This window comes from Bos mutus, chromosome 21 (assembly GCF_027580195.1).
Source record: "Bos mutus isolate GX-2022 chromosome 21, NWIPB_WYAK_1.1, whole genome shotgun sequence".
NCBI lineage: Eukaryota > Metazoa > Chordata > Mammalia > Artiodactyla > Bovidae > Bos > Bos mutus.
The window spans coordinates 32,992,813-33,061,770 of NC_091637.1; the positions used below are offsets into that span (position 1 = coordinate 32,992,813).

The 68,958-nt window shown below is 54.3% G+C and overlaps 3 protein-coding genes across 3 annotated transcripts; all 3 read right to left on the bottom strand.

Annotated features, from left to right (window-relative positions):
• Positions 1-660: 660 nt before the first annotated feature.
• CPLX3 (complexin 3) lies at positions 661-3,967 on the bottom strand. Its single transcript, XM_005905786.2, has 3 exons — positions 3,804-3,967; positions 2,578-2,665; positions 661-885 (listed from the first exon to the last, which is right to left on the bottom strand). Exons 1-3 carry the CDS (start codon positions 3,965-3,967, stop codon positions 661-663), a joined length of 477 nt encoding a protein of 158 aa, XP_005905848.1.
• A 230-nt stretch (positions 3,968-4,197) lies between these two features.
• On the bottom strand, positions 4,198-16,623 carry LMAN1L (lectin, mannose binding 1 like). The gene is made up of 16 exons (XM_014481457.2): positions 16,446-16,623; positions 13,758-13,912; positions 13,537-13,644; positions 13,387-13,445; positions 11,855-11,954; positions 11,364-11,484; positions 10,514-10,569; positions 9,772-9,904; positions 9,346-9,497; positions 8,002-8,069; positions 7,014-7,137; positions 6,225-6,356; positions 5,043-5,164; positions 4,707-4,841; positions 4,422-4,467; positions 4,198-4,248 (listed from the first exon to the last, which is right to left on the bottom strand). The coding sequence occupies exons 1-16, from the start codon at positions 16,621-16,623 to the stop codon at positions 4,198-4,200; spliced, it is 1,740 nt and encodes a 579-aa protein (XP_014336943.2).
• A 4,831-nt stretch (positions 16,624-21,454) lies between these two features.
• On the bottom strand, positions 21,455-40,501 carry CSK (C-terminal Src kinase). The gene is made up of 13 exons (XM_070358615.1): positions 39,885-40,501; positions 26,272-26,351; positions 25,835-25,948; positions 25,618-25,730; positions 25,084-25,303; positions 24,232-24,325; positions 23,957-24,022; positions 23,776-23,875; positions 23,591-23,681; positions 23,064-23,137; positions 22,779-22,974; positions 22,586-22,672; positions 21,455-22,335 (listed from the first exon to the last, which is right to left on the bottom strand). The coding sequence occupies exons 2-13, from the start codon at positions 26,284-26,286 to the stop codon at positions 22,153-22,155; spliced, it is 1,353 nt and encodes a 450-aa protein (XP_070214716.1). The 5' UTR covers positions 26,287-26,351; positions 39,885-40,501; the 3' UTR covers positions 21,455-22,152.
• Positions 40,502-68,958: the final 28,457 nt, after the last annotated feature.

The following is a 68,958-nucleotide window of genomic DNA, read 5'->3' on the forward strand; positions in this document are numbered from 1 at the left end:
CCCAAGGAGGGGTGTGGGGCTGACTCTCAAGGGTCAGGGAGGCCAAGCTAGGAAGTCTTAGAAATCACCCAGTCCATTCCAGTTGTATAGACGATGACTTGAGACCCAGAAAGGGTGGTGGGTTTTAAGGAGAGTAAATGTGGAGACTTGAACTCAGGCCTCCTGTCTGTTGTGAGTGTCTGCTTAAAGCTCCCCTGAGCATATCTGAGTGTTGGTGTCTAGAGGAGCTAGGCACCCAGGGGAGCTGGCCCGTGTTTGTGTCTCTGTGTGCCAGGATGCATCTGTGACATACCCCTCTGAGCACACCAGGATCTCTGTGTCCCTCTGTGTGTCCCTCTATGGGTTCTCCTGTGTGCAGGAACTTGGGGCCATGGTCAGAGAGGGTCAGGTCTATTCCTACAATCCTGGGAGACCTTCCCAGGCTGAGTAGGGATGGTGGGTCCTGAGGGGTAGGGTGAGGAATGGGAACTTTGCTCCCAGTGGAGAGGGTGAGAGCAGAAGGCAGACTGGAGCCCTGGATGAGAAGGGTCCTGGGGCTGGCCTGGGGCAGGGAGACAAAGCCAAGATGGGATATGGGTCCCTGGAAGCTGAGACATGCTCTCAGCGCTTGTGTGGGCCCAGCCCTCTGGTCACCCCCGTGGGTAACCCCAGGGGAAGTAGTCACATGATGTGGCACTTCTCAGCTGATTGCTTGAGGTCCCCCAATGTGCTCTGGGCCTTGTCCTTGAGTGAGCCGAGGTCCAAGCCAGGGAGGCTGGCCAGCTGCCCAAGGACCGAGGCCCTCTCCTCCTCCTCCTCTGTGTCCTCCTCAATCATCTTGGCCAGCTCCCGGGGCAGCTCCACATCTCCACCTGCCATCTGGATCTGGCTCTCGTCTGTCTCGTTCTGAAGGGAAGAGGGAAAGGGGTGCGATGGGGTTGCAGGTCTGTGGGGACTCAGAGTTGAGGGGCAAGGAGGAGCCTGGACTGTGTTCCAGGCCCCAGGATTCTGGAACTCCAGGTTCCAGTGAACTCAGCCCCCCTTCTCCATACCAGGATCAAGCTTTTGACGCTTGGATATGGAGACCTTGCCCTTTCACACGGCCTGACTTCACCCTGAGATACTGAAGGTGAGACACTAGCGCAGTGAGTAATGACAACATAAAAATACTTCGGAGTCAGACTGAGTCAGCTAAGTTGTGTGTTGACTGTCATTAACTACACTGAAGAATGTTACCCATCACAGTGATGGATTCCATTCATCCAACACCTATCACATGGCTGACACTGAGCTGAGTGCTTTTAATGCTCACAACACCACTGTGAGGTAGGTGTTATTTTCTCCATTTTACAAATAAGGAAATTGAGGCTCAGATAACTTTAGTAATTTGCCCAAAGTCACAGCACTAGGAAGTGGGGGAGCTAAATGTAAACCTGTATCCCTCATTCCAACGTCTGTGTCCTCTTTGCACAGCACCTACCTACTGATGTTCATTGCACTTCCCTGTCCCTTTGGGGGCTCTTGGGCTTTCCACTTTATGTCCTACTCAGTTACAGCCAAGTCTTCTCTCTCCTAGGGCACTCAGAGTTCTCTGATGGCAGAGTTGTTTCTCTTATACCCTTAGTGCAAGCATTTGAGGAATGATCCATTCCTAGCTGAGTTTGAGTCTTCCTTTGAGAGATTTTCAAAAGACTAGTGCCCTGTGGGAAATCAGAGGCAGCCAGGGGCTCAGTAAACATGTACTGAATGAGTGAATATGACGTTCACATATCTAATCCTCCAATTCAAGTGGAAGATCAAGTTCAGGTGTAGCCTGTGCTTCCTTTTCTCCTCAGACTCTAGCTTCTGGGCAGGGGGAGTGGCCTGTGCCTCAGTTCCCTCCTTAGGCAACAGGAGCAGAACTCTTACATGATCATCTGATGCTGCAGAGCCTAGAGGAGACATCCTCCTAGCTACTTGGGCAATCAAGGGGGTATTTTACTATCTGCAGACAGACTTCATACTTTGGAAGGAACCAGGGGTCTGGGAGCAAGTGCAGGCTCAGCACGTACGGGCTTGATCTCTTTTCCCACTCCCATCACTCTCTGGCTGTGTATGACCATAGCCAAGTCCCTTAATCTCTCTGAGCCTCAGTTTCCTTATCTGTAGATGTGGGTAGTAGCTACCTGGCAGAGTTACTGAAGGATTAGGTAAGGGCATGAAGATCAAGCACACAGAAGGTGCTGCCTTCTCTCTGTCCACCTCCCTCCCTGGGTGTTTAGAAGTGCCAAGAGATTTTACCCCTGAGGTAGAATCTACTGCCTTCCAACTCTTCATCTGCCTAGGCCTGACTCTGGGTTGGGTGAGTGGGGGTTGGAGGAGAGAAGGGGCCTGGATTGACTCCAGAAACACAAACCCATCTGGACTGGGCTACCTGTCAGCGTCAAGCCCTGGCCCTTGGCAGGCACTAATTAACCGTGAATGAGTGAAGGAGTGAGAGAATCGTTAATTTAATCAAACACTCCTTGAGCGTTGCAGTGCCAGGAGTACGGCAAAGGGGTCCGGAGCCCACAGCTCAGGGTCCCGGATGTGTCTTGCAGCCCAGGGTCCTAAGCTTACCTTGGGCAGCCGATATTTGTCTCGGAAGTGGCTCCGCAGCGTGGCCCGCTCTGCCTTCCTCTGCGTGAACTGCGCGTCCCGCTCCATCCTGTGGGGGCACCGGGGGCGGAATCACCGCCGGGGCTGAGAAAATGGGCGGGGCCTGCGAGGAAGGCGGCGGGAAGGGTCTCTATGTCCTAGCCGAAGTTTACTTGGCTCCCACCCCCGCCGGCCGGTATGTTGGGTGCTCTGACCAGCCAAGATCAATCTTCACTGTCTCTCCCTGGTATCACAGTGCCCTTTATTGCCTCCACACACGTCGCCCTATGCAGCTATCAGGGCACGTCTGTCTGGCTTTCTGGACCCTAACATAGGTGGCATCTGACTCGGTCTGTCTTTTCTTTTTCTGACAGGTTGTGTCAGTGTGGGGAAAAGTATTTGGGACAGACACGGGTTCGCATCCTGGCTCAGCTACCACTTTTTGTCTTTGAGTAAATCATTTATTTTCCCGTTTTGTAAAATGAGGATAAGATTTTGCAGCTCACAAAACTGTTATCATGATTAAGTGAAATAATAGCTAACATTTAATGGTTTGCCATGTGCCAGGTGTCTTGCTAAGGGGTTTATGTGCATTAAGTATTAACCCTCATAAACATATACGGCATGTTTTATCACCACCCACATTTTACAGAAGAAGAAACTGAGGCACAGAAAGGTTAAGGAACTTGCCTAGGGTCACCCAGCAAAAAAGAAGCGAAGCCAGGATCTGACCCAAGCAGCCTAGTGTGGAACTGAGCCCCTAACTCCACTCCAGGTACATCTCTGTCCCAGCATTGTCCGCACACAAGAGTGCCCTCATCTCAGGATCTGTCTCCATGACTGATTCTCCCTCAGCTGCAGCGCTTTTCTCTGAGCCTCAGGCTGAGAGGAGCTCCAGTTGGAAGACACAGACGGCTGAGACCAGATCGGATTAAGGGATTACTTGTTTCGTCAGAAATGCACGTGCCCCCACATCGTCTCAGGCCCCTGTCGCCCCTGCCCCCACTCCCTCTGGGCCCGAATGTAAAAGTGGAGCGGGGTTCTAGGTTAGACATGGGGTGGCTCTGGGGGCAGCCTAGAGGGCCCGGCCCTTACCTAGTCTGGAAAAGTAGGGGAGGGGCTCGGGGTCTGAGACTGCCCTAAGGGTGGGCCGGGGGCCTCTTGGGGGATGGGGAGGGCCATTGGAGCCAGGAAGGGATGCCACTCACTTCTCTTCCACCAGTTGCTTCTGATACTCCTCATACTCCTCTCGGCTCATGCCCTGCGCTTCGGCGGCCGACTTGTCCCCGTCCCCCTTGTCCTCGCCGCCCCCCAGGCTCCCAGTGAGGTTCTTCAGCTGGCCGCCCACCATGGTCTTCACCATGAACGCCATGGTCTTCGCTGACCCGGGCACCGGGCGCCGGTTACCACGCGGCGGGCACCCAGGCACGTCCGCTCCTACTTCAGCACTAGGTCTCAGGGACAGCTCCCGCCGCAGGCAGGCGCCCCACGCTCTGCACCGCCCACCGCCCGCCCCTGCCCGCCTCCATAGCCCCAAACCCCTCCTCACAGGGGGCGGGGGGCATGCACGGGGCTGAGCAGACTGGACCACGTGTCCGCGCCTCACTCCCGCCTCCCCAACGTGCCTCCTTCCATGCCAAGCTCCGCTGGGCACTGCTGACAACGGATTGGGGCTGCCGTTAAAGGGGGGGGGGTCGCTCCCCAGGGGAATGACTTGTGCTTTTATGCGCCCCAGAACCCTACTATCCCTACTTCCTTCTCCCCCGGATGGCTGATAACCAGGATTTCAGCTGGGAGGTGCGAGTAGCCCTGGGCTCTGCCCCAACCTTCTTTCCAACCCGCCGCCCTAGCAGCTGCCCAAAGAGCTTGACGCTGAGAAAGGGAGGGAGACCAGAGAGTGGGGAATCCCAATTATGGCTCCATTGGTTGCCTCTCAGAGTTCTCGGTCACGCGCCTGCCCTGCTGACCCCTGGAGCTCCAGGGAGCAGGGAGAGAGTTGTTCATTGGTGATGCTGGCTGGGCTGGACCAGGAAGGGCACTTGGAGGCACCCTTCCTTGTTTTGGGTGAATTTGGGGACAGAATTATACACATTAGTGATGCCATCTCCCACCATAGTCCTGAGTTCAGGCCTATGGGGTATCTGGTTTTTTGGCAGTCAAGCCAGCCCTGGGCCTCCTTGCCTGCTTGGAGCCCACTCCCAGTGACCATCTGGAAGAAGTTGAAGTCTTCAGAGATTAAGGTGATACTGGAAGGTAAATGAGCATATCAAAGCATGGGAAGAGAGAAATTGCCTTTAATAAGGGTGGATGTCCCCAAAAGCTAAGGTGTGGGTAGGAGCTAGGTACCCAGAGGCAGAAGACACCAGCCAAACCCTCTACCCCCAGGTACATGTTGACTTCCTAGTGATGAGAAGTGGACATTTCATCAGGGCTTCGAAGGAGGTCACGCCTGTATGCTGGGGGAGAAGGGCTGCCTCCGAAGAGCCCCCAAGACCCTAGGGATTTGTGGTGTAGAACTCAGAGGAAGGCTGCATGTGGACAAATAGTCCTGAAGGCCCTTGTCCAGCTTCTGCTTGCTGCCAGGGAGAGAAGACAGTCACTTGGGCTTCTCCCTTCTGGGTTCTTGAGACCAGGATCTTTATATTTACTGCACTCACCACCCTACACTCCCTGGACCACAGCACCCCCTGCTCTGAGAACTTCTATGACACCTTGGTCTGCTCCATCAGTACCACACTTTCTTCCTGGTATTCAAATTCTGTCCAGGTGGCTCCAGCCTTATGACTACCATCACACTCCTGTGTAACATAAGCCTGTCATCATTTCCACCCTCATACCTTTGCTGTTCTGCGCAGCTGCAGGCCATCTCCTCTCCCATTCTGCTTTTGAAATTCAGCATACTCCACTCCTCCTCCAGGACCATCACAGCCTGCACTGATTCCTTGTCTTGAAAAACCACCGACAAGGACTGCCCCATTTCTGAGCTCCTTAGCACATCTTACATCTCTAAATGTCTTACTCGTTTACAAACATTCATCAAGCATAAACTGTGACATGCCCCCAAACTTTTAAATTCTCTTTGCCCAGTTTCACAAACATTTAGCTCTAGCAGTACCGAACTTGCCACTTTTTCTCCAAAATATATATATATTTTTTCATGCTTCCACGTCTTTTCTCATGATGTTTCCTCTACATCAATGCTTTTACTTATCTTGTTGGGCTTGAAACATTCCTAGTTGCCTTGATGATCCATATGAAATATCCCTTCCATGTGATTACCTGATCTCCCCAAGCTGGCTCTAGTGCTTTTTCAAGCACTTTTTAAGCCCCTGAGCTTCCTGCTATCATGGCCCTGATCACAAAGGATGTGACTGTTAGCTACTTGTCAGTTTCTCACATTAGAGAGTGAATTCTGTGAAGAGAGGACTCAGATGGGACCAGCAGCTGAGCAGGTAGTCCACATCTCTATGGAAAAAATGGGCCCTAACTTGGGCAGTGCTCCTTGCCAGCTGGTAAGTCATGTGGATCTCCCCACGGGAATCTTAGTATCCCCTCTCTCAAACTGAATCTCTGTGGTCCAGACCCAAGAGATGCCAGGTAGGTGTGGGAAGTCCTGCGCATGGGAATGCCCACCTGAAGTGTACATAGCAGAAGAAGCCTACAGTCTGGATGAAGAGGAAGAACAGGAAGATGCCAGGCTGCAGGCACGAGGAAACCCTTGGGGACCTGCCAGGTGAGCGAGGGTCCTTGGCTGCTGCTCTCTGAAAAGAGATGTTCTAAGATCTTAGATCAGCTTCTTACTCAGAAGGAGGGAGGGGACCTAGAATCTGGACCACTGTGGGGTTTTGTTTCCCTCTCTCAGTGTTGGGGTACCCTGGCTCTCATCCAGGGAACTCGCAGAGGGGGCAGGGTACAAAGCTGCTTCCCCACCCCAGGTCCTATGTCCCTATTTGTGGGAACAGCCAGGAGGGCCTGGGACCTGGGATCTTCAGGGGACCGAAGGCTCTAGAGATAAGTGAGAGAGAGAAATACAGAGCAAAAGACAAGGTGATGGAGAGGGCAAGGAAAAGAGCAAGATGGAGTAGGGCACAGGAAAGAGCGGATTTCACCACTAAGCTTTGAATGATCTTGGGCACAGCCTATTCCCATTTATCTTCTGGTCATTGTGGGAGTTGGACCAAGTGATCTCCAGGGCCCTGCTGGTACTGACAGTCTGTGGGACTCTCCAGAGAGCAGAGAAGGCAGAGAGAAGATGCAGTCCTTGTGCCTGCATGCCCGTGTGCATGCACACACAGACACGGACACAGGTGTGCCTGACAGGAGTCCCAGGGGGGAAGGGCAAAGGCAGGAGGGGCCTGGGGCTGTGGAAGTGCTAGAAGGAGGCTGAGCCCCGTGGTCCTCGCTCCTGTCCCTCTCACCGCTGGGCCCCGCAGGTCCTTCTGCAGGAGGCTCAGGATCTGGGCCAGCTCTGAGAAATGATGCTTGGTGCCCACAGGCAGGTAGAAGACCTGGGCTCTTGAGGCCATGTGAGCAGCTGCATCCCTGATACAGAGTGGAAACCGAGGGAGAGAACCCATTATCCCTTCTGATTGCACCCAAAGTACCTAATTATGGATTTCCCATAATCCTCAAAGGCAGCATCTGGGTGAGGAACAGGCACCACCCATAAGGCCCCTTTTGGGGACTGGTGGTCCTCCCCCCAACCCAGAGCTTCTCCTTGAGACACTTTAGCTCAGAGAAGCATCTCCCTTAAGCTGTCCATCCCAACCCCAGGCTCCCTGGGCTATGCCTTCCGTCCCTGGCCCCCAGGGATTTAGATTCTCTTCCTCCTCATGTTCCCAGCCCCAGGGAATCTAGATGTAGAGAGGAGGGCTGGGGTTGGGGTGCAGCCACAGCATATGGCCTGAAGCCCCTCTCCTCCCATGGCATCAAGGTGACCCCCTGCCCCTATGGCTCCATGGGTAACTCCAGAGGCCTGGGCCTAGAGTGAGATGCTAAGGGGCCAGAGGGGGGTAAAATGAAGTCAGGGACTGCCCATCCCCCAACTGGGCTGGCTTTTGGTTGTGTTCCCTCCAAGAACCTCCTCAAAATGTCCCCTCCTTCCAGAAGCTATCACTGAAGGAAGGCTCGATTTTACTAACCCTCCCTGGGGTGGGAATGTCTCAGGGAGTTGTGTTTAAACCAGGAGTTTCAAAACTTTAAACTTGATTCAGTTAAATTCAGCTCAGTTCAACAAACCTAACTCTGCCCCACGCCCCTCCCTGTTTTCCAGGCTTTGTGCTTGCTGCTCAGGAGATGATGAAAGCATTAAAGGACTGATGGGGGGTCTTCCGGCAGAGAAGCAAGTTGGTGGGTGGGGACTCCTCTTCCCTCTCCCCCAGGACCCTCCTCTCTGGGTGCCCTTACCTCATCTCTTGCAGGTCTTGCAGCAGAGTCCGCTGTCCACGGAGTAGGGCACTGACCTTGGCTGAGTCCTGCAGGGGTACCAGCCTCTTCTCTAGGGCCCAGGGCACAGCCCCTCTGAGAAGAGTTCACCTTCCCTGGGGATTTGCAGCCCTCTTCCTTCTAGAGGCCTCACTCCATTACCTGGGCCCTCATTTGGGATACACTAGGTTTATCTGACCTTTTGCATCTGGGCTTCTGATTTTCCCCTCCTCCCAAACCCTTCTCCCTGAGAAGTCCCCTTTCCCCCTCCCTCCCCATCCCCACCCCCTACCCGGGTCCCAGCCAGTCAACTCCCAGTGCTTGGGCTGGCATCTTGCCCAGTGACCTGGAGAGGGAGCCACCTCTCTCAGGGGTGGGTGGAGCCGGGCAGGGGGAGTCCTGGGCCTGGCAGTAGGATCAGGGAGACGTGGCCTTGGAGGACCTGGTGCCTCCCTTCTGCCCTATTCCAGCAGCCCAGGCTTGGCTGCTCTGTCCTCAGCTGCTCTGTCCTGAGGACACGATTCAAACCTCGAGCTGCCAGAGCCCAGCTCACAGGAGCCGCTGGCCTCTTCTGCCGGGCGTCTAACATCTTGACTGAGCTGAGCTCTCAGGCCCCAGGCTGGGTCTGCCATGGGACGTGATTCCCGGGGGGAGAAGCCAGGATGGCAGTGGAGGGGAAACGAGAATTCTGGTGCATCTGAGCATTAAGCAAGCGTATGTGAATCAGATCACATGTGGAGCTACATGCAAATAAGCACCCAGTCTATTTTTGTCACTTGTCTAGAGATCCGCGTCTAAATACCTGGCAACTCCTTTCCCCAGCCCCAGCCATGGGCTCTGTGGGCCTTTGCTTGTGCCAAGCCCCCCAGCCCGCACCTCACCCCCCTGCCTCGAAGATCCACGCCACCCTGCCAGTTGCAGCATTTCACCCCTGCCCTCCTTTCCCTCCAGGGCTTCCCAGGTGGCACTAGTGGTAAAGAACACACCTGCCAATGCAAAAGACACAAGAGACGCGAATTCAATCCCTGGGTTGGGAAGATCTAGAGAAGGGCATGGCATCCCACTCCAGTATTCTTGCCCCATGGACAGAGGAGCCTGGTGGGATACAGTCCATGGGGCCACAAAGAGTCAGACACGACTGCAGTGACTAGGCACGCATGCACGCACTCCTATCTCTCCAGACCTTGGGGGAGATGAGTTCCCGGGTAGTGCTTGCCCCTCTTTCTGGACAGAGAGAGCTCACTGGTGCCATCAGATCTGGTGCCTATGGAGCTCGGCTTCTCAGGGCCTGTAGGCAGACCCTTGGGTGCTCGAAGGACCACTCACCCAGCCTCCTTCAGGCCTGATGTGGCCTGGGGACCCCAGCTGCTGCTTCCATTGCCGCTCAGCCTGCATCAAGTGCTTGGAGAGGCCCTGGAGGGCCTGAAGGATCTGGCTGTGTCTGTGCAGTGTCTCCTCCAGGCCGAAGCTTTGTTCCCCTGGGGATCAAGGCAGAGTGGGGGCAGGCAGGCCGCTGGGGTGGGCAACAGAGCCTGTCTTTTGAAGCCACCTTGGAGGGGCAGAAACGTGTGGCTTCTGCCTCCAGGACTCCCCTGGAAAGATGTGTCTGGGTGGTGGGGCAGAGCCTGCTTAGATACGGCCTCCTCAGGCGCCCCCTTCCCGCTGGTTAAAGGGCTCTTGGTTTGAACGGAAGAGGATACTGTGACCCTCAGTCGAGTCCCTGGCCCACCTGCCTGTTCTCTGGGTCCCTACCCTCTTCCCAGACTCCATAGTTCAGCTCTGGAGTCATGTCTTCCTTGGTGCCCAGGCCCAGCCTTGCCTGCAGCCCTTCCAGCTGCTTTGCCAGGCGGAGCTGCTCCGTCTCCAGGAAGGGCTGTGAGGGAGGCTGGAGAAAGAAGACACAAACTCAGGCCCCAAACCCAGAGGAGTCTTCCCACAGGGCCTCCCTCAAGCCCTGTCCCCCTCCCTGACCAAACAGCCACCCTGGCATAGACCCAGTCCTCCCAGCCCTGCCGTACCTCCGCCACACGTGCACACACACACACACACACACACATGCACACACACACACACACACACCTAGTTCTCCCTCAGCTCAGCCACCTGGCCCAGTCCTCCCAGCCCTGCTGCACTGCCAATCTTTACACCCGTCTCTCCCACTGTGGCCCAGACCCCAGCAGCTCCCTCAGGCCTGTGTCTATGCCACTCCCTCTGTTCCTTCAAGCTCATCTTTGCCATGCTCCCCTGGCTGGTTAGGACCCCTCAGTGCTCCCACAGCTCTTTGAGGACAGGGCCTGGCTCTGGGTCTCCTCTGGCCCCCAGCACTTCCCTGCACAAGGCTTGGCCTGAGTAGAGCTCTGCAAGCAGGTAGAGATAAGCGTTGGAATGACAGGTCTGACAGCTGGACGTGAGCAGAGCATCCGGGAAGGGGAGGGATCACTGGGCTGCTTCTCCCCCAGCCCTCCCCCGAGAGAAGGCCCAGCTTCGGCGTTACCTCTGGACCCGGTTCCCACAGACTGAAGGTCAGGAAGGACAGGACATCATGGTCATCTAGAAAGCAGGGTAGCGAAGGGAAGGGAACTCACTCCCTCAGCCCTCACCCCCGGCCTCCATTATGTTCCAGGCAGGCAAGAGATCTGGGTGACTTTGAGCAGCTCTGACCCTCATCTTGCCTCTCTTCATAGGAAAGGTGTGAGGATCAGATGAGCAGACGGGTGGGCTGTGAGGGTTGACTCCAACAGAGAGGTAGAGGGGGACCCCCAGTGAATGGGAAAACTGGATGTTCCTGACCTAGAGCCATGGCCACAGGCAAAGCAATACCCTCAGGCCCAGAGCCTGGCTGCTACTGGCAGAAGAACCACACAGGGGCCTCCTCCTCCTCCTCATGACTCTGACCACGTCACTCTCCTCCTTAGAAACCTGCCATGGCTCCCCAGCGCCTAGAGTCTAAACACCGAAGTCCTGGCGTTCCAGGATGCCACCTCTGATTGCACCCTGCTCTCTCTCTGATTGCAGCCTCCTCCACAGGCTGTCTGTTACATCACATCCTTTTGCTCCATTTCCTAGATGTCCCCCATGGCCGTCCCTCTTCCTCTTGCCCCACAGATCCCAGCTAGGGACCCTTGTGGAGCCAACAGTGAAATGGAAGTGACTCGTGTTTTACTCCATTTGAGACTTTCATCAACTCTGCAAGGCAGACACGACCTTCCCCAGATGGTAACAGAGGTCCAGAGAGAGTTTGTGGCTTTCCTGTGTCCCACAGTGAGGAACTGGCTGGCCCCACCCTAGTGCTTCTTAGAAGGGGTGTTCAGTGGGCACCACTCCTCTGCCCAGAAGGCCCTCACCTGCCAGGATACTCGTGGCCGCCGAGACCCCAAAGAAACCTCCGGGGGCCAAAAGCAAGGGCCCCACATCAACACAGACCTCATCTGGGTCACTGGGAGTGAGGCCGCTGTTCAAGGACACCTGAGGGACACAAAGGGCATGAGTCCCTCACAGGGGGAGCCCACGTCTCTCCCCCAGCCCCAGCAGAGGCAGTGTCCCCACCTGACTCACTGGCTCCCTGACCCGGAAGGTGGGCGGGAAGCTTGGAATCAGAGTGATGTGGAGGGGCTCGCACACCTGGGCTTGTGCCAGCTCTCCCAGGAATGTGCTGGGGGCAAGTTAGGAGTCTGTGTAGAGAGCAGGGATCCCTATGGGTGTTGCCTGCGTGTGCCAGGGACCACGTGTGCTGTTACAGGTGTGTCTGTGGGATCGTGGGAATCCACAGAACTCTGAGCCCTGTAACCCGCACTTCCTGCCCAGTAGACCCACAAAGGCAGGAGGGACGACTCACACGCAGCCTCTGCCCCCAGTAGGTGATCCGTGCTCTGAAGGGGTACGGCCGGTTCCGGAAGTCCTGGCGGCAGGAGCCCAGCAGCAGGCTGCCTCCATCCCTGTGGGCACTTGGAATCCAGCCAGGCCACACAGGACCCAAGGCCTAACCAGTAGGGGTGGTCCCAGAGGCCGTGCTGCCCAGGCCTGCAGTGCCACCCGCCCCCAATGGTACTGGTCTAGCTCCAGCCTCCATTGCTGTATTCTGCTCTCGCAGCAGAAGAGAGAGGAGCGGGAAAGCGAGCCTTGCCTGGCAGAACGCTGGGACTTGGAATCCACAGAAGAGGCCGAGGCCCGCCCTGAGACGCTTCCCTAGGGCTCAGCCTGGGCCAACAGTGGGATTTCTACCCACAATTCCCCAGGCCCACCACCGCCTCCTGGTCTCCCACTGGCTTCCCTCTGGGTACGGCTTCTCTTTCTTCTCCTTTCTGCCACTCTTGGCCCATAGCAGGACAGACAGCACGAGACCCACCCTAGCAGCCAAGGACAATATAACCAGCCAGCCTCCCCGCGGGGGTGAAGCAGCTGGTCCAGAAAGTTAGGAGTGCTGAGACATCCTGAGTGTGTCTGGGCTCATGGACACACAGAGGCTCTGATGGCAGCGAGCCCGTCACTACCGCCTTCGGCCGAGAGGGGGCAGCACCGAGCAGGGGACGGGGCCCCGGGGGCGTGTGTTTGCCCTCTGAGCCCCTGTACCTTGGGCAAGTTGCCTCACCTTTCCAAATCCGAGTTCCTCCATCTTTAAAATGAGAATAGTAATTGAAACTACCTCATAACCTTGTTATGAGGGTTAACCAAGCCATGAGCGTGAAGTGCTTGGCGCAGTGCCTGGCGTACAGTAAGCTCAGGTCGTAAATGTTAGCAATTATTCTAATTGTTATGAGCTAAGAGGGATGTTTGCTAAGAGACACTGATGAACTGGCCCAGCTACTGAGGAGGCATGCTGGCTACAGAGGGATGGGGAGCCACGTCATCGGAGAGAAAGGGACAGTGCTGGCAGGCAGGCAGGCAGCTGGTGCGGGAAAGGGTGTGGACCCTCCACCGGCAAGTCTGTCCTCAAATCTCAGCTCCGGGCACAGCTGTGTGACCTGGGGCAAATCACTTCTCCTCTCTGGGCTCAACGTCTTCACCTGTAATTGGGGCCTAACAATCCCCACTTCTCAAGAGTGTCAAGAGGAGATGATGGGAGTGAAAACACTGACCACGGGCCTCACTCTGCGTCATTTCACTACCCCCGCTGCCCTGGGGCTGTTGGGTTCAGTGAATTGAGGACTCCGTGGAGTAATTCCCAAGAAGAGCAAGCCAACCCTGGTCCCAGGCCCTGGAGGAGGCTTGGCTGGGACCTAGTGAGAGGGGGGCCCTGGGCAGTGTCATCAGCTCAGATGTGAGGGCAGCAAGGAGGCACTGCCCTAGGAGGGGGGCTCTCTGTGTGTGGACCACCGAGCTCCTCGCAGCCCAGGAATGAGGTAGGGGTCAACCCAGGCGGGCCCTTACCCAAGCGGCTCGTAGAGAGTGTGCCTGTCTCTGGCCAGCACATAGATGGCAGGGCTGTTCTGTGTGGGAGGTGACAAGCAGCCTGAGACCCGGGCACAGGGCGGAGGGTGAGGGTGTGGGCGGGACAACGGGCAGGAGACCACCACTCACCTGGGGATCTTGGGCTGAGGAGTCGAAGAGGATCCCAATGCCGTCCCCCAAGTCCGGCTCCCCCAGTACAGGGCCTACCTGGCCCCTGCCCCGGGTGTACCACACGCCCTGTGGGTCCGCAGCTGCTCAGCTCAGGGGTCGCTACAGGACCCTGGAACCCCGGGCTCACCACCAGGTCCTCTGACCCACCCTTCTGCCGGACCTTCGTGGGGACCACTTACCATGCCCTGGGCTCCCCAGCGCCCCGGCCCGGTCACCCTCATCTGTATCTCCACCTCCCAGGCAGGGAAGAGGACGGGGTTTGTACTCCACACGGCGCCACTCCGGTTCCGCATGGATGGGGCCAGCCGTACTTCCTCCAGGCCCGGGATGGCATCTGCGGGCCAGGGCAGCTCAGGGCCTGGGCCCCACCAGCCCCTGCTCCCCCATCACTCTCTCTCACTGGTCTAGACTGGGCTCCAGAAGGAGGAAGGAGGGAACATCACAGCCAATAGGTCATAAGCTGGCTGGTCAGACAGTGGAATCCACCGAAGAAGTGGGGATTGGGTCTTTGCCAGGGGGAGGGAAGGTGAACGAAGTCTCCAGACACACATGGAGCTCTTTACCTGCATTCTCACATAAGCCTCATTGCAAGTCTGTGCAGCTTGCTTTTATAGGGCCCCATTTTATCTTTTAATTATTTATTATACTATTTTTGGCCATACGGCACGGGGGATCTTAGTTCCCCAACCAGGGATCGAACCCATGACCCCAGCAGTGGAAGCTTAGAGTCTTAACCATGGGACCACCAGGGAAGTCCCAAGGCCCCATTTTATAGATGAGGAAGCTGAGGCTCAGAAAAATGAATGGGAACCCAGCTCCCTCTGACTCCAAAGTACAAGTCATTTCCACCATGAGAGAGATTTGTGTCCAAAGGGAATGGCAACCCACTCCAGTATTCCTGCCTGGAGAGTCCCCTGGAGAGAAGAGCCTGGCGGGCTACAGTCCACGGGGTTGCAAAGAGTCAGACATGACTGAGCAAGTGAGCATGGGAGCGTTGTGTTTCTCAGAGGAGGAAAGAGAGGCCTATGAGGGGAAGGACAGGCCGGAGACCATGAACACAGGGGAGCAGCACCCTGAGAGAATAACCAGGCGGAGGGCCAGGACTCCAGGCTGTGGATACACGGGTATGTCCAGACAGAGGTGGGCCTTCCTGGTGGGGGCACCTAGGGGGCATCCCAAGGTGGGGAAAGCACGAAAGCAGAGGTGGGAACTGGCCGTGAGGGATGGAGTGAGTGTGAGAATTACCACTGATGTGAGTGGGATGGGGGGAGAGGGAAGGAAGGAGTGAGAAACTGAGGCAGGTTTGGCAGGAAATGGAGAAGGGAGACCAGAGGCCCTGCCCCAGCTGCCTCCACTCCCCTGCGGCCTGCCAGCCTGGAACCTGGCCCAGGGCCCAGACCCTGCCAGCATGTCCTGGAGACTGCTAATCCAGCCTGTTTGCTCAGCAGCGGCCAGAGCTGGGGGTAGGGAGGCTCAGAGGCTGCAAGGCCAGGAGGGCTGGAGCCCTTGGGAGCCACCACCGCCTCTGAAGTGGCATGCAGGAGGCAGAGGTTGCCCATGTCTGCCCCACTTCTGCGCTGGGCCTCCGGTGGATTGTTCAGGGGACCTCACTGCAGACTGCAGGATCCTCGAAATTGACTCAGCCCTGTGTCTCTGGGCGGGGCACAGAGGACATGGGGGTGAGTCAGATAAAAGGATGAATGAGTGAATGGACAGTGAGCATATCTCTGAGTGACCTTGAAGAATGTGCCTCTGCTCCCCCATATGTCCTGGAACACCCCAGACTTGGCATGGCCCAGAACAATGAGTGTGGTCCTGCCATCCTGGGCCCGAGGCAGGGCCTGCTCCGAGCTATGGGGAACAGCCTCCTCCTTTGTTTACTTCCTGGGGCTTTGTGAGGGAGAACCGGGCCTAAACCTGCTAAGAAGGCCTGTCTTCTTAAAGGGATATTTGCTCTAGTCTCAGGAATGATGCTGTTTTTCAGACATTACATCTCATAGACACAAAAATACACAATGGATCTGCTTTCTCTCTTTGGTTTGGCTGCTAGGAGGCTCTAAACCAGGTTCATCAACTCTGAAGAGTGGGCAGGCTTAACAGCATATCTTTTGGCAGCAAGCCATGTTCCTGGACTCATTTCATGCCTCAGTCCTAACACTATGTCTCATTCTTCTGGCTCACTCCTAATTTAAATTCCTCTCAGTTGCATAGGTCCATATAAGTCCTCAAAAATCTTCTTAGAACAAGACGGAGTAAAAGACAGATTCTTTGTAGGTCTGGGTTTCGAAGGCCTTGAATACAACGTATGGGCTAAGATGCTCTCATGCTTGCTTCCGCCCAACACACACACAGGGCAGGGCTGGGGCCCTCTCTGGTGAAACAGCTGGCCACGTGGCTGCCTCCCTCCAGGCTGCCCCAGGTCTCCTGGATAGCCCCAACCTGACAGTGTAGCGCCAGAGGATCGGCTGTGCAGATCCAAGCTGCATTGCGTCTGTGAGTCCGAGACTCAGCCTATTAGCATGTGTGTGTATGTGCACAGGTCCATGAGGCAGGGTGGTGAAGGCTTCTCCAAGGAGAGGTAAGAAGAGAAGGAGAGAGAGAAGTCCCAGGGCAGAGAAGGGGAGAGGCAGAGAGGAGAAGCTGAGGCGGACAGGTAGGGGTGGGGCTGTGGAGGTGGAGCAGGAGACAGGTCGGGGTTGGGGGGTCCTGGGGCCCCTGGCACTGTCTGCCCCAGGCCTGGCCCCGTCTTGGGCAGTGGCTGTACTGGCAGGCCCACTTCCCACCCAGTCACGGCCACCCAGAGCCTGTCAGCCTCTCCAGTGTTCTGAGGAACACTGGGAATGGCTGGTCCTCACCCGACATTTTACCTCCGTGATGGCTCCAGAAGGGTATTCCAACCCCAGGCAATGCCAGCCTCGGTCCTTTGAAGCTGAGCTTGTACTCAAATCTTCGCTGAGGCAGATGGCCCATCTCGGGGCTGTGGGGGTCCAGGAGTACAAGGAGGAGAAGGCAGAGCAAGGGATCCAGGCCACGGACCACCCTCATTGCGAAGGGATCTAGTATCCGAGCCCCAGGGTAGATTTGCAGCTGGGAGGATAGGGAGGGGCTCCTGGGCTAGGGCCAGGTGGGGAGGAGCCAGGATGACCCAGAACCTGGGGTTTTGGCACTGTCCTCTCCCTCCCTCCCCAGCACAGACATCCTGTTCCTTCCAGGCCTGATCTCAGGCCCCGCCCCACCCTTTACCTCCAGCCCGTTGAGGCAGCCTGACCTCCTGCCAACCTGAGCTCTGGCCATCCTTCCTCCTTCCTTCTGTCCCTGTGGCTGCAGGGCCTCAGGGGGATCACTGGGACTAGCCACCCCCAGCAGCTCTGACTTTCCTCCCTGCCTGGGATGGGCCCTGGCGTCCTGGCTCCTTCCCATAGATGGCTGTCCCTGCTGTCTGGCCATCACCGCCCCCCATCCTTCCCTGTCCTGCTCTCACTGTCGTGATTCTCAGCTCTCTCCCATATTCCAAACGCTCATGCCTCCGAGCAACCAGGTTTCCTCAACAAAGAAATTATGTGAAAATAAATAAAAAAAAAAGAAAGGAATTATGTGAAAATAGAAAGGGAGTCTTAAGAGACAGAGCAAATAAATGCAATGCATGGACCTTGTAACGGGAAAAATGAGATGGGGAAATTTGATCAATGGATATTTGATTAAGGGATTCTTATTAGAATTTTTAGGAATAATAATGGGGTTGTGGTAGAATGTCTTTTTAAAGTCTTATGTCTTCTGGAGAAATATACTAAAGCTTTATGGATGAATTGATATAACATTAGGATTTGCTCCCAAATCTCCTAGAACTTGGGTGGGAGGAGGGGAACAGGGTGTGCATGGCCGAGAATTGGCCTTGAGTTGATAACTCTTAAAGTTGGGTAGTAGGGACGTGAGGGTTCCTTGTATTCTAATCTCTACTTTTATATGTTTGATAATTTCCATAATGAAAGAAGTTTGTAAAAAATTAGAAATCCTGGGACTCCCCTTGGTGGTCCAGTGGTTAAGAATCTGCCTAGCAATGCAGGGGACGTGGGTTCGATCTCTGGTCGGAGAACTAAGATCCCACAGGCTGCAGAGCAGCTAAGCCCACGTGCCACAACTAGAGAAGCCTGCATCTTGCAACAAGAGATTCCACGTGGTGCAACTAAGCCCTGAGGCAGCCAAATGATTTTTTTTTTTAAAAGCTAAAAAAAATCCTGTATCTCAAATATTTTCATCCAAATAAATTTTGGTTTTCCAGAGTGGCTCCAAGAATTCTGGATAGCTTAAGTTTTACTGTACTTTGTAAACCCCCAGTAGAATTAAGACACTGAAGCTCTACAAGTTAATTAAAACCATGGCTGCAAATGGAAAATTTTAGGACATGCTAAAAGAAGAACTTCATTTCTCTACACTGAGCCCTCAACCACCTCCACTCGCTTCTCCCCCTTCCTTTTCGCAGCCGAGCTGTGGAAATGTGGGCTCCCCTCCAGCCCTGCTTCCTTGCCGCCCCCTAAGTGCTCCCAGCTCCTGCACGCCCCACCCCAGTGCCCCATGAAAACTGTTCCAGCAAGGCCTGACGATGCCCGCTCTCTGCGTCCAGTGGACACTTCTCAAACAGCCTCTGCAACGTGAAACGCTGTGGACACCCCTCCCTTCCCCCTGCTCTGAGAACCCCCACCCCAGCGCTCACCTGCCTCTCTGCTGCCCCCAGCCAGCCCAGGAATTGCTTCTTGGTCACTCTTGTCCCTTCCTGGTCCCTCCCATCTCTCCAAAGGCTCCACATGCTACCTGGCCAAGCTCGTCCACACCATGACACCTTCTCTGTGCCCACGATCCCCAAATCTCTGCTTTCAGCCCAGCTTCTCCTGGAGTCACAGGCCCAAATAAACATTTAACTCTGGAGGGGACCTTTCTGCTTGGATGTCACAAAGGCTCCCAGGCCACAAATCCAAACCAAACTCTTCTGCAACCCCCAGCACATCCTCCTCCAGGGCTGGGGTGTCATGGGTGGCACCACCCACCTTACCAAGCCAGAGACTGGAGTGTCCCCAGAACTCTTCCACGGCCCCTTCTGCTCCTCAGCAGTTGGTAAGCTCTTCAATTGCTCCCACCAGCCTCAAACTGTTACCTGACGTTTTAATCTCTCCAAGCCTCACATACCTTATCTGTAAACTGGAGATAATAATAGTGTCTCTCTCCAAGGGTTGTTTGGAGGGTTACATGAGATAATGCATCCATTAGAACAAAGAGGGGCAGAACTCAGCTCAGTAAACACCACCTGCGTTCATCTTCCTCTCCACCTCCTACCAGGTCCCCCAGCCCAGGCCTCCATCAGTCACCTCCCGCCTGGCCTGTCAGCCTTTCCACCATCTCCCTGTCCCCATTCACTCTAGCCAGACTGCAGCCAGAATCATCTCTCTAAAATGCAGAGCTGGCCAAACTCTGCCTCCAATCCTGTTGTTATTGGTCATCTTTGCATAGAGTTAAACTTCTCACGGGGCCTGCAAAGCCAGCTGGGGTCTAGGCCCTGCTTTCTTTAGCCTCACTTGCTCCCAAACTGCATCCCTTGGCCCCTTAGCCCCGGCCACACTTAAGCCTCTCAACTGCCTCTCAGCTCACTCCCTTTGTCCAGGCAGTGCCCTTCCTTTGGCAGGATCACCCTCCCTCTCTGTCCCCGACGGTCCCCCACTGTCTGAGAAGCTCCCTCTGTCCTCTGCCTCCCTGGCCTGGGTGGCAGTGGTGACGCCCACCAGATTTCTGGGTACTGAACTGAGTTCTGAGCAGGTTCCCCTAGGTCCTTGAGCGCCTTGGGTGAGAAACCCTCTCACTCGTCTATGATGTGCCAGCAGCCAGGAGAGCACAGCGAAGGGTGAGAGAGAAGAAAGGGGGGGAATTGAACTGTGAAGGGGTGGAGAAGTAATGAAGGACTGGGGGCAGGAGGGGGCTCACCCACCAGGTGGAATCTCTGGCCCCTGCGCCCGCACTCCCACAGGGCCCCATCAGCCGGACCTCGTCCCTTCACTCTTGCTTGTCACACTTGGCACAATTCGTTATGTCATCTGCTTGGCCCCTCTTGTGACCCCATGGCCACGGGCATCTTTGGAGCTTTCTGAACCTGAGCTGGTTTCTGGACCAGTCAGTGAGAGCTGATCATCAAAAGGCACCCAGATCCCCGCTTTCAGCAAAGTCAGGTTGGGAGCGTGAAGTCCACTCTGGTATTGGGCACAGTGGATGCCAGCACACTTTAGATCAGAGCCCCCACCCCCGACCCCGGCCCTAGGCCTGAGTGAGTCGTCTACCAGTGTGCCACTGTGTGGTAGCCTCTCCTCGGCAACTCACCAGGACAGTCCCTCTCCCATTGCAGACCCACTGCCCCTCATGCTCTGGATTCCAACTGCCAACCTCGCCCTTGGCAAGCTCCCACTTGAAATCACTACTGTGCCCTCCCCTCTCTACTGTCCACCTCCCTCTCAGTATGTGGACACGATCCCGAGGTAAACGTCCTTCCCTTTGGCAGTCATATTTGCTTAAGCCTCTACTGCCTTAAAAATCCTTTTTTCATTACAGCTGGATTCCTTCACAGACTGTCTACCTTCCTGCAGTCCTTGCACCTCCTCTAGCCACTGTGATCGTGATCCGGACTCCACCCCCACCAAACTTCAGTCTTGCCAAAGTCCCCAGTGACCTCCTTGCAGCTAACCCCAACAGCAGACTGTTTTCCTCTCCTGTGTCCTCTGAGAAGCAGGGAACCTGCTGGCTCCTCCCTCTTGAAATGCTGCTACCCACCCTCTCACTCATCCTTCCCCATCTCAGCTTACATGCTGCCTCTTCCGGGAAGCCCTCCCTGACCTACACATAAGGTCTGATTCCCACGCTACTCGTTTCTTCCACAGCACCTCTCAGTTTGTCTATGTGATCGTCTTCCCAACTGTCAACTCCACAGGGTCCGTTTTGCTCACTGCTGAACCCTAGTCCCACCACACTGCAGGGATCCAAGTGTGTGTTGTTGAGTGAATGGTCTGGCTTTTTAAAAAATGCATCTGGCTGTGTGCAGAGAAAACAAACTGGGGGAGGCGAGGCAGCAGCACTGAGCTGCGGGAGGTGATGGGGCCCGACCAGTGGGCTGAGGAGCAGCCCCGAGGCGTCCTGTACAGTCAGAACGGCCTGGATTTCAGGTCCTGCAGGCTGGGAGAGGACAGGTCAGAGCCCCAAGGACAAGGGGACACTCCACGAGCTGCCTGTCTCAGTGAATGACGTGAACCCTCAGAGGCTCTGCACTGACCCTGCAGAACCCAGGGCCAGTCTGCCTTCTCCATCTGTGCCCCGCAGGGCTGGGAGCACATGGGGCGGGGTCAGCGATGCCCCGTCTCAGGGGAGCTGTGAGAACGGCCAGCAGCTCAGAGCCTCCCCGTCGCGGTCACGTCTCATCGGCACGAGACGTTTATCCTGCCTCCTACCAAGGGGAGCCCATGTCCAGCACGTCAGGCCTGGCTTTCTCCCGCATCCATGCTCCAGCCCTCCCTGTGCTGTGGGCCTGAACAACACAGCAGGAGAGGCAGTTGGGATGCCGGCGGGCGGGACCCAAGCCCAGGACGGCCCCAGGGCCAGGCCTGCCCGGCAGCGGGACGTTGAGGGAGGCAGGTGGTGAGAACTCCTTCACGGCAGACACAGGACACTCGCTCGTGCAGCTGACACAAGGCGGTGGCTACATCTCCCCGCAGTGCTCCCCACCCTGCCCCCCTCACAGGGCAAGCACAGCCTCACTCACAAGAGACAGGGGGATGGACAAGATGGCACAGGGATGGGGGGCCGGGTGGGATAGGCAGGCTCGGTGGATGAAGCGCCGAGACCGGGCAGCGGGGTCCTCATGGAGTGGTTTATTACGATTCCATCTCACAAGGCAGGTGGGTGGGCGGCAGCGGCACACGGACTCCAAGCCCCTGACAGACGTCTGCCTCGGGCGCATGCAAACACTGCAACATGGTCAAGCGCAGACACGGGGCGACCGAGGCGACACGGACACGGGACACGGGGGGGGGAAACAGGGCCGGGGCGATGGGGCCCTAGAGAGGGGCCTGGTCTCCCCAACCCTCGTGGGCAGGACAGGAAAATAAGATTCGTACTTCTTGTAAAATGCCCATTTGCTGGGTACTTTCTTTCTCCTTATCTTGAAAAATAATAAAAAATAAACACACGGAAAAAAAAAATCTCAAAAAAAGAAAAGGAATAAAACTCTAAGAAGGCGAGAGATGGGAGGCCAGGGGGAGCCTGACCACGGTAGGGCGTCTATCCCCCGGCTCTTCAGCCTCCTCCCATCCGGGCCCGAGGGCAGGGCTCCCAAAGCCCCACAGGTGGGTCCATGAAAGAAGGTGCCAGGCCTAGGCGGGGTCTCCGGGTGCCAGAGGGGGCACGGGCTGGGACAGGAAAGAGGCCCAGCGGCCTCCTGCTGGGCTCAGTTCAGGTTTGGGCCCAGCGAGCGGGGGTGCGAGGTCCGCAGTCTCTCCGGCTCAGTCCCTGCAGGCCCTCAGGCCCTCGGCCCGGGCGAGGCCGCAGTCACAGGTGCAGCTCGTGGGTCTTGATGCGCTCGAGCTGCTCGCGGAGCTGCAGGAAGGAGGGCCGCGTGGCGGCATCCAGGTGCCAGCAGTTCTTCATGACCTCGTAGACTGCAGGTGGGCAGCCGTCGGGGGCATCCATCTTGTAGCCCTTCTCCACCCGTGGGACGACGTCCTTCAGGGGCTGCGCAGAGGTGGGGGTGGTGTGAGTCGGTGCGAGGCCTGACCCCGAGGGGACCCCTACTTAGCACTCCTCTCCACGACACCCCTAGTTCTGTCTCAGATCCAGGTCCCGGGGGCGCCCTGAGAGGACCCCAGGGCAGGTCTGCAGCTTCCAGGCCTCAGATGGGGGAGGCAGGGCCCAGTGAGGGCCCCCACCCTGCCACCCTCCCCTTTCTCCAAGCCCCAGTCTCAGCCCCAGTGCCCACACTCACAATTCTTGGATAAGGCACTCGCCCGAAAGAGTAGATTTCCCAGAGAAGGATCCCGAAACTCCACACATCAGACTTGGTGGAGAATTTCTGCCATGTGGATGGGAGAGGCGGTGTCAGATCCTGGGAACTGGGGGTGGGGGTGACCAGGAACCCCATCCACCACTGCTCAGGCCCAGAGGAGAAGCCCACCCACCTTCTCTCTTAGGGCCTCGGGGGCTGTCCACTTGACCGGCAGCTTGCCCGTGTCCTGGGTGCTGGAGGCCTCCTTGGTGAGGCCGAAGTCGCTGACTTTGGCCACATTGTCCTCAGACACCAGCACGTTGCGGGCAGCCAGATCCCGATGCACGAAGTTGTTGCCCTCCAGGTATTCCATGGCCTCACAGACGTCTCTGGGGGTGAGCCACCCACACGTCCCCTCAGGCAGGGGTCCCGTAGCAGGGCAGCTCCCCCCCACCCCCAATCAGGTTGCTTCACTCACAGTGAGAACTTGAGGAGACAGTCTCCGCCAAGCACCGACCGACCCCGAGACCGCAGGTAGTCCACTAGACTCCCCTGGGGCAGGACAGACAGACCAACAGGCCGCATAGGTTAGACTTGCCCTCCAGACCTCAGGGTACTTGGGGCTGGGTAAACGGTGACACTCACGGGAGGTGTGAGGAGAGCGAAGGGGCAGGGGAAAGGTCAGGGCATCACTTCTGAAAGATTATCAGATCCTACACACTGGACACTGCACTCAGCAATTTTCATGCACTGTCTCTTAATTCTCATAAATCTCTGAGGAAAGCTTTGTTACTACCTCCCTTCACAGACGAGGACCTGAAGTTTGGTGAGGTGACACAGCTTTTCCATGGTCCTGGAATGGTCATGCCATTGGTCACCTCCAGTGAATAAATGATGAGCCAGGACAAAAGCCAAGCCCCAGTGACTTCAAAGCTCAGTTGGAGAGCAGGGACTGAGGGAGCATGGGCCCAAGGGTATGGTGGGGGGCTTGGGGCAGGCACACACCTTGGCCATGTACTCGGTAACGATGTACAGCCCGCTCTTCTCCTCCACGATCACGCCCAGAAGCTGTACCAGGTTGCTATGCCGGAGTTGCCTATGGCGGGACAGGGTGGTCAGAGCCTGCCAAGCCTCCCCATCACCTCCCGGCTCCGGGGCGACCTCCCCACCCACCCCCTGTCCCAACTCACGTCATGACGGAGGCTTCAGCCAGGAAGGCCTGTGCAGTGGCATCGTTCTTAATGCACTTGACAGCGACTTTGTTCCCTCGGTAGTCACCCAGCATCACGTCTGCGAAGACAGCTGGGGCTTGTTCCCTGGACTCCCCACAGTCACCAGCCCCTCCCAGGGCTCCCACCCTCTCCGGCTCACCTCCAAACTCCCCCTTCCCTATGGTCTGCAGCAGCTTCAGGTCCTTCATGTTCAGCGCCCAGCCACCTGGGTGGGAGGTGACAGGGGGGCGGGAGGCGGTGGTCAGGGAGCGGGGGTTAAGTCAGAGCAGGGGTCGCAGCAGAGGAAGACTGGACTATGACATGTGGGTTCCCTGGAGGTCTCCAGAGCCTCTGGGATGGGGGTCGTGCCAGGAAGCCTGGGTGGGGGAGGAGGCGGGTGGGCAAGAGAGGGGTGGGGGTGGGGGTGGCACTCACTGCGGAAGAACTCATCCTGGGCGGCCACAGTGCCCTCCATGACCTTTGGCTTGATGAGGCGAGTACAGAGGCCATCTGCATCTGAGGTGTAGTGCTGCAGGGCGCAGGGCAGCCCCTCAGGACCGGGCCCTGTGCACCACCGGTGCACCACTCTGATCTGACCACCAGAGGGCAGCAGAGGCTGGTCCCACCCAGTCGAGTTGCTTTGGGGAGGGCGGGCTCCCCATTTTCTAGCAGGGTTAGGGAGGCCCAGACACACAGCCTGTCTCCCACGCCACCCCACACCCCAGGTGCTGGACGGACACCAGCTGTTGCTATCACTTGGCCTCACCAACAGCCCTGACTCAGCCTCTAGCTAGGTGTGCAGAGGACCCCTGCCCCAAGTCAGGCCAGCGGCGGGGACAGTGCTGAGGGTGGGTGCAGGAGGCATCTGAAGGCTGCCTGGGGCAGAGTCGGCCTTGGGAACTGCCGGACAAGGGGGCCACCAAGGTGGAGCTCGAGGAGACATGCTTATACACACATGGTTGGGCAGACAGTTCTGAGTGGCTGGAGGGAAGCTAGCTCTGGGATCAGAAGACTTAGATCTAGTCCTGGCACCTCCAAATCACAGCAGTGTGACCAGCAGCAGGTCCCTTAACTGCTCTGAACCTTTGTTTCCTGGCCTACATACTGGGGTGCCATCTCCACGTGGAGGCACTGTGGGGTCAGAGATAAACCCCGGCACACGACAGGGGCTCTACAGAGGCGCAGGGAAAGGCAGGCTCGCCGAGGCCGCAGGACCTGCCCAAGGTCACCCTGCCAGTGGCGGTGGGGCTGCAGCCGGAACCCAGCTGGCCCTGGGGCCCCGCTCACCTCCACCAGCTGCATGAGGTTCTCAAAGTACACCTCTTCATCGATGCTGAGCTTGCTGGCGTGGTACATGATGCGGTAATGCTCCACCTTGCCGTCACAGCTCACGCACAGCGTGTAGTCCCCGGGGTAGTTGGTGCTCTCCCGCACCAGGAACAGGCCTGTCTCTGGTGGGCACAGGAGCCGCTCTGCCTGTTCCCGCGTGATCTTGCCATGGAACCAGCTGCAGGGAGGCCAAGCCTGGGGTCGTGGCAGCCCAAGGGCAGTGCTGGGTTCCACTTCCTGAAGGCCCTCCCTCTGGCTGGTGCCTCCTCAGGGTTTGTGGCTCAGACAGGCACTGAGGCCCTCGTCCTCTGCTTCCCACCCTTCATCCCCTCTGAGGTCTGCACCCACGCTCTTCCTCTTGAGAGGCCCTCATGGACATCCCAGCTCTTACTCTTGCCTTCATGCTTTCCTGACTCTCTTCCTGGGGACTCAGGGCTCCCATCCTCCTCCCTCCCAGACTGGAGCTTCTGATCGCTCCTTGGAGGTACTCACGGCATGAGGCTGAGCTTGGTGCCTGCCTTCACACCCTCCCGCTTCTGGACATAGTTGGCTGGGATGATGCCCTCACGGCCCACCTTGTTCTTGGCTTTGTACCAATTGGGGTCCTAGGGAGAGGGGAGCCCAGACACTTTCTCAGGCTCACCCACCCCTGCAGGGGAGCAAAAACCCAGAGGTGGGTGGTGGGTGGGGGTGTGAGGTCCCTGGTTACCTTGGTGACAGCCACAATGGTGAGCACGTCTCCTTTGCAGAAGGGAAGGTCTTGCTCAGCAGTGCCGTGAAAGTTGTACTTGGCAATACATTCTGTACCGGATGGCCAGGCAGCCTGCAGGGCAGGCAGCAGGTGGGCGGGTGCAGCCCGGGGCAACCCCCACCCACCTGCCTGCACGCCTGCAAGGCCACAGCCTCTCTCCTAGCCTCCACAAGCCTGGGTGAGGCGCCCTTCCTCCACAGAGCGCTGGGCGCCTGCCAGCTGAGTCTCACCCCCTGGGCTTCCATCTTGAGTGCCTGCATCTGAATTCTACTTTGCTAAGAGCCAGGGCTGGGGAGAAGGGGAAAGCATCGACCTGCATTCTCACTCTTTCCCCTCTCGGCACCCCATGGTGGCATGGGGACCCCCGCCACACCAGACCCCCATCGCCGCAGTACCTGAATTGCCGACATCTTCCTAGAAGATCTGGCGTCCCCGTGTCACAGGAAGGCCGACCTGTCACTTGGTACCATGAGAGCTGTGGGGAGAAGTGGGGGCTGAGGGGAAGCTGTGAGAAGAGACGGCGCCTCTGTCACTGAGATCCTGCTCCCTCCCCACAGCAATGTGAACAGATGCCAGTGGCTTCTGGAGCTGGGGTCTGGGGCAAGGGCTGCCCTTTCCAGTCTTGGCAGGCTGCGGACACTGGGCAGGAGAGAAGGGCCGAGGACCCCCAACCCTGAGCCCACTGTGGCCTTATAGCCTACAGAATGACCGACAGAGGCCACAAATCACAGCGGGTGAGTAGCACCTGCCCTGCCAGCCCATGGCGGGATATCAGCTAAGTGGTCTGCGAGGGGCCACTGAGGGTAGTCACTGAGGGCGGCTGAGGTCACTGAGGTCCTTGGGATTTGGGGAAAGTCACTCGTCCTCTATGGGCCTCTCAGTTCTGTCACCTACAGAAACTTGCCCAGGCAGAATCTCTGAAATCAAATGTAAGCCAGCTCCATGGCCTGGCCACCCCACTTCCGGGCACACACCCGAGAGATGGCAGGGCAGGTGTTGCCAAGACAGGCCCGGGAGAGCGCACGGGAGCCTGGTCTGAACAAAGTGCACACTGGGGACTGCCCAGATGCTCGCCGGGAGTGAGATAAGCTGTGTGTGTTCACACAACAACGGACAGCAGCAACCGTGAACCAACCGCCACCATGGACCAACACTGACGCGTGCCCAAGCATCGTGCTGACCAAGGCGCCAGGCAGGAAGCACACACGCTGTGTGATCCCATCTGAATCAGGTTCAGAATCAGGGGATTCCCAGGGCAGGATGGAGACCTCGGAGGAGACGGCTAGCTGACTGCAAGGGGGCAAGCTGAGCTCTGGCAACTCACCGAGCTGTGCCCTGAGACTGGTGTAGTTTCTGGTGTACATGTTGACTTCAATACAGTGGACTCCCCCAAGAAAGCGACCCCAGCCAACCTGATGCCCCCAGAGCAGCAAGTCAGCCCCGTCCTGCACACACACTCTCTGCGGCCCCAGCTCAGCACTCCCTCTGCAACCATCATCTTCCCACACACAGCCCAGAGCTGCCGTGTACCTGTCTCAGGAAGCAGAGGGATGGGACTACTGTTCTTTGCTGACAGATGAGCAATCTGAGGCTTAGGCAGGGCCAGTGGCTCTCCCATGCCTATGGTGTGTCAGAAGAGCAGCGCCTCCATGTGCCTTGTTCCCAGGCTCATTCATGTGACGGACAAGGTCTGGGGCCTGGCTGACATTCACGAGCAGTGAAAGAAGACATTTAAATGCAAGTGCCTAGGGGTGAAGGGAGTGAGGACTGCAGAGCTCAGGTGGGCTTCCTGGAGGAGGGAGCGCTGGAGCTGAGGCTGGAAGGTCGCAGGGCTTGGAAAGGCAGGGGCACCCAGGCTGGAAGCCCATCGTGAGGGAGGGTGGGAAACAGATCCTATGGTCTGAGCACCCCGTTGTCCGCTGCAGGGGATGGTGAGTACTGGGCCCGCAGGGCACAGACCCTGCAGGGATGTGGGGCTTCAAATTCCAGGTGAGGAGACAAGCTTGGCTTCTGAGGGCCATGGGATCTGGGGCCTAAGCAGGGGGGGTGTGGTCTGGGCGACCAGAAGGAGCCAGGGGAACCACCACCACTGCTTCCAGGCCCCACTCCTGGGGCAAGGGTCAGGCAGACCAGGCTCTGACGAGTATACAACAGGCGAGAAACTCAACCCTTCTGATCTTCGGATCTCGCACTCCGAAGTCGGGATGGGACACCCCCAAGCAGGCTGTGGAGGGAGTGGATTGAGCTCCCAGACTTGGAAGTGTCTGGCATCAACCTCCTGCGCCTGGGGATGAAGGGCTTCCCTTCCTCCCGGAACACACAGTGCTTCCTGTCCCGAGGCCAGAGCGGCAGCCTCTGCCGTCTGGGCAGGGAGACCGGATCCCCCTAGACACACACACACTGACACGACGGGGCCACCATGAGTACAGGAAGCAACTTCGGGCTCCCGACAACCACCTGTGGGAGCCACGAGCTCCTCTTGCCCCCATTTCATAGAAATGGAAACCGAGGCTCAGGAGCTTGCAACAACTTGCCCTAAGGCACACCACTAGTTAGGGGTGATGGTCTGGAACTTGAATTGGGGTCGCTCTGTGGTTGGCTGGGTCCTCAACCTGCAAGCCCTTCTGCATAGGGGTTCTGCCAGCTCTCCTCATCCCCATGTCTCCCCCTCCCTCCACAGAGGGCGCGGAGGCTGAGGCGCCGTTAGTCACCCTCTCAGCTGTCAGTTTGCAAACACTCTCTCCCCGGCCTGCAGCTGCCACTGCCACCGCCGCCGCCGCCTCCCCACTGACTTGAGGATAATAATAAAAATAATAATAGGCCATGTTGGCTGAGCACTTACTCTGTGCCAGGCTGTCCTTGACACATTATGGCTCATCAAATCCTCTTAACAACTGAGAGAAAGGCTATTATTATTCCCATTTTACAGGTGAGGATGCCAAGCTAGGCCAAGAGGCAAGTGGCCTTACCTGAGGCTACACCTCCAGTGAGCATCCTGCCTCACACAGGTGTCAGAGGCCTGAGCCAGCAGGCCATCCCACCCCCATGCCTGGTGCCCTCTGCCTAACGTGCCCACACATGTCTATGGAGTTGCTGGCAGGCTGGGACCACCCTGGCCTAGAAAAGAGAGTGCAAGGGAACAGGGAGAAGTGAGCAGTGCTCAGGGGGATGGACGAGCCCAGAGAGGTCAGGGGGGCTTCCTCGAGGGTCTGGCTTTGGAGAGGACAATCAGGAAAGGAGAGGTGTGAGCTAGCCTTCCCCTTGCTCAACTGGCTATGGCTTCAGGACTCAGTTTTCCCACCTGTACAATGGATTGGTGACAACCTTGCAGCTTCCAGGGCTGCTCTGAAGCCTGCTTTCTTCACACAGATATCCTGCTGGAGGCAGCTGCAGATACTCTCTGATGGCTCCTCCCTGGCGAAGTCATGAGGCCAGGACGACCCTGTCCTTAGGGCCCTGAGGGTCCAGATGGGCTATCCCCCTCCAGGTCAGAGGCCAAGAGTCAGCGGCTGGGAGGGGCCGCTAAAAACCGTGGCCTCTGATCCAGCCTTGGTCAGGCACAGAGGAGCCCTGCCAGGGTTATCTGAACCTTGTTTCAGGCAGCTTTGCAGAAGAAGTGCAGGAACAGTGTCCTGGGAGGCATGGGCTCTCAGTCCAGTTCCTGCTCTGTCACTAACTTGCTCTGTGACCTTGGGGAAGTCCCTTGAGCTTTCTGGGACTCACTGGCTCTCCAGCACGTGAGCCAGATCCCTTTATCACCTGCAGCTCCTAGGACTCTGCCTCCCTGCCTTGGCATTCCCTCTCCACCCCTCCCCATTCTCTACCCAAGGAACTTCCACTCAACCTTTGGGGTTATACAGGTGCCTAAAAACACGTAGCAGGACAGTCCCTGCGGCACTGATGGGTGTAGCAAGAGGCTGGGAGACAGATTTTATGTCCATTAATAAGGAACCAAGTAAATAAATGACCAGATATCCCCCAAAGGGAAAAAGGCCAGCTGAGACAGGGCCAAGACGGATCTCAAGGTGTTGAAACAGAAGCCTCCCCGTGAAAGAGTAAGTAGAAATGGCAAATAACCAGCTCAGATCATGAAGGACATGTTGCTAGGGGTGCAGGACAGTGACATGGCATCTAGGGACCACGCTCCAGACTAACCAGAGAGAGGAAACAGCACTTCCAGCACAGCGAGATGTGGCCCATGCCTCGTTCACCAAGTGATCAAACGGAGCAGCACCAATGAGGAGAGGAGCATACAGAGTGCCTCCCGCCCTGAGCAGGGCATGGCATCTTCTGTGCCATGGCCGCAGAGCCGCTTAACCTGACTCCAATTAGGGAGCCCAGATATCCGGCCTGCCTTGAGTCAAGGTCATTAAAGACAAAACAAACAAGCACAGGCTGGGGGATGTTCTGGATTAAGCAGGACACCAAAGAAACAGGACACAACAAAATGGTAACTACGGGAGGTGAGGGGTGTGTTAGGGGGTAACCTTACTGTGGTAATCGTATCACAACATACATCTGTATCAAATCTTCACACTGTACACTACTCAAATTCACATAACACTAAATAGCAATTATATCTCAATAAAGCTGAAAAAGAAAAAAAAGACACACGACAGCAAGACTCAATGAGTGATTCTGAATCAGATTCTGGATCAGAGGGAAAAAATAGCTATAAAGGTCACTTGGGGACAACCTTGAAAAATGAAAACGTTAGATAATATGATAGGATTAACGTTAATTTTCTTAACTGTGATCATGGTACTGTGATTATATAATAGATCTGTGCTAAAATACTTAGAAGAGGAAGGTATGATGCCTGCAAACTCACACTCAAATTGGCAAAAAAACAAAGTATATACATATGTCTAGTACACAAAAGAAGAGGTAACGCAAATGTGGCGAACTGTTAAAATCCGGTGCATCTGGGTGAAGTATATATGGGTATTTGTGTGTGTGTGCTAAGTCGCTTCAGTTGTGTCCGATTCTCTGTGACCCCATGGACTGCAGCCTGCCAGGCTCCTTTGTCCATGGGATTCTTCCGGCAAAAAAACTGGAGTGTGTTGCCACACCCTCCGGAGGATCTTCCCTACCCAAGGACTGAACCCACGTCTCCTGCACTGCAGGCAGATTCTTTTTCCATCTGAGCCACCAGGGAAGCCCACATATGGGTATTTATTATACTATTATTTTAGCTTTTTGGTAGGTCTGAAAAACTCAAAGACTGGAGGAAAAAAAAAAAAAGCAAGGTGCAGGACATCATCCATGGTATATTACAATCCTTATTTTTCCAAAGGACATACCATTCATCCCTGACCTCAGAAATGCACAGATTATCGCTAAAAGACAAAAGAAGCTGATAACAGAGGTTATCTATCTCTGGGAGGGGGAAGGAGGAGTGAGGATCAAGTTCAGGGCAACTTCCTTTTCATTGTATATCTGCTGTCTGTTCTTTAATTTGTTTTTTTAACAACATGTATCTATTGAGTGAGTGAAAGTCACTTGTCTGTCCTGTCTGACTCTTTGAGACCCCATGGACTATACAGCCCACGGAATTCTCCAGCCCAGAACACTGGAGTGGGTAGCCTTTCCCTTCTCCAAGGGATCTTCCCAACCCAGGAATCGAACCCAGGTCTCCCGCATTGCAGGTGAATTCTTTCAGCTGAGCCACAAGGGAAGCCCATGTATCTATTCAGTTCAGTTCAGTCGCTCAGTCGTGTCCGACTCTGCGACCCCATGAATCTTAGCACACCAGGCCTCCCTGTCCATCACCAACTCCTGGAGTTCATTCAAACTCATGTCCAACGAGTCGGTGATGCCATCCAGCCATCTCATCCTCTGTCGTCCCCTTCTCCTCCTGCCCCCAATCCCTCCCAGCATCAGAGTCTTTTCCAATGAGTCAACTCTTCACATGAGGTGGCCAAAGTACTGGAGTTTCAGCTTTGGCATCAGTCCTTCCAATGAACACCCAGGACTGATATCCTTTAGAATGGACTGGTTAGATCTCCTTGCAGTCCAAGGGACTCTCAGGAGTCTTCTCCAACACCACAGTTCAAAAGCATCAATTCTTTGGCACTCAGCTTTCTTCACAGTCCAACTCTCACATCCATACGTGTATCTATTACCTCCCCCCTAAAAATTACGACTGAGTTTCCCAGGTGGCTTAGTGGTACAGAATCCACCTGCCAGTACAGGAAACACAAGAGATATGGTCCAACCCCTGGATTGGGAAGACCCCCTGGTGGAGGAAATGGCAACCCACTCCAGTATTCTTGCCTGGAGAATCTAAATCCCACGAACAAACGAGCCTGGCAGACTACAGTCCATGGGGTCAAAAAAGAGTCAGACATGACTTAGTGAATTAAAAAACAAGAAAAAAAGCAAAAATTGCGATTAGTAAGAAAATAAACAACTTCTGGAAACTGACTTATGCCAGGAGTCTTCCATGGTCACCTGGCTGTGGTGGCTGGCTGCTCCAGGCCTCCAGAGCCTCTCACGTCTCATGGTCCAGTGAGAACCTCCCCGACCCTGGCCTGGGAGCCCTGCAGGAGTAAAGCCAGGCTGACTCACGTCCTAGCAGGGGCCAGGCCCAGAGCGGCTGGGCCGTGATTGAGTACTGAATGAATGAAGGAACCAACAAACAACAGGGGGAAGCTAGGCTGGCTGCACCACACTGTGGTCCCACAACCGACAGGACTATATTTAACCCCAAAAGGACAGCAGCTGCCACCCCACCCCCACAGAGCTGGGGGACAGGGGGCTTTCACTCCTACTTCCTGCCCCAAACCCTGCTCCCAGCAGTCCTTGTGCTGGGGTCCCGGGAACAGGCTGGGCATTGTGCCCAAGCACTGAGGTCAGTGGCCGCAGCCTCAGGCAGGCTTTCTTGGGAGCCCAGGCTGCCAGGGAGGGGCGAAGCCCAGAAACTGCCCTCTTCCTGCTTTGGGGCAGCTGTAGACCCCAGAGCCAAGCACGTGCTGAGGGCCAGAGTAGGTCAAGGGGCTCCTGCCCTGCCCCCCTCACCAAAACTCCACTGCCTAGTGGGGCGTGGGAGCCTTCAGTAACTGTTTACACCCAGCTAAAAATACCCACTGAAAAGGGAAGTGCACAGGAGACCTGGGGGGGACTCGGGGGCCACGGTCCCCAGAGACTCTGGTCCAGCCATAGGACCCGGCTGGAGCCGCTGGAGGGCGGGGGCAGCCCGCTGGAGGCAACAAGCCGGTCCACCTTGCCCTCTCGTTCTTTGAGCCATCGTTTCAAGAGCCTCCCTGTATGCCCAGCCCCACGTGTGGTGGGTCAGTATGGCCAGGAAGGGGAAGGGCCCAGGAGGGTCCTGCCCTTGGGACCCCAAGAATGCTACTCGGCTTCTCTCCCTGGTGCCCAGCCCTGCTGCTGATCTCCGAGCTGCCAGGTGGTCAGTCAATGACGGCCAGGTGTGCAAGGGATGCCTCAGCAGGGGCGGGGCCACTGGGGAAGCGGAGCGTTGCGGGGGTGGTGTTAGCAGGGGACTGGGAGGATCTCAGGTGATCTCAGGTAGAAGCGACTGTGCTAGATCAGGCCAGGATTCGAATTTCAAACCGTGGTACGCAGAGGGTTAGCTGAGAATGAAGAAGCGCGGGGTGGGGTCTACAGGGGCTCTGAACCCAGGCAGTTTGGAAGCCGCTGACAGGTATGGGGCAGACACAAGCAGCGCTGTTTCTGACTGGGCGCGACCCTCCACCCCCCCACCCCCCACCCCAGCAAAGGACAGCACCTGAGGAGGGCGGGGCACGCCAGCAGCTGAGCTGGTTTGGCAGCTGCACAATCAGCCCCGCCTCTGGTTTTGCAAGGGGCACCCAGGCTGACGGCACTGTGATGCCCCTGGCCACACACCAGGGCGGAGGTAGGGGCTGGTTCCCACTAAGCTGGACGGGTGGTCCCAGAGCCCTCAGCATACCCACTACACAAAATGTCTCAGGGCCGGGTAGCAGCAAAACTGGGCACAAGACCCTGGAAAGGCCTGAACCTCCCTGGGGGTCAGGAGAGGACTGGAAGGAGGGTCCCACTCACTTTGCCTCTGGTGTGTGCGGCCCACCCCCCACCCCAGGGCTCCCTCAGCCTTCAGCACCCCAGTCCTAAAGGGAGGGGTGAGACGAATGGCTAAAAAATGTTAAAAACCAAACTACAGCAACTCACAGGCTTTTTTCCTGCCCCCCAGTGGCTCAGTGGGACCGGAAATCCCGTCTAGCGGTTTGGGAGAGGCGGGGGCTGGAGGAGAGAAGCCTAATGGGGTGCCTCCTCCCCCAGGCACTGCTGTGGCTGGAGGCTGTCACTCCTGGCCCAGAAAGGTTTCTAATTACCGCTCAGGAGCCTAATTACCTACATGCGCTGGGCAGGGGGGGACTCCAGGGCTCCCCAGGGCCCTAACCCAGACCTCAGTTCCGCCACACCCCTCGGCACAGCCTGTGGTCTTTGCATCTTCATTTGACTACATTTACATATGGCCTCTCAGCACTGGTCTCCAACGAACCCTTGAAAACCAGACTGTCCTTGTCCCTCACCCTAGTCACCTTACAGGTGGGGAGACTGTGGCCCAGTGGCCGGTGAGTGGCCTAGAACTTTGACCCCCAGATTCCCGTCTCTGGTCTCCACCCCCCGTCTCAGAGAACATACAGCCATGCTGCCCAGGGGAAGGAGAAGAAGGGCTACCAACACCCTCCCCCACGGGATGGACTGTAAAAGTGAAAGCACGGAGCGAGAGCCTACTGACCCAAGCCTGCCCTCGTTACTTCACCCTCAGAAAACCCCTTATCTGCTTGACAGAGGAGGCACCCAGCTGAGGACGATCACCCAGCTTCCAAGGGGGAGAGTGAGGGTTTGAGTTCAGGCCTGTCTGAACTTGGTCAGCAAACCCTCCACCCTCTCCTTGGGCAGGACCGATGACGTCCTGGACAGACAGGTGCGGGAGGGCAGCTGAGGGGGGACCGGCCGGCCCTCCTGTTCTGGGAAGCACGGGTTACATCTGTGCCATATCCTGCCTTGCAGAGACAGGCCAAGAGTTTGTCCAGGGCCACACAGCAGCTAGAGAAGTCAGCAGCCCTAGAGAGTAAGGGCTCCGGCCAAGGACCTCTGCCCCCACCCACCTCTTTCTCTAATGCTTCTTGATTTTCATGGCCCTGCCCCTCCAGGAAGTCCTCCTGGCTGCTCCAGCCTACGCAGATCCCCAGCTTCTGAGCTCCCCCCAGCCCTGCCAGGAAGTTAGAACCACAGGCCTCCCCCAGCTGACTCCTCTCTGAGCCTGGGCTCCTATACTGGTTGGCAGGGGGCTCTGAGGGTTCCCTGTCCCCTCCACTCTCCCTGTGGCATGGCCAGCACAGGCCAGGCCCACAGATGTCCGGGCCTGGGTGAGGAGCAGAGGTTGGGCTGAGAAGCAGCAGCCAGGGGGTGCAGGTGTCAGGTGACACCCAGGTCTTCACCCACCGGCAGGGCTTCCAATCCTGTGGAGAGCAGACCGGCAGGGGGTGGGGGGTGCGCCAGGCAGCCTCTCTTTTGTGTCTGGAGGCCCAGGGCACGGAAGGGGAGGGGGAGGCGGAGGGAAGCTGCGGTTGGAGGCCCAGCCCCACCGAGGCGTTCAGAGCTGGTGTGTGATGAGAAGCCACGTTCATCACAGGACCTCAAAACCAGGAAGAGAAACTGAGCAGGCAGAAGGGTGAGCTGGGCTGCACAGGGGGGCCCCCAGCTTCCCGGGGCCTGCCAAGGGGAGCTCCTGGACAGTCACTGGACAAACCACTTGGCCCTCCTGGGCCTCAGTTTGCCCATGGGAAAAATGGGATTTCTCTCCCTGGTTCTGCCACCATGGCCCTGACTGGTATGGGCTGCGGTATGCCTGAAGCCAGGGACCCTCCCCCAATTAGTGGAGTACTCCTGGTCCCGCAGCGGGCTCTGGCCTCTCCTGGGAAGAAGGGCTTGGCCCTCTGCAGCCAGCCTTGCCCTGCTTGCTTCTCCCCTAAGCCACACAGGGAGCACACTAGCTCTTCCTCACCAGCTCTTTATTTTTAGGTCTGAATTTGACTTTAATCATTACTTAGCGGATTCTATTTCCAGCCCTTGGATGAAGGGACCCAGAGGAGAGGAGGAGGGGAGGCGGTGCTCCCTGCCTGGGATGGAGGGGTGGCCTGCTCCTCCACCCATCCTGTCCCCAACCAAGAAACAGGGGCACTGAGAAACACCCAAAGTGCTCACCCCAGCCAGGCCAGCATCGTGGAGAGGACCGCACCCTGTGACCTCATCCCAGCCCGGGCTGTGGGACAGGAGGGCAACTGTAATGCCCACTTCCCCTGCGCCAAGACCAGGCAGGAGGCAGACACTCCAAAGGCAAAAGTCTGGCAGCCGGAGCCTGAGGTCAGGCACCGGGGAGCCCTCTGCATTGAAGGAGCCACCTCGGGAAGGACCCTCTGCCTACGTTGTTCCTGAGCCATGCTGGTCATCTGGGCTATGGTCTCATAGGCCCCGGGGGTGCCGATCTGAGACTGGTTTCCTCCTAGTGTTCCTGGGGTGGCGCTAGGAAGGCACACCCCCACCCCCATTCTACAGAAGCAGAACAAGAGGAAGCAAGTAATGTCACAGCAGTACACACTCAGGTTAGACCTGGGCAGCATCTGCCAGAGAGAGGGCTGCCAACACCCGAGATTTCCCAGTGATCTGTGGACCATCTATGTTCCCTTCAGCTCCCAGCTGGGAGGCTCTGGAGTCTGTGGCCCCTGGCCCCGGCTTTCTTCCCTCCTTCAGCTGCTTGGTGGGAGGATGCAGCTGGCATGGCTGTCCCTGGCTTGAGGCTCAGGATGCCTGGAGTTCCTTGCCCAGTACTCAAGTTTTCCTAGGGAGTAGGTCCCTGTCTCTACAGGGGAAACGTGGGGCTAGCCTAGGAAGTAGCTGAAGCTGAGGGACAGGAGGCAGCCAGGCTTTCAGAGAAGAGGCCTCATTCATTCAGCTCTGATGCTGGAAGAACAGAAGGAGAAGGGGTAGGGCCAGGCCCCAGAAACCAACCCATAGCCCATCTTCCACATGGTGATGGGGCGGGTGGAAGGCAGAGAGGGGCGACAGGACACTGGCCAGAGCAGTTTCTGAACACAGGGTTTCAGAAGGGCTCCCTGGGCAGAGACCACCCTCGGTTAGGTGAGCCATCAGCCAACCCTGGCCCTGGCGTCTTCTGCACATGCCGAGGCAGCCGGCTGTGGGCACTCTCTCAACAACGCCTACCCTTCTTACAGAGCATCTAGTGGACGCCAGGGGCTGTGCCAGGCACCTTCCAGTCCCTGGGTTAGTTAGTTCAGTGTCCGCACACTACCCTCTGAAGTAGGGATTGCTGTTGTGTATATAAAGGAAATCTGGCTCCAAGGATGACCTGCCCAAGATCCCTCTACCCTGGCCTCAATGGCACAGCTGGGCCTGGAGTCACTTGTTGGCTGGGTGCCAAGTTGCCTACTCTCTCCAATACCCTCGGCGGCTATGGGGGCCTGTAGTAACAACAGTTACAGCAGCGACAGACGGGCAACAACAGTGCACAAACCTGGGAACAGGGTTGGAGTATCGCCGCTATGGCAGAGCTGTCCGGAATATTCCGTAGCTTTTTAGAGGCAAAGTTACAGACTGCGTAGCAACATGAGAAAATGCCCAGATAACAGTATTAAATGAAAAAAGGTGTGAAGGCACACACACCCAAATGACAACAGCGACGAAGGAAAAAAAGATCAGCGAAAGATGGGCTGGGAACTCCAAGATACTAACAGCCACGGCACTGGGGAAGAAACAGTGGGTGAGTTTTTCGTTCTCTAAATGGTCTGTAGTGCTGTTTTGTTACTTTCTAAATTAAGCACCCTAACACTACATACCTACACACTTAGTTTTCTCATAAGCAACTCAGGCTTTGCGTTCTGGGGACCTGCCTGTCCCCTAGCTCTGGTCCTGGTGTCTGGGATTTCAAGGAATGGCCTTTCTGATTTGGGACAGCCCCTGAGACACACGAGGGTCCTTCCCTACCTTCTCTTTCGCAGATCAAGCACCTTTGGGTTATTTCTTTGAAGCCAAGGCCCAAAGATGGAGCCAAGAAGTGGACCTCAGCCGTCTTGGACGATCAGGGGGCAGCCACGTCACACTGTGGGCCCTGGGGCTGTCTCTGCCCAAACTCTGGTCTGTTCTGGGATGGTTCAACCCCTAGGAGCCTGGTACCCTCTGCAGTGATGCTGGAGACCCTCTCTCGGTCCTTCTCAGTCCCAGGTCCAACGCAGACAGAAGAGCAGGGAGGAAGACACCAAGCTCGCCAGAGAAAAAGTGAATCCCTGCACACACGCTTCCTGAAGCCAGACCCTTTCTACAAGGGCCTCGGGACCCTGGGCTGCACCTGACAGCTCACAGGCATCCAACCAGGTCAGGTTTCAGCCCTAGGCCTTCGGGTTGGAAAGGAAGTTAGGGCTGGGTGAGGGGAACCTCACAGACCCACCACATTTGTGAACCCTCCACTGTGCCTGTCAGGGCAACCGGAAACAGCAGCAATCAAGAGCAGAGACCTGAGCAGGATAAACCTGCCGGTGGCCCCCGGGGCCCCAAACACCGCCCTGTATCCTCCAGGGGACCCCCACACCTCTAGGAGCAAGAGGATCCTGCCACACTCCCAATCTCCCTCCTTCCACCTTCGCCCTGTTCCTGCTGGGGCCCCTACCAAGAAAGATACTGGGACCATTAGGGTGTGGGGAGCTTGGAAGAGACCATCTGGATGTCCCCACTCTGACAATGCTCTGATGCCAAGGCGGTAGCGTGATCCCTACAGGGTTTTTGTCTTTCCCTCCAGATCCTAGTCACTAGCTGAGCCAAAGGTGTACAGGAGGGCTGAGTCAGGACAGCCCACTGGACTGCTTGAGCTCAGAAGCAGGGGTACACCCCACGGGTGCCCCCACGCACTCGCCACATCCCATGAGTGGGACCCAGCCTCAGACAGCAGGGGGAAACCCCATAGGCAGAGCCGATGCTGCCTGAGCCCAGACAAGGCAGTGCTGAGGCCGGAAGCCCTCTCACTTCTCTCCAGCCCTCTGTAAGGGAGCACGTGCTCATCCCACAAGGTCCCATGGCCAGGCTGGGGGGCTTATGTCCCTCATGGATAAAGGTACCTGTATCGTTTCCCTCTGCCCATAGCAGTCCAGCCCTGCAGAGTGGGGGGAATGAGAGGACCGACAACCTAACTCTGCCAGAGGCCGGGGACAGGAACTTCCCCCTTTAAGCCTCAGTTCCCTGGTCTACAGAAAGGGAGGGGAAAGAAACCCCTAGTTAAGCTTCAAGAATCCGATGGCTGGGCACGCCCCTTCCTGACACCTGGCCTGGGCCCTGAGGAGCCTGGGAGAATGGGCTGACAAGGCTGCCAGCAGGTGGGGGCATGGTCCTAATAATGCCCAGTGTCACCTCCACCCAAGACACAGGCCCTGCCCAGTTTCCCCACCCTAGGGTCAGAGGTCCCTTGGCTTAGGCCTAGTCTTCTGGGAGGCTCAGGGTGACAGGCTCAACCTCTGGCAGAGGCTCAAGGAAGGTGGCTGGGCCCTGGGCTTCCTGGAGACAGCAGGGCCTCCGCGGGGGGGAATGAGGGAGGGGTCAGAACCAGGCAGGCCGAGGAACCTGCAGGGAGGCCCGGGGCAGGGAAAGGCAAACCGCCCATTCTCCGAGGGCCCTGGTCCATGCTGACCCCCTCCCTCCAGGCTCCAGCCAGCACCCACGAAGCGGGTGGGGGGAAGACACACTCGGGGTGGCCTGAGACAAGTCTGTGGGGCTGGAAAGGCAGTACCTCCCTCGTGCGCTCCCCTCCCAGTCCGGCTGACAGGGACTCCCGGGAGATTTCGAACCCGGGAAGGAGGGGGGGTAAGGGAGGTGGGGGATGGGTGTGGACGCCACGGCAGCTGCAAGAGAAGCGGGACGAGCGACCTCCGCCCGCCTCCCTCCGGGAAGCACCCGGACGCCCACCTCCCCTCCCGGCCCGCCAGGCACTCACCTCTCTCGGGGCACTGCGGTCCGGGCCACCTCGCTGCGGGCAGCATCAGCGGCCTGCCGGACGGTCCATGCGGCCAGCGGGGAGGGGAGGGGCGCAGGGGTCCCCGGGTGGTGAGGTACAAAGAGGTCTGGGTGCGAGAGGAGGGGGAGGAGGGACGGCCAGACAGAGGCAGGGGGATGGCCGCGCGGCCCGGGTCGGGGAGGAAGAAAGGCGGGGGAGAGGGGGCGGGAGGGAGTCGGGGGGGAGGAAACAATGTAGCCGGCGCAGCCCCGGCAGAGTTCCGCTTCCGAACGCCGCCACCGAGGCTCGATGCGGGGACGTCGCGCCGGCTGCCCGGGGCGGCCCCGGACGCTGGTTCGGGGCGCCGCAGAAGGTCCCCGCGTTCCACGCCCCGGAGGCTCCGGCGGCCACAGGCTGGCTGGGGCGGGAGGGACCGCTGGCCGGGGGGGTGGCCCCGACGGCGGCGCGGCCGGGAGACCGCCCCGCTCGGACCCCACCCCAGCAAGACCTCCGCGCGGGGTGCGGGGTGGGGCGAGACCGGGAGGGCGGCGGCGGTCGCGGCGGCGGCGACGGCGGCAGCGGCCAAGCTCGGCTGGCCCTGGGCTCCGCTGGGAGGAAGCTCGCAGGCCTGGCGAGAGGAAGCGCGGCCCGGATCCTCCACCCGCGGCACCGCGCCTGCGCGAGGGAGCCGGCCCGGCGCGCGGCGGGGCGTGGGCCGACGGAGCAGCGCCCCCTGCCGGGCGCCGGGGACACTGCGGGGGGTGTGTCCGCGCGCACGCCCTGCCCCCGCCTGCCCGCCCGCGTTGAGGCTCCCGAAGGTCCCTCAGGGAGGTCCGGCCAGCCCGCCTTAGAGCAACCTCCAAGCCTTCCCCAGTGTAGGAGCGACGGAGGCCAGGCCTCGGCCCCTCTGCTCGGATCTGTTTGTGCACAGGGGCCCTCACCCGCAGGAGCATTCATCCGTTCACAAGGATTTCCTGGCGCTGCCAATGTGACAGGCCCTGTTCTGGAGTCTACCCGCAGGGCCGCTTGGTGGCTGTCAAGGAGTTCCCAGCGCCGACAGGCCAACAGACAAGCGCTAGGAAATAATTGATAAAAGTGAAGGAGTGGTGTACAAGGCTCACAGGAAGCAGAAAAGAGGGGAGGGCTAACGGGGAGACTTGATAGAGCTGGGACTTTAGGCAGAAGGAATAAGCATGGGCAAAGGTCGGGAGAGGTGAAAGCACTTGACATCTCTGTGCTGCGCTGTGCTGTCTTGTCGACTCTTCGCGACCTGTGGAGTGTAGCCCACCAGACTCCTCTGTCCATGGGGATTCTCCAGGCAAGAATGCTGGAGAGGGGTTGCCGTGCCCTCCTCCAGGGCATCTTCCCAACCCAGGGATGGAACCCAGGTCTCCTGCATTGCAGGCAGATTCTTTACTGTCTGAGCCACCAGGGAAGCCCCCTGACGGCTCTGGGAACTGTAAATGGCTTAGCATGGCTGCAAGTTTGCAGGGTAGGTCCTGTAAAGTCGTGGGAGATGGGGTCCCCTCAAGCCACAGAGCACAGAGATCCAAAAGGCCTTATGGGACTTTCTTGGACTTTGTTTTCAGCCTGGAGGCAATGAGGAAGTTGTCAGTGACTATGTGACCTTGGGAAAGTTACTTAACCTCTCTGTGCTCTAGTTTACCAAATGGGGAAAGTAATAGCACCAACTTCTTAAGGTTCCATGGGGAGGAAATGAGTTAATATGCCTAAAGTGCTTAGTGTGCAGTGGCAGGCACTTACTCAGCCCTTAGCTAGGTTTCATTTCTTCCTATATATTATTGTTAATGAAGGACAGGGTGTGATGGGTTCTGAGCTCAGGAGCAGACAGTGAGTGTGTGTGTGTGTGTGTGTGTGTGTGTGAGGGGGAGTGTAGAGTTGGGGGTGAGGGGGGGCGGTCAGGATGGAGGAGAGACCAGAGACTCCAGTGTAGGTGGGAGGCGGGGCACTTCCTAGGGACTGGCTCCTGAAGGTAGGTTGAGGGTTGGATGGGTGCAGGAGAAGGTCATTCTGTGATGGGGAAAGGAGGTGTACAGGAGGTGAAATTCAAGAGAAGTGAGGGATTCGGGAGTGAGAGGGACAGTCAAGGGCCTTGTGGGAGAGCCAGCTGAGAAGACAGTGTGGTTGTACATTGCAGAGCTGAGTTGGGTGTGCCTCCCCGGACAAACCACAGGATGGCCCTCTGACCCAATGCACCCCTGGGCCAGTTTCCAGTAAGAAGCCAGCCCTGCAAGGAGGGAAGTAAGTGTAGTCACACCACTGCCCTTTGAGATGTCCAGTAAGTCTTAGAGACAGCTGTGGTGTAATAGAAAAAAAGCATGGATTTGGGGTTCTCACAGTAAAGTTAAATCTCAGCTGAACCACTTCCTAGTTGTGTGACCTTGGTCTAGTTACTTAATGTCTCTGAGCTCAGTTTCCTCCTCCATAAGATCAAGTTCAAAATGCACCTCTCTTGCAAGAGATGGTGCAAAAAAAAAAAAAAAAAAAAAAGAGAGAGAGAGAGAGATGGTGCAGATTCAGCAAGATAAAGGCCTTGGGGTGGGGGGTGGGGAGGGCACTCAATTTGGTTGGTTTCCCTTTCTTTCCTCTGAGGTCAAGATGGAATGATAAAGTGGGACCGGATGGGGCCACCCCTCAGCCTAAAGGAAAGCACTTCGACAGCTCTGCAAAAGCTTTGGGAAGGGTCAACCTGACTGACATCTCCCCTCCCCCGATTGAATCAGCTGGCAAAATGGGAAAGGGCTGTGAGGATCCCTCATTCCAGTTTCATCACCAGTCCCTCTTCCTTTCCGCCAAACATGTTTGACTTCTTCCCGTGGATTTGCTGTGGCCTGAGTGTGAACTTTGGAGTCAAATAAACTTGTATTTGCATCCTGGCTCCGCCTCTTCAGAGCAGAAATGAAATAGATTTGTTAACTTCCCTGAATCCTGGCCCAGGAGGCAAATCCATACACGAGCACAGGCCCCACAGAGCTATCCTATGGCGGAAGAGCCAGTTCACTTTCAAGTTCAACAGCATTCGTTCATTCATTCCCTCACTCAAATAGTTACTGAGCACCTATTAAGTGCTTGGCACCCTTCTGGATGCAGGAGTTGAAGGGGTGAGGAGACCACCTTGGTTCTTGCCTGGTGGGATCAATAAATAAGCAGGATAATTTGACACTGGCTTAAGGGCAATGAATGTTTGATGGAGGAGACAGCGTGGGTTGGGGATGATGGAGAGACACAGAGGGCCCAACAGCTTAAGGGACAGCCAGAAGGTCAAGGTGACAAGACCAGTGAGGAGGGTTGTATGAGAGGAAGGGGCCCGATTTGGTAGGGTGTTGTAGGGAAGAGGTTTTATTACATGAGTTTGGATTTTATTATATGAGCAATGTGGACCCAATGATAGATTTTAAAGTAGGGGAGTAACACGACTGAGCAAAAGTCAAGAGACCAGTGCAGAGGCTTTGTACAGTGGGGCCACTGATGATGGGCCTGGGCCCCAGCGGACAAGGGACAGCCACGTGGCAGTTTTGGTGATGGGGCTGTTTGGGGAGAGCAGAGGCCCCAGGGGAAAATGGACCTGATCATCAAGTACAGCTGAAACACGGGGAAATGCTGGTGCTCTGCTGAGGTAGGGAGGGCCAGGGAGAGGGGCAGACTGGGGGTGGCGCTCAGGAGCTGTATTTTGGACAAGCTGAGGTTAGGACATCCATGAGATGGGGAGATGTCAAATTGGCGTTTGGAGCCATGTTTTAAAGACAAAGCCACTGAGGCTCAACCCTGAAGAACTTTCCCAGAGTCTGACCCCCAGTACTGGGGTTCCAGTCTGAGGACCTCCAAAGCCTTGGGCACCAGACAGCCGCCCCTTTCAGCAGACTCTAGGGAAGGAACTCATGAGAGAAGAATCTGCAGGTTTTAGGATGGGGGGAAATTTAGGAGGAGCCCCCTCCCTGCCAGGTAGGCTCAAGTGCCAGCTTTGCCAGGCTGGGCTACTTGTCCCTACCTTGGGAAAATGGAGAAAAGAAGGCAGGCTGGAGACCCCTGGATGTGGGGAACAGGGCTCAGGATTTCTGGCTGCGTTCGATGACACAAGACCACCACACTAGCTCAATGCAAAGTTGGGTTGGTCACCAGAAGTCCCAAGCTTAAGCAAATTTATGGGTAGAATGAGCTCTGCTCCCAGGATCCGGGATCCGCTGGGAGAGGAAGGGCCTCTCCTCCCTCCACCCTGCTTCCTCCCCTCCCCCAGCCTCTCTACTGTGAGCTGACAGTTTAGAGAAGCTGGTGTGAAATAGTTTGAAACTCAGAGGTCTGGGCGGTCCCCCAGGGCAGAAAACAGGAAGCCAAGATTAAAGGCAGATTTCCAGCAAAGTCCCCTTCGACTTCCTGCAGAGCAGGTGCTCAGGCTGAGCTCACTGACAGCAGCTTCCCTTGCTGGCAGCACCTCTGGGTGGCTCTGCAGAGGCTGGCCCTCCTGCTTTAGGAGCCCATCTTCAGTCTTATCATCACCATCCCCACTGGGAGCTAGGAATTCCCGCCAGGCCCTTGGGGGAGTGAGCATCCTCTGAAAGAGGCTGTGGACGAGTGGTCACTGGTGAGGACGCCTGGTGGTGGCACCAACAGGAACCGGCACCTAAGGACATGGGGGAGGCAGGGAGACCAGGTGGAGAGGACATGGGCTTTGGTATCACTCAGGCCTGGTGTGAATACCACTTCCTTGTTGTAGGGTGGATCAAGAGGTAGATGCAATGGAAAAAGGGCCTCCCTGGAAGGTGGCTGGGGAGACTGAATCAGCACTAGGGGCTGAGAGGCCTAGGGAAGGGCAGGACCGGGAGAAAGCAAGTGACCACAGTGGCTGTCTCAACATCAGGGACCACTTGGTAGGGTGGCCCGGCTGATAGCCATAGCTGCTAAAGGCTCAGGGGACCAGGGGCCAGGATGGGCCTCCCCTGAGACCTCTTTCCCTTCCTGACCCACAGCGGCTTTTGTGGGCTCTATCAAGCAAGAAGCTATACCTACCTTATGCAGAGGCAAAGCCTTGACCTTCCAGATAAGCCCTATGCTCTCCTCAAGGGGCCTGAGTCCCCACCCTCACAAAGCTGTCCTTGAGCGAAAGCATTACCCACCTGAACCTAGAGTCATCACATATTGCAAATCTCCCTCTTTCGGCTTGTTTATCCAGAATAGGTGGCACTGGCCCGGGAGATCCAGTTTCCAGGGACAGACTGGCTCCTGACTTTGGGCAAGTTCTCCCCTTGTCCTCGGTTCCCCCTCTTATCTGTACTAAAGGGTTGCACCTGATGATCTCCTGTAGCTCTGATTCCTTGTGAACAGGTGGAGGCCCTGGGCATGAGCGGGGTGGGCAGCTGGCAATGGCCTCCAACTTCCGTCCCCCTGGGACCAGGGAACTACCATTTCTGAGCATCCACAATGTTGCTGTTGTTCAGTTGCTAAGTAGTGTCTGACTCCTTACAATCCCATGGACTGCAGCCCACCAGGCTTCCCTGTCCTTCACTGTCTCCTGGAATTTGCTCAGATTCATGTCCATTGGGTTGGTGATGCCATCCAACCATCTCATCCTCTGTTGCCTCCTTTTCTTCCTGCCTTCAATCTTTCCCAGCATCAGGGTCTTTTCCAATGAGTTGACTCTTCGCATCAGGAGGCCCAAGTATTGGAACTTCCACTTCAGCATCAGTCCTTCTAATGACTATTCAGGGTTGATTTCCTTTAGGATTGACTGGTTTGATCTCCTTGCTGTCCAAGGGACTCTCAATAGTCTTCTCCAGCACCACAGTTTGAAAGCATCAACTCTTTGGCACTCAGCCTTCTTTATGGTCAAACTCTCACATCCATACATGACTACTGGAAAACCATAGATTTGACTATATGGACCATTGTCTGCAAAGTGATGCCTTTGCTTTTTAATACACTGTCTAGGTTTGTCATAGCTTTTCTTCCAAGGAGCAAGCATCTTTTAATTTCATGACTGCTGTCACATGTGCCTGATACTTTGTTATTATTATTGATGATGATGCTAACATTTACTGGACACTTACTATGCACAAGCATTTAAAATGTCAGATTAATGTCTCTTCTCTACTGTAATAGTTTGCTTTAGGGGAATTTTTAAGGAAGCTTCTTTATTTCTACTATGATAGTAGCAGAAATCTTGGTAGTGATGATTTGGTGGCTTTTTGGCTTTAGTGGTATTAGCGGTGGTGGTGACCCAACCAAAGGCCACTGGAAGCTGGAGGACCTCTCTCTTGTGGCCTGAGGCAGCCTGTATATAGGGCCTCTCCAACCACAACACAGGAGTTAATTGGCTGGTCTCCTGACCTCGAAGGTCATGGGTCTGGGCTCCCCAGTTCATAGTCCCTCTGGAGTAGGGAGATGCAGAGCTAAGTTCATGGCATGAATTGGTCAAGGAACCTGGGATTTCTGCAAATTGTCTGGTGTCCTCCCCATGGCACGTGTTTCTTTTCTCTGGGGTCCCTGGCTTTGGAATGTTCTGTCCACAGATGCTAAACAGGGTGATGAGAGTTATTGCTGCTAGGAGGGATGTGCAGGTGTATGCAGGTATATAGCAGAGAAGCCCTCCTCACCTGAGCTCTCAGGTGAGCTCTGCAGGAAGAGAGGTGCTTGGAAGGCAGGCCGAGGGAATAATAGAAGCAGAGGCTCTGCAGCTGGAAGGGGCTGAGCTTTGGGAGAAGCAGAAAGAGGCCAGGATGGGCTGAGGGGCAGGGTGTGGGGGGCTGCATCAGGAGGAAAGGCCAGTGACCAGAGTCTGCAGGGCCTCCTGTGTCCACCTTGGGGCAGAGGGACCCTGCTCTTTGAGGGTTTCCTCATAGCCTCAGCTGTGTGTTTGCATTTTTAAAAGGTCACTTCTGCTCGTGGATGGAGAACTGACTGACTTATTGTCCTCCAGGAAGCGGCACTAGCCTTCCCCAAATCCCAAGCCTGGACTGCTCCCCTCTGCAGGGCCCCTCAGTGGGCCCTCTTCTCAGCTTTGTAGCCTTGACTGCTCGCTTTGTGTGGGTTTTCTGGTCTGCCGCTGGAGGCTGCAACATGGTGCTCAGATGTTGGCTGCATGAATGAGTGACACGAATTTTTTTGGGGGGGACAGCCACACCCCATGTCATGTGGGACCTTAGTTCTCCCACCAGGATGGAACCCATGCTCCCTGCAGTGGAAGGCAGAGTCTTAACCACTGGACTGCTGAGGAAGCCCATGACATGAATTTTAATAAGTAGCAATAATAGTTAACACTAATGTAAGGGTTACAATAAGCCAGACACTGTCCAAAGAATTTTACATATCTTGAAAGTGTGAAATTGTTAGTCATTCAGCTGTGTCCGACTCTTTGCAATCCCATGGACTGTTGTAGCCTGCCAGGCGCTCTCTGTCCATGGAATTCTCCAGGCTAGGATATTGGAGTCGGTTGCCACTTCCTATATTTCAGGGGGTCTTCCTGACCTAGGGATCCAACCTGGGTCTCCTGCATTGCAGGTGGGTTCTTTACCATCTGAGCCACCAGGGAAGCCCCTTTTAAAGATTATCCTGGATTACCCAAGTGGGAGCAATGCAAGAACACTGGAGTGAGTTGCCATTTCCTACTCTAGGGGATCTTTCCAACCCAGCGATTGAACCAGCATCTCTTATGTCTTCTGCATCGGCAGGTGGGTTCTTCATCACTAGCACCAGCTGGGAAGCCTCTTTACGTGTCTTAAGTGTCAATTAATCCTTGTGATGTATTCGAGAAGTAGGTACCATTACTCTCTCCATTTTGCAGAAAAGAAAACTGAAGGGAATTCCATGAGTGAACTTAGTCACCAGACCCTGGGTAGGGGACAGAGAATTCGGGATGCCATTGTGCCTTTCTAACCCAATTGACTTAAACAGCTTCTCCGTTAGAGTCCTGGTCACACTCCCGCCCAGCGGTGTGACCTAAAGGAAAGGTCACAGAAACTTTCTGAGCCTCACTTCCCTCATCGCTAAGATGAGAGGCTCACCTCCCTTGTGATGCTAAATAGGGATGAAGGAGAGTTCACCACTTAGCGCAGTGCTGTGGCCCCAGGCACTCTTGCACTCACTGGTGGTGAGATGAATATTTTCCTCTGATTCAGGAAACAAGCTGTGTAGTCCCGGCTGTCTCCTGCTGCCCTCTGAGTGTTCAATCCAGCTTCCCGAGGCTTTTGTCTATTCCTGAGCCTACAGTTTCAAAATGGCTCATGAACCATAACCCTCCTGCATCCATTCATCAAATACTGGAGATGTATGTACTTACTACTTCTCAGGTACCAGGGCTTCCCAGGTGGCACTAGTGGTAAAAACCCGCCTGCCAATGCGGGAGATATAAGAGATGAGGGTTTGATCTCTGGATCGGAAAGATCCCCTGAAGAAGGAAATGGCAGACCAGTCCAGTATTCTTGCCTGGAAAATCTCATGGACAGAGGATGGTCCATAGGGTGGCAAAGAGTCCATAGGGTGGCAAAGAGTCCATAGGGTGGCAAAGAGTCGGAACGAGAGTCTCTTGGTAACCGGAGTCCTAAGAAAGCCTCTTAAAGTTTGGTGTTTCCCCTTCAAGGCTACCTTTGAAGCCCTTCACCTGACAAGTGTCGTCTTTGAGCTGGACCAACCTCCACCCAGAGGTTCCCAGGCTCAGCCTCATGGATTGGAAGCCCAGTTGGTGTTGTTTTGGCTTCCTCCTGGGAACTGTTTGGGGAAAGCTGAAAAGGGGTTTTGGGTCTTCACAGTATAAAAGTTGGAAACTTGGCCTAGATTGAGGGTGGGCAAGGAGTTGGAGCAGGAGGCTGGCCTGGCTGGGGCTGCAAACAGCTGGGTGCTGGTGAGCCTCAGGTCAAGCTTTTGCAAATCACATGCAAATCTTGCCAGGTGCTGTACCTGTAAATAAACCACTGTGTGTGTGTCTGAGATCAGGGAGCTGACTAAAGGGTGTGGTGAAACTGGGCAGCGAGGAGATCCTCCTCGAGCTGAGGAGGTTTTAGAAGCTGAGACCGAGATGGGGCCCCAGGGGACCTGGAGGGACATGTCCCTATCCTTTGGCTTTTCTGCAGAGTGGGTGGCTAGGTGGGGAGTCCCTGTCCTGCCTCTCCATGGGGCACACAGAGCTTGTAGCAGTAAATGCATGTTGAATGAGTAAATGGGCAACTGAATTCTCCGTGGGGTCTCTGGCTACCATTCCTGCTGGAGGTCTCAGGGTTCCAGTCCCAAGAAGAAGGCTCTTGCTTGCCTCCCTGTTGTCCTTCCCCTAAACCCATCTTCTTAGACCCCAGCTCTTAACCACTGGGTCTCCAGGGGTACTCTTCTGACATAGAGGTAGCCCCCTGGAGCTCCAGGTCACATCTCTTTCCAGCTGAAGCCAGTTCAGCTGGTAGAGATAGTCCTCTTGTCTTCAGAGACTCCTCTCCCCCTGTCTGAGGCCATGGAACTCCAATCTCAGCTACAGGCAGGGTGGCTGGCCCTGCCCGCCTCCCCCAGTCCTCCACCCATGTGGCCAGTCAGCGGTGAGTGTGGCAATCTCAGAGGAAAGGCAGCCTGTCTGAGTCTTGAGTGCCTGATGGAGGTTGGAGCGATAGGACCAAAACTTGAGAGGAGCTGGCTACATCCTTCATGGTGCAGAAAGAATGTGAGGCTTCAGGTCAGCTAGGGCGAGGGTGTGGCAGAAAGGGGAGCAGTACCACAAATACCAGGGACCCTTGGAGGTTATTTTCAGTTGCAGCTGGGAGCCAAGAGGCTGGGGACAGCATCCTGTTCAAACCGCACTGGAGGCCTGATGCTGGCTGTCTCCTTGTGGTTATCTTCTTTGAGATTCTGTTATTTTGGTGAACACGTTTATTTTTTGCTTGTTAGCCGGAGGACGGTTTTTGTTGTTTGTGACTCAGAACCCTGCCCTGTGCCCCCTGACCCCGCCCTCATCGTGGCGGCTGGAGGATGAGGTAAGGTCCTGCGTGGGAAGTGCCAGATTCATAGCAGCGATTAGACAAAGGCCATTGTCCTCCCCACGCATTCCCCGCCATGACTACTTGCCTTCTGCCCTCTTGTAGAATTTGGTCTCTAATGATGCTGGCCTGTGGTCTTATCCGGTCTGAGGGGGAATAGCGCCTCCTGGTGGCCAGAGTGCAGATCCCAAGGGGAAGGGAAAGGGGACAGGGCTTCAGGCAGAGCAAAGTCTCAAGGTTCTGGCCGACAGCCCCAGGGCAGCCCGTAGAGCAGGAGTCTGCTATGGAAAAGCTGGCTGCTCGAAGCCTGGGCTGGACACTGTCCCGGGTTCAACTGGCGCCATAGCCACAGCTGACCCCTAACAACTTAGAGTGTCACAGGGCGGGCTCTGAGTAGGGCAGGCCAGAGTAGATGAGGACAGATGACCCATAGCGACTAGAAATTGAGGAGAAAAAGCCATGTCTGGAAAGCATGGACGGGTTGGTTATCTCTTCACAGAGGGGCAGAATCCAGCTGTTCCAGAAACCTCCTCCGGTGGTTGTTGTCTGGCTTTTTCACATGGGGTGCTGGTGGGGGACAGCTAGTTCTGGCTGCCAGAATTCTCCAGGGCCACCCCCATCTGGAGTGTTCTGTGATTCTGAGGCCATGACCACGCTGGCCCCAGGGGCCTGGACTGGCTTGAGCATTGCTGATGCCCCTGGGATTCTCCCAAATACCAGGAGGAAGGGATGCCTTGTTGAACATGTACTGTATTCTGGGTGTTTGTACACTGGATTTCATTTGATCCTTATCCTTAAGGAAAATAGTGTCTAGATCTTATCCGAATGGCAAGGGAGGCCTGCAGAAGGTGATTTGCAGAACCACCCCAAAGCCTGGGCTTTCTATCCTGCCCCATGAGGGAGCTCTCTGACAGCAGTTCCAGAGTCCCCAGGCGTCTGTTTAGCAGTGAAGGGGTAGAGAGCTGTGGGCGGGGGGATGGTTGCATCCTGCCTGCCAGTCCACCCTCGAGGTACGGAGGAGCTGGTAGTGCAGAGCAGGATGGTCTGGATGGGATGGCCTTGGGCTCCAAGATGGGGGCACTGTTGGAGGTAGGGCTGGAAGGGAGGAGCATGAGGGGGCAGGCTGGGATCGAACTTTTGGCTTCGGCATACAGTATACCATAGATATTCAACAAAGCATGCCTTCCTTCCTGACCTTGCGTTGCTCCTGTTATTTGGGAGAATTTCAGGGGCATCAGCAATGACCAGGTCAGTCCAGGCAGCTGGGGCCAACATGGTCATGGCCTTGGAATCACAGAACACTCTAGGTGGGGGGCTCTGGAGAATTCTGGCAGCCAGAAGTGGCTGTCACCCAGAAGCACCAGATCTGACTGTCCCCCACCTGCACCAGATTTTGCTGTCCCTTACCAGCACCCCATGTGAAAAAGCCAGACAGCAGCCACTGGCCCAAACCTTCTCAGCAGGCCTGGCTTGGGTCCAGGTGTCATGTGTTGGGAGCTGGGTCTTCTGCAGGAGCCACCAGCAAGGCCGAGGTCAAGTCTGGACTCTGCAAATCACTAGCCGTGTTGTCCTGGGTAGGTAACCTCTGGCTCTGCTCCCCACCGCCATCTGCCCGGTGAACACACGTGCTCTGACCTCACAGTGTCATAAGCACTAAGCAGGGCAGAGCCCTAGGAGGGACCTGGCAGAGAGCGAGTGCTCAGGGGGCTTCGGCTGATTCTCAAGCAGAATTAGGGGAGCAGTTAGCCTCCAGATCCAGATGTCTCCAAGGTTCCGGGCCTAGATTCCTTAGACCACCAGACCCCTGAGAAGAGGTAGGGGGTGTGCAGGTCCTTGTAGCACTGGGCATGCCCATCTCTGTGCACCTGAGGTCCTTGTTTGCTCACCTGTGGCTCCAGGGGGGTGGGCAGTGTGAGTCCTGGGAGGTCAGGGGTGGGTCTACACCATCAGTGTTCCTGGGGCTCCAGATCAGAAAAGATGAGTCAGCCTTGGAGAAGTGAGTTCCCTGTCTCTGGAAGTAAGAGAACAGAAGTGCACTCCCATCAGGAAGCTGGACAAGGAATTTCTACTTTAGGTGTCTCTGAAGACCGGGCCAGGGAGTGATGGGGAAGTGGTGGGGAGGAGAGTCCTCTGGCCATTCTCGGTGGATCCTCCACAAGTTCTGGGAAGGAAGGACTTGAGGGTTGTCTTGAAGCTGTGTTTGTGAAATAAACTCACTTTTCCCTAGTTGGTTAGTTAGTGTTAATTGCTCAGTTGTGTCTGGCTCTTTGTGACTCTGTGGACTGTAGCCTTCCAGGATCCTCTGTCCATGGGATTCTCCAGGCAAGAATCCTGGAGTGGGTAGCCATACCCTTCTCCAGGGGATCTTCCCAACCCAGGGATTGGGTCTGGGTCTCCTGCATTGCAGGCAGATTCTTTCCCCGTCTAAACTACCAGAGAGATTCTATTTGTTTGGCATGGGGTTTCCCAGGACTGCAGGTGAGGGTCAGTGGCTTCGGGAAGCATGTACTTCTCAGAGTGGCCACGAGGGGTCAGGCCAGAATGCATTATTGCTGCTCCAGCTCCAAGCAGGAACATGGGGCCAGAACCCGATCTAACATCTGGGGGGCAGGAAGAGGGGTGCAGAACTGGACAGCTGTGAGATGGGTGGAGAACTTTCTTCCCAATGGATCACAAGCCTGACTTTGTTTGGTGGGGATGGGGAGATGGGGAAGCGTAAGAAGCTTTCCTTTGAACAGTAAGTCCAGCTACTGGGGAGAAAAGTGCAGAATTTGATGAAAACAGTTGTAGGAAGTGTCTAGGAAGCCTTCCAGCTTGGCATTAGAGACACATTTCTCCCGTGAGGCAAAGAGAATGTAAGCATACGGGTGCTGGGAGGAGCACAGGAGGAGGGGAACCCAGGGGGGCAGTGCTGACCTCAGATGGTTCAGGCACCGGACTGAGCTGTGGGCTATAGCCCGTCCTGGGTCCCTCACATCATCCCCTGGGAGGGCAGATCATGGTACAGGCTTTCCAGTATCTCGGGCTTACACACCTCTCCTTGCAGGGAAACAGGCTTTTTTTGAGGGGGGGGGTGCGTTATGGAGGCTAAAAGGGGACGCTGGTGTGGGAGGGAGCAGGCCTGTGTGTGATGAGTGTGCGAATTTCAGAGCTCCTGGCCTCTTCCCAGGTCAGCTGCTCCCCTGGGCTCTGCAGGGGCTTAGCACGGGCTTAGCACAGGCACAGCTGTGGGGAAGCACAGGGACTTCCACCTGCCCTCAGGGTGGGGCCTGGGGCCTGGGGCCCTCTCTGGGCGAGGAGGGGGGAGAGGGTCACACTTGTGACACATCATTGGAACATCCCTGGGGGTGCAGGGCAGACACGGCCAGGACTCCCTTGGGCTGCAGGTCCAGGAGAGGGACTGGAGAGCTCAGACACATCCCAGGATGACAAAGAGGAGATCCTGCCCATTCCCACCTCCTGCCTGCTGGACTATTTTGGAGCCTGGCAGGAGCGAGACAGTATCTTGCAGTCCTGAGGGAGGTGGCTCCTGTGGGGGGTGATTGCACCTGGGAAGGTGATGGCTAGGTTTCTAGCCTTGCACACATCAGCTTGCTAGGTGCTCATCTAGACCTCAGTTTTCCCTTCTGTGCCATAAGGCTCACTTATTCATTTATTCATTGCACATTTATCTACTGTTGAACTAACAGCACGGGCTTTGCCATCCCACACCCCTGGGTTTCAGTCTTTGTCACTTACTTGCTGGACAATTTATGTGATGATCCGTGCCTCAGTTTCTTTATCTGTGTGTGCCTGCTCAGTCGCTTCAGTGGTGTCTCTGTGTGACCCCATGGACTGTCCGTGGGATTCTTCAGGCAAGAAGACTGGAGTGGGTTGCCATTCCCTTCTCCAGGGGATCTTCCCAACCCAAGAATCAAACTCGAGTCTCCTGCACTGCAGGCAGATTCTTTACTGCTGAGCCACCAGGGAAGCCCTTCCTTATCTGTAAAAGGGTTAAATAATATAGTGTGCCCCATAAGATTGTTGATTAAATTATTACACAGTGAGGAAAATAGGAACTGGATGTTGTCTTTCAGTAGCTCTCAGTATAAACACACCACGAATACTCACACGTGAGCTTACAAATACACAACGACACACGTGCATGTGTGCCCTGAAGTCTGTGCACAAAAGAGACAGCTTTCTATTTATTTTAAGAAAATATTTACTTGGCTGTGTTGAGTCTTAGCTGCAGCATGTGGGGTCTTTGTCTCATCAGGAGGATCTTTCATCGTGGCACCGAGCGCTTGGTTATGGAGGCCCAGGCTCAGCTGCATGGTGGCGTATGGGGTCTTAGTTCCTCAACCAGGGATCAAACCCGTGTCCCCTGCATTGGAAGGTGATTCTTAACCACTGGATCACCCAGGTAAGTACCAAGAAGGAGCGTTTTACAAGAGGCACATTTCAAATTTCAGGTAGAGGCAGGTGTCCGGCTTCAGGCCTGAGGTCCACGGTCGGCTAGCCGCTCAGCTGTCTGGGATGTGCCTGGTGCTCACGCCTTGTGTGAGTACATGCTTGCACGTGTGTGAAGTCTCTGATTTTCCCCTCCCTCATCCCTGAGATGGTGGAAAGACATAGGGGAGTGGCCAACTTCTTTCCCTCTTTCCCTCCGCTCTTGGTCTCTGTGATCCTGCGAAAAAGTCCCTAAGTGAACTGAGAATAGCAGAGTCCATGGACTCAAAAGATCAAGGTGCCCGTCCCGTCTCGCCAGCCTTCCTGGGGAAACCATCTTCCCTCTCTGAGCGTCTGTCTCTCCATCTCTTAAAATGGAATTATTTCACTTGTGAGGCTGTGCCTTCCCTGAGACGGGTGGTGATTTGCCCACGGGCACATGGTAAGCCCCTCCCTGCCTCAGGACCTTAGCACATATTGGGCCCTCTGCCCAGAACTCTCTTTTTTTTCTCTCTTCCCTTCTTATTTAATTCTGTCTTCTGGGGGAAACCTGCCTTGGTCGACCCACCTAAAGTCATCATCCTTATTTGTCTCTTTATAGTATGTTTGCTTCTTCTTCATAATGCTCATTGCAACTTGTAATTGGTTATTTACTTGCATCTCCTTTTTTTAGTGTCTGTTTCTTCACTAGACCATAAGCTTTATAAGAACAGAAATAACCATGCTGATCTTGTTCACAGCCATGTCTCCCCTACCCAGCACAGCCCCGAGTGCATATTCAATCAATATGATATAAATTCCTTTTTTGGAATAGGAAATCTATACACATGATACAAAATTCTAAAGTTACAAAAGGATAAAATCTCTCTCAAACACATGGCCGATGGACATCTGTTACTTTGTTTTGAGAAGAGGCTTGCTTTTTCTTGAACATCCTTGATGTTCAAGGATCTTCTCCCCATGTCTTAGTATACTGCTTTAAAACAAATGGTAACAAAAGTAGATATTTTGTTCTGGAGAATCTTCCATGCCATGCATATTATTTTTGTATGGATCTATCATAATTTATTTGGGCTTCCCAGGTGGCACTGGTGGTAAAGAACCTGCCTGTCAATGCAGGAGTCATAAGAGATGCGGGTTTGGTCCCTGGGTCAGGAAGATCCCCTGGAGGAGGGCAACCCACTCCGTATTCTTGCCTGGAGAATCCCATGGTCAGAGGAGCCTGGTGGGCTACAGTCCATAAGGTCGCAAAGAGTCGGACACGACTGACGTGACTTAACACACACACACATCGTCATTTATTTAGTCATTTCCAGATTATTAGAATTACTGCAATCCTGCAACAAAGATATTGAACATATTATTGTCATTTGTGTGAACTTAACTGAAGGATGAATTTCTAGAAGTGGAATTGCTGGGCCAAAGAATATATATTCTTTCAAAATTTTAATGAAACTAATAAATTCTTTTTTACCGGTTTACTTTTTAACTTAAATTCACCAAAATGAATATGAGTGCCTGTTTTCAACACCATGTATTAATATTTTACCTTTGCCAATCTTATTGGTAAAAAATTATATATAATTTATATTTCTTTTCTGATAAGTGAGGCCAAGCATCTCTCTCTTTCTCTTTTTTATTGAGGTATAGAACTGCACATGGAACAACAGACTGGTTCCAAATAGGAAAAGGAGTATGTCAAGGCTGTATATGGTCACCCTGCTTATTTAAATTATATGCAGAGTACATCATGAGAAACGCTGGGCTGGAGGAAGCACAAGCTGGAATCAAGATTGCCGGGAGAAATATCAATAACCTCAGATATGCAGATGACACCACCCTTATGGCAGAAAGTGAAGAGGAACTCAAAAGCCTCTTGATGAAAGTGAAAGAGGAGAGTGAAAAAGTTGGCTTAAAGCTCAACATTCACAAAACGAAGATCATGGCATCTGGTCCCATCACTTCATGGGAAATAGATGGGGAAACAGTGGATATAGTGTCAGACTTTATTTTTCGGGGCTCCAAGATTGCTGCAGATGGTGATTGCAGCCATGAAATTAAAAGACGCTTACTCCTTGGAAGGAAAGTTATGACCAACCTAGATAGCATATTCAAAAGCAGAGACATTACTTTGCCAATTAAGGTCTGTCTAGTCAAGGCTATGGTTTTTCCAGTGGTCATGTATGGGTGTGAGAGTTGGACTGTGAAGAAAGCTGAGCGCCGAAGAATTGATGCTTTTGAACTGTGGTGTTGGAGAAGACTCTTGAGAGTCCCTTGGACTGTAAGGAGATCCAACCAGTCCATCCTAAAGGAGATCAGTCCTGAGTGTTCATTGAAAGAGCTGATGTTGAAGCTGAAACTCCAATATTTTGGCCACCTCATGTGAAGAGCTGACTCATTTGAAAAGACCGTGATGCTGGGAAAGATTGAGGGTAGGAGGAGAAGGGGATGACAGAGGATGAGATGGTTGGATGGCATCACTGACTTGATGGACGTGAGTTTGAGTGAACTCCGGGAGTTGGTGATGGACAGGGAGGCCTGGCGTGCTGCGGTCCATGGGGTCGCAGAGTTGGACACGACTGAGCGACTGAACTGAACTGAAGTACACTACTTTATAAGCATCTCTTTATAGTTTAAAATTTATTTGTACTTTCCTCTTCTGTTAATCATGTTTTTGTCCATTTTTTATTGGATTTTTGGTTGGTTGGACCTCTTTGCATACTAAGGACGCTATTCTCTTTTCTGTATGTCATGCAGCATTCCAGGAGGAAACAGATGGAATTCTCAAGTTAGGTTAATTTGTGTGCTGTGCTCAGTTGCTTCAGTCATGTCCAGCTCTTTGCAACCCGAGGAACCATAGCTCACTAGGCTCCTCTGTCCATGGGATTCTCCAGGTAAGAATACTGGAGTGGGTTTCCATGCTCCTCTCCAGGGGATTTTCCTGATCCAGAGATCCAACCGATGTCTTCTGCATTGCCAGGCAGGTTCTTTATCACTAGCGCTAGGTTAACTTCGGGAAGGGTTAATAAGGGATTGTTTACAAGGGTATAGGCAGGGAATGGGGCTTCCTTGGTGGCTAAGGTGGTAAAAAAATCTGCCTGTAATGCAGGAGATGTGGGTTTGATACCTGGGTTGGGAAGATCTCTTGCAGGAGGGCATGGCAACCCACTCCAATATTCTTGCTTGAAGAACTCCATGGACAGAGGAGCCTGGCGGGCTACAGTCCACAGGGTCACACAGAGTGGGACATGTCTGAGCACCTTTTTCTCACTCCCTCAGGCAGGGAATGGTGGGAGTTCCTCCAGTATTCAGTTCAGTTCAGTCGCTCAGTCGTGTCCGACTCTTTTCAACCCCATGAATCGCAGCACGCCAGGCCTCCCTGTCCATCACCAACTCCCGGAGTTCACTCAGACTCACGTCCATCGAGTCTGTAATGCCATCCAGCCATCTCATCCTCTGTCGTCCCCTTCTCCTCCTGCCCCCAATCCCTCCCAGCATCAGGGTCTTTTCCAATGAGTCAACTCTTCGCATGAGGTGGCCAAAGTACTGGAGTTTCAGCTTTAGCATCAGTCCTTCCAATGAACACCCAGGACTGATCTCCTTTAGAATGGACTGGATGGATCTTGCTTACAGTCCAAGGGACTCTCAAGAGTCTTCTCCAACACCACAGTTTGAAAGTATCAATTCTTTGGCTCTCAGCTTTCTTCACAGTCCAACTCTCACATTCATATATGACATTTTTCCCACTGGAAAAACCATAGCCTTGTCTAGACAGACCTTTGTTGGCAAAGTAATGTCTCTGCTTTTTAGTATGCTATCTAGGTTGGTCATAACTTTCCTTCCAAGGAGTAAGCGTCTTTTAATTTCATGGCTGCAATCACCATCTGCAGCAATCTTGGAGCCCCGAAAAATAAAGTCTGACACTGTTTCCACTGTTTTCCCATCTATTTCCCATGAAGTGATGGGACCGGATGCCATGATCTTCGTTTTGTGAATGTTGAGCTTTAAGCCAACTTTTTCACTCTCCTCTTTCATTTTCATCAAGAGGCTTTTTAGTTCCTCTTCACTTTCTGCCATAAGGGTGATGTCATCTGCATATGTCAACCTGCATATCTGAGGTTATTGATATTTCTCCTGGCAATCTTGATTCCAGCTTGTGCTTCCTCCAGCCCAGCGTTTCTCATGATGTACTCTGCATATAAGTTCAATAAGCAGGGTGACACCTGAAGGATACCACTAGAGGGACCTGTTGCTGGAGTCCCAGGGAAAGAGTTGTTGGAGAGGGGTGACTTAGAGTACAGGTTCTCCATCTCCCATTGGAGATTCCATTCCAGGAACCCAATTAGAAACCAGAGGGCAAGGGAGCCTGTGGCCCAGGCCACTGCAGGTCAGCTTCACAAGACAGAGAGCAGGGTCGAGGTGGATAAAGAGGGGGTCTGGAGAGGCAAAATGGAAGAGATCCAGCACACGTTTGTTATATGTCTTTTGAATTTGTTCATGATTCTTTAAAACATAGAAATGATTTACTTTTTATGTAGTAGGATCAATCTTTCCTTGTAAAGCTTTCGAACTTATGTCAAATTTAGAAATGCTTTTCTCACTCCCAGTTTATTTTAAAAAAATCAATTCCATGTTTCCTTCTGGCCTTTTATGGTTTTTATTATCAGCATTTAGTTTTGATCCACTTGAATTTATTTTGGTGTTAGAAGGGAGGGAGGTATCCAATTATGCAATAATGAATCTTTTCCCCATTGATTTGAAATCAGTGGGGAAATTTAGTAAAAACTTGTTTTTAGTAAAAGCTTGTATGAATGAATGACTGAACTGGTAGCATTTCTGGGCACAAAAACTCACTGCTGTATCATGTGTTACTCAGCACTAGACCCTATTGTTATCCCTGGGCCCCACCGGGATTCATGTCACACCCTGAGGATTCTCTGAACCTCCAAAGTGGGCATGGTGTGGGTCCACAATAAGATGAAGTTCCTGGGGGGGTGGCCCAGCCAGGAGTACCAGTAGGCTGGTGGGGAGTGGGGTGAGGGTGGACATGCAATTCAGAGCTAGCCCTGTGGGGTGTATAAGGGTTATAAGAGAGGGGGCACCCTCTCTCTCGTGGTGCGCGCACACGGGCCAGCACGATCCTAGCGTGCCAGGTGCATACGCGTGCCTGAGTTTGCCAGGTGTGCGTTCAGCTGCAACAGCACGCCAGCCGGGTATGTGCGTGCTTGCAGCCAGGCGTGTGTTTGCAGGTGTGCCCCCAGGGCCACGGGAGTTGCTTGCTCGCATGCTTGAGAGTCCTTCCTGCCGTGGGAATTGAGGAATCTCTCAGGCCCCAGGTTAGCACGTCCTCAGAGGTGGGGGTGGATGTGGGGAGGCGGCCAGTGGGGTAATCAGGCAGGTTTGCAAAGTGTCTTTCTGCTCCTCCCCCTTGCTGGCAGTGGTCACACCTGAGAGCATGGAAATCTGGACTGGGCGATGCTGCCTGCCTGGACAGGTGGAGCCAAGACCTTGCCCAGGGCTTTGGTGGGTCGTGGTGTCCAAAAGGAGTCATGGAACAAGATGCAAATCAGACGCAGCTGTGCGCTGGGCTATAGCACCCACCCCATAGCCAGGCCAGGAGGGCCCAGCTCTGCGGACAGTCCCACCCAGTCCACTGACTCCCCTGGCTGCCACGTGGGGACACGGAGGCCTGGACAGGGTGTGTCTTGTCCAGAGCCTCTGGTCAGCAGCCCGTCAGGTGTGAACCCTCTGAGATATCCTGCCAGGTGTGGTCAGGTACAGTGGAAGTGCCCCCCACCCCCATATCAGAGGGCTCCTAGTCTGAGGGTGGAGGCACTGGGCATACTGGAGTGAAGGTGATCGTGCGTGAAGGAGAAGTCGGGGGTGTGAGTGAAGATGCTGCTACATCAATGGAACCCCGAGGACCAGAAGGGCTTTTCCAGGGAGAACATCCGTGGCTCCCCCAGCAGTGTGCCCTGTACTCTCTGTGGGGTTTTCTGGGGCCCTGACCTCATCTCTGTCTGCAATATAAGAGTTTTGGCTGAGCCCTGAGCTGGAGCCTTCTCTTTCTTCCATCTTTCCTGGCTCAGCCCCTGGGCCCTGACCATCCCTCGGCTGGCTTCTTGTGTTCAGTCACTCAATCAGTTGTCAACACTTACCAATCGGGACTGCTCTAGCCAGGCCACACTGCGGCCACAGAGATGAATGAGAACAGGGCCGTAGACTCCTGCAGGAGGACCCAGCCCAGCCCCTGGGGAGGGGGGCAGGAATGCCTCTGAAAGGGGGTAGGGGTGGCCAGTCCAGGTGCAGGAACAGAATGTACTGAGAGTGAGAGGCCTGGAGTACACAGGTGCCCCCCCTCCTTGAGCAGCATGGGGGGTCTCCAGCCCTCCCTAGGGCAGACATCAAGGCGGAGGAGGCCAGTCCCACTGGGAGGTGAGTTTCCTTCCCGCAGCTCCTTCTCACGCAATGGGCCGGAAGGGGTTGGGGGCCCATTGTTCCCTGGCACGCCAGCACCCCTATCCCTTCCCAGCTGCTGGGTGGGGGGAGCAGTGGAAGGAAGTAGGCTGAGCCCAGGCCCTGGCAAGACCTCTGAGAGGGTGCGGGGTCCCAGGAATGCTGGCTCACTCATATGGGGCCTGGGATACACACAGCTGCTCAAGCCACATCCAGATCCTGAGTTCAGTCCTGCCTGAGACTTTCCCAGTATTCCTGGTGTGTGTGTGCATGTATGTGTGGAGCACTGACTTAATACCTGACGTATTATACACTCCATCTCCTCCCCAGCCCTGTGGGGTAGGATTATTATCTCCAGTTGCAAGTTGAGAAAATATAGACCTGGGAAGGTTATGCAACTGGCCCAGGGTGTGTGGGGGAGCTGAGATTTAGATTTCTTTCTGTGAGCCAGCCTCCTGCCTTATCTCCTCGCCCTTTCCCAGGCCTTGCTGGAGATCAGACTCTTATTAATTACCTGCCCAGGAGGAGTGGGAGGGTGCAGAGGCGAACGGTTGACCTGGGGAAGCATATTGAGTATCACCATGTTTCTAATACTAGAAACGTCACTGGCACACAGGACCTAAAGGGAGAGTGCAGGTGGCCTCAAGGGAGACCAGAGGCTGCCTCCCCCCTTAGTGAGGGTTAGGTGCATTGGGCAGGTGCGCTGCGTGCTAAGTTGATTCAGTCATGTCCAACTCTGTGCAACCCTATGGACTGTAACCCCCCAGGCTCCTCTGTCCATGGGATTTTCCAGGCAAGAATACTGGAGTAGGTTGCCATGCCCTCCTCCAGGGGATCTTCCTGACCCAGGGATTGAACCCACATTTCTTATGTCTCCCACGATGGCAGGTGGGTTCTTTACTTCTAGCACCACGTTAGGCAGGCTCCCCACTCAAAAATATCCCCTCCCCTGCACAGCCTAAGAGTTGCTGCTACAGCTACAGATCCTTGAATTATGTCCCCAATTTCAGGGGCATCTTGTGAATCAGGTGTTACGTTATGGGTCGAGGGGTAACCAGAGTGCAGGGTCTTGGGGAGCACATTTTGAAAGAGGGTATCATTAAGGGATGGAGAACTCAGCTCAGGGTGGAGGAATGACCTCTGGTGGCAGCCCCCTCTCATAGAGAGGAGCCAATGCCAGGGATAAGGTGGAGGGCTGACTCAGGGATTGACTCTTTGAACTACATAAAGTTTGCAGTACGAAAATCCAGCCTCTGGTTTCCCCTACCCAGATGGTGCACTCACCACCCTTCTTTCAGAAGTCTGCTCCCTCCTCAGATTTCTCTGTCAGTTGGAACATCTTTTCTTGGGCAGCAAGTTGCCTTTGGACTAAGACTAATCTGGGCAGATCTGGGGTGGGAGGGTTTCCTAGTGACTGGGTTCATTTGCATAGGGACCAAGGGGATCCTGGGCAGAGGTCACCCTGAGGAGAAGGAGGAACCAGGAAGGACCACCCACCCCAGTGTCACACTCCTTTTCAGAGAAGGATTGAGCTGGGCCAACAATAAGAATAGTTATGTTTTACTAACTGGTTGTGTGTGAGCTCAGTCGTGTCCAGCTCTTTGTGACCACACAGACTGTAGCCTGCCAGGCTCCTCTGTCCATGGAATTTTCCAGGCAAGAATACTGGAGCGGGTTGCTATTTCCTACTCCAGTTTTATTAACTACACCACAGTAAAAAAAAAAAAAAAAAGAATAGTGATGTGTTTTTTTTCCAATTTGCCAAGAAACCCAGCCTTTTGGAGTCTCAGGGAGTACTGAGGATGAGGGTAAGATTGCTTTGCACTAAAGGCATGGGGAGGAGTGGGCAGGGCAGGAGAAGATGACAAACGGGGTCTCTTATGTGGCTCTGCTAGCTTTTTTCTACGCCACTGTCTTTCCTGGGCCTGGTTTGCAGGGTCTACCTACCAAGGTGGCAGGTGTGCTGTGACTATTTGGACCAAAGGTAGATTCTGTTCTGAGGGGACCCAACGCTGACTGACAAATGGGTGGTTCAATCAAACTCCTCTCTCAAGAACCTGAACTGAGGGGTTGTTTTTTAATTTAAAAATAAAAAAAAAGTTTTATTTGGCGGCACCAGGTCTAAGTTGCAGTGCTTGAGATCCTTGATCTTCACTGCGGCACGAGGACTCTTTATTTGAGGCATGCGAACGGTCAGTTGCAGCATATGGGATCTAGTTCTCTGACCAGGCATGGAACCTGGCCCCCCTGCATTGACAGCGAGGAGACTTAGCCACTGGACCACCAGGGAAGTCCCACGAACTGAGTTATGTAAAGGAAAGTGCTAGTTAGGGGTGGATGCCTCTGATAAAAGGAGTTGAGAGTCTGAGCTGGACAAGATAGGAGACTTTGAAAAATCACTTAATTTCCCCTGTTAGGCTGACATGAAATTCCCAGCCCAGGGCTTTTCCCAGTATAGGGGTCTCCCCACCATTTCATCTTTGCCAAATTACCCTTCCCCAGTGCCCTGCACCCCGCAGTTTGCCAGATTCTCGTGTGATGTTGCCCATAGCAGACCAGGGATCATTGCCAGTGGCCTGATCTTGGTTTATGGTAAGACCTCAGAGCTGGCTGAGGATGGGGGATCAGAGGCCCAGTGAAAGGGAGGGACTTGCCCAAATTTACCACACCTATAACCTGAGTTCAGGGCTCCTAATCCTCCAGCCCAGTTTTCTCTCCAACTCTTCACACGGTTCAATGATCGTATTGCATTTCTGAGCTGCCCTGTTCTAGCCAGACAGTCCTGGCTAAGGAGGTGAGGCAGGGGAATAGACCCAGCTCTGAGTCCCTCCCGCACCAGTTCTGAGCCTTGTGTTCCTTATCTCTAAAGGGGTGGTCACAGTATCTGCCTTCTGAGGTTTTTGTGAGAACAACCTGGGATGATGTATGTCCAGGGCCTGCCCAGAAAGGGACAGGACAGAACTGTTTCAGTCTGCCTCCAGCCTGCTGTGGGAGGCAGAAGGTGCATGGGGGGCAAAGTCTCCGCATCCCATTTCTGCTCCTTTGGCCCTGGCACGAAGGGAACCCTAAGTCAGCCCAAGTGAGTTAAAGATTGGCCAGGTGTGCGTGAGAAGCTCAGGCCAACTTCTGACCACAGGGAGCCAGCCAGGGCAGTGACCTAGGGTGACCGCCGCTGGGCCTTGACTGAGTCTTGGATGGGCAAAGTATGGTAGTGTCTGTTTGTTGCTTGTTGGGGGTCTTTACAAGGGGACAACAGAGGATGAGATGGTTGGATGGTATCATCGACTCAATGGACGTGAGTTTCGGTAAACTCTGGGAGCTGGGGATGGACAGGAAGTCCTGGTGTGCTGCAGTCCATGGGGTCACAAAGAGTCGGACACAACTGAGAGACTGAACTGAACGTGTGCCGATAGGGTGCCTTAGTGGAGTTTTCCAGTAGTTAGAGGCTCCAGAAGGATAGGACCATGTCCCTGACAGACTGGAGCTCCCAGAGCAAGGGCCCATCTCCTTGCTCAGACAGGGAGGTGTTTCTTGAGATTCCCAGGCCTGGGCTGCAGCCCAGTTATTAGACTGGGCCTTGCAGAGCAGGCTCATTTCCCTCTCAGACTGGAGCCCCCCGGTAGGGCTGCTGTCTCCTTCCTCAGCTTGCGACATGCAGGAACGGGTCTCAGGTTCCCAGGATAGGACTGTCCTCTCCCTCGGACCACAATTCCCTGGGGCAGAGCTATGCCTCCTTCGTCTGACAGGTGAGCTGGCTTTCCTCAGAGGTTTCCTTGAGGAGTTTGCTTTGGGTTTGAGGACAGGCCTGGAAACAGACAAGTGGAGCTCAAGTGAGGTGCTTTCTTCCTCCAGGACTTTAACAGAGAATCTGGCTGGTTTTGTTCTTTTTCTTTTTTTTAATTAATTAATTAATTTATCTGTGGCTGTGCTGGGACTTCATTTCCGTGTGCAGGCTTTCTCTAGTTGCGGCGAGTGGGGGCTAGTCTGTAGTTGCAGCGCATGGGCTCCTGACTGTGGTGGCTTCTCTTGCGGCAGAGCATGGGCTCGAGGCACGAGGGCTTTGTAGTTGTGGTGCACAGGCTTATTGCCCAGCAGCATGTGAGATCTTCCCACACCAGGGATCAAACCCGTGTCCCCTGCATTGGCAGGCAGATTCTTTACCACAGGACCACCAGCGAAGTCCTGATTTTACTCTTATATTATTTTCTTCAAAACCGCAGACAGCCATGATTATTTCCAGAAGGTTGGGGCAATTCAGCCACTGGATGAACACTTTGGAAATGAGGTCTGGCTTGTTTTCATCTCATCTCTGCTGCTGCTGCTGCTGCTAAGTCGCTTCAGTCATGTCCGACTCCGCGCGACCCCATAGACAGCAGCCCACCAGGCTCGCCCGTCCCTGGGATTCTTCAGGCAAGAACACTGGAGTGGGTCATCTCATCTCAGAGAACTGCAATTTGTAGGACATATATGTAGGACAATATGTAGGACATATTTGTTTCTAATCTTGATTAGAAACAAAGAAGGCAAAAATTAACTGAAGGAACATGTCAGCAAGAGTGCAGATGGAGTGTATTAGGTAGTAGCAGTCCTGTTGGCCGAAGGTGGCATTGCAGCTTAGCCCGTAGTCCTTGTGGTTATCGCTCAGAAGCGGTAGGAAGTGAGGTCCAGCAGTCAAGTATATGGGCTAGTTGGAAAGGGGTGCTGGCAGGATCAAAAGTCAGTAAAGTCCCTCCTAGGACCTCCTAGGACACCTAGGGACTGGTCACCATCTGAGCCATCTTCTTACTAAATTTTCAATTTGAACTATTTAGTGGCTATTTTTCCTACAGAATACATCTCTAATACAGGGATAAGAGGCAATAGGAAAAGAGGATTCACTTTGCAGAACTCACTCGACTGCCCATGTGGATGAAGCTATTTCAGGATAGCTGTGTGGGCACAGCCGTTCTTCTCTGTCATTCTCTTCTACCTCCTAGGACCCTCCCTGAGAATTCTTCCATCATTTTCCCTAACCCGCCAAGGGAGTCACACTATACCCAGTCGGTCTCTCAAGTATAAAGATGTGTCCTTGGAAAGAGCCTTGGGCTGGACGGGCAATAAGGAGGCAGGTGGTCAGTTCAGATGTGTGTGGGAAGAGATGAAGACCAAGTCTTAGCATCCTCAAGTTCTGTTTTTCTGTATCCATTTTTGTGTGTGTGTGTGTGTGTGAAGGGCCTTGTTCATACATATGAAACATAATGAACAGGAACTTCCCCGATGGTCCAGTGGCTAAGACTCCAAACTTCCAATGCAGGGGGCCCGGGGTTCCATCCTTGGTCAGGGAACTAGATCTGGAATGCCACAGCTAAAGATCTTGCATACCGAAATTAAGACCTGGTGCAGCCAGATAAATAAACATTAAAAAAAAAAAAACATAGTGCATAGGTCTCTCATTTTGTGAAGACCAAAGAAAACTTAGTATGCACTTAGAAGAGAGTGCTCTTATAAGATGGAAGTAATTCTGCTCTCTGCCTCCATTTTGCAGGTGGAAACACTGGCGCATCGGATGGGAAGAGAGGGCTCTGGAACTACAGATATGAGCATGGTGAGTGCACCTCCCCCAGGGCCCGATGAAGACAGGGGACAGCCTGGGCCTTTGTTCCCTAATGTTTTTGCAATATCTTTGTTGGACTACTTGCCTTTTGTGTTCTTAATTGATAGGCCATTTTTGGAACAGTTTTAAAGTACTGAGAGTGCCCGTGTACCTGCCTTCCCTGCTCCCAGTTTCCCCTGTTACTAACATCTTGTATTACTTGCAATAATCGTAATCATTTTACAATTAGTGAATCAGTATTGATACATTTCTAGTAACTAAAATCCATAGTTTACAACAGGGTTCATTCTTGTTGTACATTCTTTGGGTCAAGACAAATGCCGTGTACCCACCGTTATGGCACTGACAGAATCATTTCACTGCCCTAAAACCGCTCTGTGCTCCTCCTGTTCATCTCCCCCTCCTCCCGGCCACCTTCTTATCCTTGAACTTGCGGCAACCACTAATCTGCTACTGTCTCCATTGTTTTACTTTTTTCAGAATGTCATATAGTTGGATTCATAAAAATGGTAACCTTTTCAGATTGGCTTCTTTCAGTTAGCAATATGTGTTTAAAGTTCCTCCATGTCTTTTCATGGCTTTTATCCTTGTTTCCTTTTATTGAACACAATACTTTATTATGTTTTACTTGCCTTTAAAACCTTAGTAAAATATGCATAACAAAATTTACCATTTTAACTATTTGTGTGTCAATCAGTGGCATTAAGTATATTCACGATGCAACTATTACTACTATTCATTTCTAGAATTTTTCATCATCCCAAACAGAAACTCTGCAGTTGTTAAACAGTAACTCTCCATTCTTCCCTTCCCAACCCCTTCCCCAGCCCTTGGTGACCTCTAAAATTCTTTCTCTATAAATTTGCCTAATCTAGATACCTCACGTCGGAGAAGGCAATGGCACCCCACTCCAGTACTCTTGCTTGGAAAATCCCATGGACGGAGGAGCCTGGTGGGCTGCAGTCCATGGGGTCACTAAGAGTCAGACATGACTGAGCGACTTCACTTTCACTTTTCACTTTCATGCATTGGAGAAGGAAATGGCAACTCACTCCAGTGTTCTTGCCTGGAGAATCCCAGGGATGGCGGAGCCTGGTGGCTGCGGTCTACGGGTCGCACAGAGTCGGACACGACTCAAGTGACTTAGCAGCAGCAGCAGCAGCAGATACCTCACATAAGTGGAATCATATAATATGTGTCCTTTTGTACCAGGCTTATTCCACTTAGCATAATGTTTTCAAAGTTTACACATATTGTAGAATGCCATTCCTTTTTCATGGCTGAATACCATTCCATTATATGTTGATGCCACATTTTATTTATCCGTACACCTGTTGTTGGACACTTGGGTTGTTTCCACCTTTTAACTATTGAGAATAATGCTGCTCTGGACATTTCTATGCAAGTTTTTGTTCAAACACCTGTTTTCAGTTCTTTTATATAAATACCTTAGACTTGTTGGGTCACATGGTAATTATATGCTTAACTTTTTGAGGAACTGCCTAACCATTTTCCACAGGGATTGTATCATTTTATATTCATCCTTGTAATGCACAAAGGTTACAGTTTTTCCAGGTCCCCACCAACATGTTAATGTCCATTTTTTAAATTGTGATATAATTGACATAACATTATTATAGTATCAGATATAAAACAATGATTCACTATTTGTATATATTGCAAAATGATCACCACACAAATCTAGTTAACATAAGTCACCACACATAGTTACAATTTTTTTCTTGTGATGATTACTTTTAAGATTTACTCTCTTAGCATCTTTCAAATATGCAAAATACTATTGTTAACTAAAGTTACAATACTATACATTACATTCCCATTACTTACTTTATGGCTGGAAGTTTGTACTTTTTAACATCCTTCACCCATTATGAAACCCCTGTCCCCACCCCTACCTCTGGCTATGACCAATTTGTTCTCTAGATACGTGAGCTTGTTTTTTTTTTTTTTGTTTGGGGTATTGGGACTTTGTGTTTATTTTTAGATTTCTCATATAAGTGAGTTCATATGTTATTTGGCTTTCTCTGTCTGGATTATTTCATTTAACATAATGCCCTCAAGATTGATTCACATTGTTGCAAATTTTAATTATATAATATATGGATAATTAATATATATAATGTATATAATTACAGATTCATGGGGCTGGAAGATCCCCTGGAGGAGGTCGTGGCAACCCACTCCAGTATTATTGCCTGGAGAATCCCATGGCAGGTTATGGTCCATGGGGTCACAAAGAGTCAGACATGACTCAAACAACTTAGCATACACCTCTTATTCTGTCAGTCGGCCTTTTTGTTTTGTTGATGGTTTCCTTTACCATGAAGAAGTTTTTTAGTTTGGTGTAGTCCTGTTTGTTTATTTTTGCTTTTGTTCCCACTGCCTTTGGTTTCAAACCCAAAAAATCACCACCAAGACTAATATCAAGGAGCTTACCACTTATGTTTCCTTCTAGTTTTATGGTTTCAGGTCTTATGGATATATCTTTGATCCCTTTTGAATTAATTTGTGTGTGTGGTGTAAGATAGCAATCCAATTTCATTCATTTGCATTTGACTGTCCTGTTTCCCAACACTGGTTGTTGAAGAGACCACCCTATCCCCATTGG

Coding starts and splice junctions, on each gene's coding strand:
- LMAN1L (XM_014481457.2), bottom strand. CDS start 16,623: ATGAGGGTGGTCCGTGGCCTGGATCCCTTGCTCTGCCTTCTCCTCCTT. Junction 13,645..13,757: donor GCTGGGGAGCCCAGGGCATG/GTAAGTGGTCCC, acceptor GCGGACCCACAG/GGCGTGTGGTACACCCGGGG. Junction 4,842..5,042: donor TTCTCCCCCAGCATACAGGC/GTGACCTCCTTC, acceptor TTTACCTTCCAG/TATCACCTTAATCTCTGAAG.
- CPLX3 (XM_005905786.2), bottom strand. CDS start 3,967: ATGGCGTTCATGGTGAAGACCATGGTGGGCGGCCAGCTGAAGAACCTC. Junction 2,666..3,803: donor AAGCAACTGGTGGAAGAGAA/GTGAGTGGCATC, acceptor GTGCCCCCACAG/GATGGAGCGGGACGCGCAGT. Junction 886..2,577: donor ACAAATATCGGCTGCCCAAG/GTAAGCTTAGGA, acceptor TCTTCCCTTCAG/AACGAGACAGACGAGAGCCA.
- CSK (XM_070358615.1), bottom strand. Junction 24,326..25,083: donor ACCTCATGCAGCTGGTGGAG/GTGAGCGGGGCC, acceptor TGCGCCCTGCAG/CACTACACCTCAGATGCAGA. Junction 22,975..23,063: donor TGTCTCCTCAAGTTCTCACT/GTGAGTGAAGCA, acceptor GCTCACCCCCAG/AGACGTCTGTGAGGCCATGG.